The sequence below is a fragment of the Camellia sinensis genome, chromosome 12 (assembly GCF_055761805.1).
Source record: "Camellia sinensis isolate YWXY chromosome 12, ASM5576180v1, whole genome shotgun sequence".
Lineage (NCBI taxonomy): Eukaryota > Viridiplantae > Streptophyta > Magnoliopsida > Ericales > Theaceae > Camellia > Camellia sinensis.
The window spans coordinates 70,376,832-70,448,920 of record NC_138972.1 but is presented as its reverse complement, the minus strand read 5'-3'; the positions used below and the strand labels follow the sequence as shown (position 1 = coordinate 70,448,920).

The following is a 72,089-nucleotide window of genomic DNA, read 5'->3' as shown; positions in this document are numbered from 1 at the left end:
CCCACCAATGGTCACGTATACTAATACAGCTAAATGACATAGATCAATCATGGATGCGTAGCATGGAAATTACATGTGATGTGATCCATACATGCCTATTTCCAACTGGTCCTACTTAACTTTATTGAGATCAATACTTCACAATACGTAACAGAACGTAATAAACTGAATATTTCATTTCTGCAGAAATTAATCTAATTACATAGATAAAACTCAAGGCTGACATAAAGCAGTAATATAAATACAAACTCCCACTAAACCAGAATGTTCTCAAATAGAACAACACCCATCTGAGCAGTGTGCTCATGAAAGACCTTGGGTGGTAGTCCCTTCGTAAGTGGATCCGCTATCATGGAGTGTGTCCCATTGTGCTCTATGGAAATCTGTCCACTCTCCACTTATGAGAGTTGGAACTTTCCATGGCTTGACGAAAGTTGATTGGATCATCTTTCGACATTCCATTTTCTACCTCATGTTCCTGGAGATATACAATATAATCATCTGAAAATGCAAATCTCCATTCTCTGGTGGATCGCCTTAATGGCACAGATTCTTGAGGTTGAGGTTGTAGAGTTTGTTCCTCAGGAACAATTACCTCATCTTGAATGGGGGTTTGAACTATATTATCTTGAACAACATTGTCTGGTTGAGGATCCGAAATTACTTCTCGAGCAATGACAGGTATAGGAACCTGTGATTGGTCAAAAGTAGTAGTAGGAAGTGGGATTACTCCTGCTTCCTCCTCAAAGACAATGTCTCTAACTGGATTTCTCCCCCCAAACTCAACATCCTTAAAAAATGTTGCAATTACCTCATGTTCACATTAAGTTACCAAACAGATAATCTCTAAATAAATTAATTTAATGACAACATCTCAAGATACCTAGCACAACATTAATACCAAGCCTTTGGGTAGTGATATTAACTGTAAGTGGTATTCTTGTTGTAATGATCAAACATTGACAATAAGTTATGTCAAATAACAAATCTATCTTTTGATGGATTTATTATTCACATTAGGTTTTCTTGACAATTGACACATGTTTATCACCACAAAATGTGTGTGTAATTCTGCCAAGTCTTAATCATGTCTTTGGACCGATAAATACCCGCATGAGATACACAGACATGAACTTCAAAACATTCCATATAAAACAATCTAGATAAGAGAGATCACTTTTGTGACATCTTGTTTGAATTGACTTATATTGAGAGTGTTAGAAAATTAAATTTCTGTAGACGTTGTATGAAATTACATTAAATTTAAAGATTTCTAAATTTGTGACCCCGTATATGTTATATAATCTGCAGCAATTCCAATTATATATATATAAATATATAAATAGAATTGACGGGTCCAAAAAAACAAATAGTTTTTTTTTTTTTTTATGATGTTCAAAATTAAACCGATCAAATCGCAAGATATATCTATATATATATAAATACATGATATTCATCCATTTGAGAGAAAAAAAAAACTGCCCACCGAATCATTTTACAATTCCAGAAAACAGATTGCCATTTTCACAGAACAAAACAGGAAAAAACAGAATTTACATCAATAAGAAAATTCAGAATCTGATTCCAGGAAACTAAATAGAATGAATAAAGCATATCAATTCTGATAAGACACATGATATGCATGCTCTGATACCAATTGTTAACATAAATTTCAGAACATAAACCTTACACTTTGGATCATTTACCATGTGTATTATCAAGAAATCAAGACAAAATGACATACCTGAATCCATTGGTGAACGGTTAAACGGAAGCGTGATTATCAATGAACTCTTTGTTATTGATTATGTTATTGCCTTCTAATCCTTTCCCCTTTAGTGCCTTATGTTTCTCCTTGAGAGGATTTAGAAAAAAATGGCAGTGTTCTTATTTTTTTTCCACTTGGGAAGGAATAGGGACCATAACCTTTTAAAGGTTGTAATTGGTTTTCAAAACTGAAAGGTTGTGGAAGTTCAAAATGAATGAAAACCAACTTTAACCATTATTGGTTTTAATTTCTATTTATTGGTTTTCAAAACTGAAAGGTTGTGGAAGTTCAAAAGGAATGAAAACCAACTTTAACCAATATGTTTTAATTTCTATTTCTGCCCCTCATAGAAATAGAAATTATACAATTAGTATCTACACATTAGGTCCATAACACATATACCCTTAAGCCTATTAACTAAATTGAATCACTTAAATTGTAGGCTTCTTATAAATGATAACACCACATTTAATTATGTGGTCCCATTGAGACATTATCTAACAAAAACTTGTTAGGCAAGTGTTCTTAGTGGAGAAGTTTTTTCGAGATTTGACTAAGACTTGGCGAAGACTTGAATGGATAAGAATAGGATGGAGACTTGATGGATAAGAATAGGATGGAGACTTGACTTGGCAACAAAAATGAAAACTTGGAGGGAAAGAAAAGAAAAACCAACCTATAACACATTATAATATTAAAATACCTGCTAACATTAAGGTTTACAGATATTATAGATAAATATATTTATAACCCTTAATAAGTTGGGTAATCTCCACAAAAAAAAAAAAAATTCATCTAAACTTTTTCAAATTATACTTTTTTGGGTAAATTTTACTTCACATCCATGTAGTTTACTTTGTGTGGTTTATTTTTAAAATTTGAAAATAATCTCATAATTTCATGTGATTTGTCAATTAAGGTGCACCATCTATATCTTTAACCACTTAAACAACAAAGATTAAAATATTTTTGTGCATAAATAATCTTATTGCCTAAATTACAACCATTTTTATCATTTTCTTGAGATTCAAAATATACTTTACCCATTTTTTCACAAAACTCCCTTTATATTCAAACACATAATTCACACTTATAGTTAACGGAATATCTAACAATACACTGTAATATACGAGTCATAAAAAGTTATGGATAAACCGCATATAAAATAAATCATAAAGAAATAAAGTGAAATTTTGCCCCAAATTTCAACATTTGGTTGAGTTTTAAAAATTTTCTTCTGAAACTATTTTAAAAATTTTACAATAGTTTAACAAATATAAATACTAAAAAAATTATTTGTGAATTTTTTGTAATTATTTTCATCCCAAAAAAGAAAAACTATATGAAAATAATGAATTTTTTTAATTTATTTTTTCACCAAACTAATTTTTGAAATCTTTTCAAAAATTGTTTGTAAAAACTTAGAGGTCGTTTAGGAAGTACTAAATAAGTATACTTTTTTAATTTTTTACAAAAAAGATGTACAAAAAAATAGAGAAGTGATATAACTTTAAAAAATTAAAAAGATAAAAAAGTATATTACAGTAGGTCTTTCCAAACAACCCTTTAATCAAACAGATCAATAGGCACTTATTTTGATTCAAGAATTTATTTTGCAATTACAAAATAATTTATTTTAAAAATAGGCAAATTACTTAGAAGCCCTATTTGAAAGAGGAGAAGTCTATTTAGTCCCACAACTTTTTACTCTCAAAAGTCCACTACGTATTTTTCTTCTTTGTTCTTCTCTACACATTCATTCTTCTCTGACTCTTTCTTTTCCTGATTTCCGGTGACTGGCAACCATGCCTTACTTCTTCTCTTTTTCTTTTTGATATATAGTCACCGATAATCAACGACCACCATTGATTGGGGTTCACTAGCAACTACCGACCCTCAACTCCTTACTTCACCCTCATCGACGGTGAAGGAGACAAGTTTCCAGTGAAAAAGATTAGTAGATCTACTCAAATCTGATGTAGATCTGAGTAGGTCTACATCAGGTTCGAGTATATTTATATCAAAAATAGTTGTTAAAGTACAATTTTCTCCATATATCTGTTTCTCTCCTTCGATCTCTTAATTTTTCTACCTTTTTACTCTGTTATACACTTCTATATTCTTGTTTTAATAGAGAAAATTTTCAAATTTTGAACAATTATTTTCAAGTTTTAGTTATAGAGGGTGAAAACTGTAAAATTTTACAGTTTTAATTTTTTTTTTTTTGTGCTGAAATGAATCATGTTTTAAAACTATAAAATTTTTATAGTTTCATAACATTCTTTAGACTATAAAATTTTACAGTTTGATAACATGTTTTCTAGTTTGATTAATAAAGATAAATGCTTAATGAAATCATACTTTGAAACTATAACATTTTTTAGTTTCAAAGCTTGCTTTTCAATTTGATCAATATTAGAGATTATTTGCTTAAACCTTACAATAATTGAAAAATAATATATGTTTTTTTTCATTGTTGTTGTTTGTTATTTTTTTTTCTTTCAATTTATCAATATTTAACACATTTTGCTATATTTTTTCACGCTAATTTCTACATTTATTCTTTTTTTTTTTAGGTAATATTCTGGACATTTCGGTGAGTCTCCGACGATATTTTTAACATTCAGTGAATATTCTACACATTCCGGCGACTTCCAAAGTGACGTTCAAAACATTACAGCGAACTTTTGACGATACTCCGATGACTTCCTGATGATATTGAACATTCTGACGAGTCTCCGATGATCGTCTGATAGAAATTCGACGATGGTGAGATGTAGCAGCTTTTTAAATTTATAAAAAAATAAAGGATTTTTTGGTAACAATCAAAAATATGTAGGACTAATTGGTGTAAATATTTTATTTTAGAATTAGATAAATTTTGAATTTTGTGTGTGAGACTTGTTGATAAGTGCCCCTTTAAAAAATTGTTAATTCTATTTCCATTATAAAGTGATTTACTATTTTTTTTGGATAAATTGCATGGACATCCTTTGATATTTGAAGAAAATACAGTAAGTCCCACAAATTTGGCCTAATTACACTTAACTCTTTTAAGATTTTACTTCATATAATAGGTGGCCGCCTTTTTATCAATATTAGTTAGTAAACAAAAAAATAATATTGCCATATCTTTTACATTAAAATATATATTTTATCTTGTAGATCTATATGTCTTTAGAATATCTGTATTAGTTTTAGTCTATTTAAGTTTACAAAATGAAAAATAAATATATTTATATCAAAATTATAAAAGTAGTTTTTTTTTTTTCTTTCTAAATTTCATTAAAAATCAGTGTAATTTAGCCTTTTCCTTGTTTTTCACAATGTGAAGTCACATGAGAGAAAATAATACAAGAATGGCATGTGAAGTCACAATAGTGTGAGGTTTGAACAATGAGTCCGGATCCTCTCCAGCTACTCTTTCCAACTGTTTCTCCGGGGGACGACCCAGATAAAGCAACGTCACCCACAAGAAAATAAATGGTTCAGATTTACTTTTTTAAACAAAAAATTTCAAAACACACTCACATTAAATCATCTCACTTTCTCTGACCCACCTCTCTCTCCCCCACCTCACTGTATGCACACGTTCCACCACACTGTATGCACACGTTACGGTCACATCCCACTTCTCTCTCTCATTTATGATAAAAAGTTTAAAAAAAATTATTTTAAACTTTTTCATAATATATATATATATATAATTTTTATTACTATAAAATTTTAATTTCGTAACATTAATATCATTGAAAATATATTTTTAAAATAAGACTAATATTAAATATTTTTAATAAAAATTTAAAATAAATAAAAAGTAATTACGATGTTTAGTTATGTTTTCAAATTACTATTTTTTAAATATAAAAATTAATTTGATGAAATAAACACACAAAAATCATATATTTTTGAAATTCTCAAAAACAATCTGCATTCCAAAAAAATATATGAAAATAATGACTTTTAATTTAATTTTATTAACCAAACAAGTTTATAATTTTTTTAAAGGAAATAAAAAAAATTCTATATTTGATTTATACCTATGCATAGATTGAATTTGTGTTTTAAAGAAAATAAAAAATTTACATCTATGCACAAGAGTCATTATTTTCATTTTTTTTTTTGGATCGAAGATTATTTTTGAAAATTTCAAAAATATATGATTTTTGTGTGTTTATTATCATCAAAATAATTTTTATATTTTAAAAATAATACTTTGAAAGCCTAACTAAACATAATAATTACTTTTTATTTATTTTAAATTTTTATTAAATATATTTAATATTAATCTTATTTTAAAAGTATATTTTTAATGATATTAATTTTATAAAAATTAAAATTTTATATTAAAAATTATATATATATATATATATTATGAAAATAAAATAAAAAAGATTAAAATAATTTTTTTATTTTTTATTAGAAATGTGATATAGAGAGTGTGTGATTTTAATTTTTTTTTAAGAGAGAGAGAGAGAGAGAGAGAGAGAGAGAGAATGTGTGCTGTGAGTGTGTGTGTGTGTCAGTGAAAAAGGAACGGAAAGAGAGCGGCAGTGCTACTCAGCTCGAAATTCTTTGGCTCGAATTTGGCTCGACACCAAAACGACGTCGTTTTGGTGTTTTTTCTTTTTTTTTTTTCTTTTTTTTTTTCATTTTCCTGTGTTTTTGTTCAATCAGAAACCAAGAGGGGAGAAGAAGAAGAGGGGAGGAGAAGAAGAAGAAGGGAAGGGAGAAGGGAGAACTGGACAGGAGGGGGACTCAACCAGTGGCGGAGGAGCGGCGGAGGAGCGGCGGCGGCGGTGGTGCTGCGACGAGCTGTGATCGGCGAGGCGGTGGTGCTGCGACTGCGACAATCGGCGAGGAGATGGTGTTGCGACGATCGGCGGCGGCGGTGCTGCCTCCTCCTCTTTCTCTTCTCCTCTCTTCTTCCTCTCTTCTCTCCCTCTTTCTCCTCTCCTCTTCCCTCTGTTTGTGCAGAGCTCCTTTGCTCGAAAAGGAAAAAAAAATTCGAGCCGTTTCGAGCCTCTCAATTTTGAGCTCTAAGTCATTTTCCGAAAGAGAGTGTGTGTCAGTGGGTGGGTGTAGATGTGTATTTTTTTTTTTTTTAAATTTAAAGAATAAATCTGAATCGTATATTTTTTTGGCGGTGATGTAGCCCTATTTGAACCGTTGCTTGAAGAAACTGCTGGAGAGAAGCTGAAGGGGATCGAGGCTCTGCTGGCCATACTGAGAAAGAAAAAGTGCGGGATGCAAAATTTAAAAATAAAAACAAAAATAAATATTGATACGAATCCAATCAAATCAGAAGGATACTGTGACGAAGAGAGTCTACCAGCCAAACCAAACTCAAACGGTTGGACTATCAATCATCTTACACCACCATATCCTTTTATTATTGCACATGTGCTGTCCATATTAATTTAGGAGAATCATAGCATAAAGAGACAAATAAAAAAAATTATAAAAATATGAAGAGTGTAAGTTATTCTTTAATAGAGTGCACGTGAGTCCACGTTTGTGTATTTTTATTTCAATAATGATAGAGATTATTAATTTTGGAATTCTAAAAAGACTATTAATGACATGACACTCAATAAAAAAGAAAAAAAATACAACACCAAGGTCAAAACATCAAATCATTCATGGTGGGGCCCACTGTCACATCATTAGTGATAGCATTAATTAGTGCTCTCACTCATTTTCCATTTTTATTTTGGGCAAATTACAAACACTCCTTTTGAGGTTGGGTGAAAATATAAATTTTTTCTTGAGGTTTGAGAAATTACATCTCATCCCCTGAAATTTATATTTTCGTAACAAATTGTCCTCTGATGTTTTTATTTTCATACAGATTCCCCCTTAATTTCCCTTAATTTATTATGAAAATTTGACCCTCAGGGAGCAATTTGTAATTTCTCAAATCTCAAGAGAGAATCTGTATTTTTACCAAATCTCGAAGGAGTGTTTGTAATTTGCCCTTTTATTTTTTATTTTTTGGTTCCACTTTGTAGTATTTATTTCCCTATAAATTTCTCTTTTCATCATTATTTTTATTATTAAATCATATTTTTTATTTAGAAAAATTACATTGTTAGTTCCTATACTTTTTTACTTTAAGTTTTTTTTTTGTGTCAAATTGGTCCGATTATTTCCAATTTTAGCATTTTTTATGGTAGGTGTTCACATGAGCGGCATTGTGTATACTTTTAGGAGCAAAATTATAAACTTACTCAATTTAGTGACTTAACCTCAACAGATTCAATGAAAATTTTATGTCAATAACCCTACTAATATTATCAATTGGATCAAATCAATACAAAATCTAAAATTATAGGTAAAAATTGAATCAATTAAAATTGTAAAAACTAAAATGACACAAACTGCAAAATTTAGAGATTACCAATGTAATTTTTCCTCTTTATTTTTATTTTTTTTAAGGTGTGTTTGGTAATTTAATACAACTGTCATATTGTTATTGACGTTTACTTTGCTTGCATATCTCTGTAAGTATATATAATGAGGGACTTTCTCAATATTTTAAAAATATTTTTAAATTTTTATATTACAAATTGTAGGGGTAAATTACAAATTTTCTTGTAAGTTTCATTGTTTTTTATTTGATCTTTAAAGTTTTTTTCATTATTATTTATTTTACTTTTTGACAATCAAGTCATAATAAAACATTATTATATAAATTTGATAAATTTATGCTCGGTTCCTTTTAACATTTTTTCATTTAACCTTTTAAGTTTTTTGGACTTTGGTTCTTAACATTTTTTATTTTTTCTAATTTACTTCATTAGCTAATATCCATCTAAAATTAGATGAAAAATGTCAGGTGACATAGGGGTGTTTTAGAAAGTTGATTAAAAGTTAATTTTTTGTCTTTTTAACCAAAAAAAAGTTATAATCAAACATTACAGAAGGTATAAATCAAATATATCATAAATTATAACTAAAATAATATTATAACTAAAAAAAAAATTAATTATAACTAAAAAAAATAAAATAATTAAAGATACATATGTTATACCTTCTTAAAGAATGCGTATAATAGAATTTCCCTTACTCCATTTCTCAATCCTGGGTTGAAGTTGTTTCTACCTCTAGGAACCTCTCCTATGTCCTTTTCTACTACCGGCACTACCAACCCTTGAATATATTTTCAAAGAGATAAGGTCATTAAGATTTAATGTTTTAACTTTTTCATCTTGTTATCAAGATTTATTGGGTGTTGTGAGGTTAAATTGATATGAAGTTCTTGATGGATGCTTTTTTCAAAAATGTGCAAGCCCCATCTAGGAGAATTTATTTGAGTTCGAGTTTTTACTCAACAAAAATTAGTTTCGAATAGAATTGTGGGGATGAGATGTGTACGTGATAGAATGTGACAATTTTTTTTTTTTATTTTTAGATTAGATGATGTTGTGAAAAAATTGTTTTTAAATTTGAAAATAGTGGTGGAAATTAAATTGTTATTTTTAAATTTAAAACTATTTTTCTCTTGAACAAAAAATATTTTTAACACTAATTCATAATTATATAACCTCGTTGAAATCAATTTTAAGTCATGAATTTCTTGTGGGTTTTTCGAATAACGAAATTGTGATTTTCGCAATTCATATTTGTGGGTTATTCAGTTAAAGTATTCGATTATTCGGTTTATGAATGTTATATCGAATTCAATGACTTATGGGCTATTAGAATTTTAAAATGCTATATGATTTTTGGATTAGTGAGGGTGTTCAAGTTTTTGTTATAGCTTTTGCTCTACAAAATATATATTTTTAATCTAACATTTGTTATAAAGAATTAAGTATTTTGCAGGATTAAGCTGAATTATGATTTTTGAAATATCTTGAAGTGGTATGGAATTTTTATTTGGATTGAACCATAAAGAATGACCATTTGTTTTTTATGAAATTATTTTGCTATTCTTTAAAATTGTAATACCGTATTGGTGTATTTTTGTCAATGTGATTTTTATTAACCGCTAGTTACATATTTATGAGATGGTGTTATATTTAATTATTGCTAGTTGTAGCAATTGAGAAGGTGAGTGGTTACAAAATTTGATGAAATTTAATTTTTGAGAAATCATTTCACATTTGTGAATAATTGTGAGAGTACCTAAATTTTTGGTAGAGGTGATCATTTTTATAGCAGTAAACCCAAATCTATGTAATTGAGCTCTTAAGTATTATTTTGGATGGTATTCAAGTGTGTGGCTATCTTCCAAATCTATTTTAAAAGATTGTCCGGATATATTTCATCAAGGGTAGAAGACTAAGCCCGTACAAATAGAAGGACCGTGTATGAGAATACCCAACCTAGAAAACAAAGATTATGTGTCCAGGTTTAATGAGAAGAACGAATCATATAGCAATGATAACAAATGCAAACCGTAACGTACTAGTAATCAAAACTTATGTTAGCACCTAGATTATTATGTATGGGTAGTAATACTTTATTTTCTCTAAGCAATCATAGTTCAAGTTTGAGATTACTACTGACTTTAGAGTAGAGATCACTATTTCACTAGTGGGGGGTTCAGTGCAAAACACACTTTCATGATGCATAATATCCCTCTTTGCCTGATAATTTTTGTGTCTATTTTTAATATTAAAATTAGTGGAGGATTGTTAGTGCATAAATGCACTTATGTTAATTTAATATTAAAATTATATATATGCATTCATGTGAATACATATATCATGCCAAAAAGTATAGTTAATTAGATTATAATTATATAATAATGCAATATGGTGAATTGAAAGGGTTTGAGTGTGAGTTTATTACTCTTAGCTAATTATGCAAGTGAGTAACGTGTCATACAATTCACGTGAAAGGTTATGAGTTACAATTAATTTATTATTATATTAAATATGAGGACTCTTCATATGTTTGTGTATGTGTATAAATTAGAGCTTGTGCATTTATAATAGATATGGAGAATTGTGAGTGCATATATATATATATATATATTTTATATTGAGTATATATAGAAATAGTTAGGCAACCTGTAAATGTATTTTTGTGGTAGAGTTTTGGACTCACTTACTTGTGCAAGGTTGGTTGAGTTAACACGACTAAAAGTTAGGTTGTTGTATCCTGAGGAAAACATACTAAATATGTGATATTCTGCTACATTGGTAAATGGTACTTTTACCAACCAAGAAGGGGCTTGAATCCCCTTAAAGAGAGTGGGATTATCGCTGTGGGGAAGTGATTTTTGGAAATACTCCTCTGATCTTGGGGGACGCTCGTTTTCCACCGATAGCCACCTGAAATGAATTAAACACTTCGGTCGGAGGTGCCGTAATTAGCACTCCGACGGACAAGTCAGTCTCTCGTTCTAGATTACTTGTATTGTAAGTTAAACTCTATCATTCTCACATACCTTTCTCAGTCTGCTATTCCTTTATTTATATTCGTTCCCTAGGCCTCGGGGCCTGGTCCACTTTTCGCTCATTATGCCCATATTTACTCAGCACCATAACTCGGTGCCTATTCGGCCATCTACCCTTTATATTCGGCATCCTTAGGGTTCTAAATAGAGTCGGGCAATACCTGTGTTAAAGTATGCCTCCTTTAAAATTCGGCTCCCACAATTGCCCCCCAATACAGTAAATAAACAATGTCAAATGAGCTGTGACAGTCTATATGCAAAAAAGACTTTTCATTCAAATATATACAGTCGGCCAAAACAGTATGTACATATATACAATCATTCAGTTCAGGGACCTAATCCCTATTAAACAGTACAGTATAGTAAACAAAACAGTTACAGAGACAGAAGGGGGAACTAAAACACCCCTAAGCCATAACTTGACAGGCTCGGAATCTCGCAGTGAGGCACAGTGGTTGGCTTGACAAAACTGGAGCTTACCCCGACGCTTCTAACCACGGTCTGGTGCCTGTACACCTACATATATAAATGAGCAGTGAGCCAAAACCCAGTGAATAACATAATGCGTAAAGGAGTTAAGAATGAATATCCTTACAGTAATGAAAACAGTTCGTTAACTCAGTATATCAGTCATTCAGTCATATGTGGTACATCCATCAGCATAAAAGTACAGTAAACAGTAGGTTTTAAAAGACCGGACAGTAAATGATGGCCATCAATCAGTAAACAGTAGTGGTTCTAACAAGGGAACCAATAAAGATCTCTGTAACAGTAACAGTAAACAGTAGTTGCTAAGGATGCCACAATACAGTTCAGAATATAGGACATACATTCATTCAATTAACAGTATCAGTTCAGAAAGCAGTACAGTTCAGTTGTTCAGAAGATAATCATTTTGAACATATCTTTACACAGTTATTACTCACAGAGTTTCTGGGCTACAGTAAAGCTAGAGCGCGTCCCCAGTCGCCAACCCTACACAGTTACAGATTGAACACACGCTAAGCTACACAGTTGGGAAAGATAATAACTTAATCCCTAATTTTCCTCGGTGTATTCTACATCTATATCCTTGTTAAGATGCCTTAAACTAGGCCTAATAATGCCTAGGATGAGATAAGGATACAAAGATGCACTTTAAAAGCATTTTCAGAAAACAGGGGTCACGCTCGAGCGTAGGTTACTCCGCTCGAGCGGACATGCAGACAAAGGTTTCCGCTCGAGCGTAGAATTACCCGCTCGAGCGTTCAGCAAAACAGTCAAAAGTGCTGGATAGGTGAAAATCACGCTCGATTGGGCGTTCGACACCCGCTCGAGCATAAGACACAATGTCCCACTCGAGCATCAATTCTTTCGCTCGAGCGGACTTCAAAACAGAACAAAAAGCTAGGAGCACGATTTCCACGCTCGAGTGCCAGTCACCCCGCTCGAGCGTGAGTCCCAATTCTGGAAATTCCAGATTTGAACCTCAAGCTCAAAACCAAGTTTTAAACCATAAATTTCGATCCTCTTGGGCCAATTTTCCAGAAAACACATCAAAACTCATACTTTAACATGATTCAAAGCTCAATTTGTAAAATCAAAGCCCAAGGGTATTTCAAACAACTCAATTCAAACCAATTTTCATGAATATGAAGAACATGCAAACATGCATGAATTTAAACCATTTCAAAGATTCAACTTCAGGCTCTAATGAGCCAATTCTTCCAAGGACAAGATGAAAACATGGACTTAACATAACTATGAGCATGCATGTGACAATTCTTCATGGAATCAACTCAAAATTCAACAATTCAAACATGCATGCATGGAATGAGCTCCAATTCAACATTAATAGACTAAGACATGACTTGGCTCCCCAATTAGACATGAACCATGCAAGAATCAACTTGAACACAACAATGAGAGGTTGAATTTCCTTACCTAAGTCTTGAATTAGAAGTATGGAGGCTTAATGTTGCAAGTTTTCTACAATATCCTCAAGATTCCAAGCAAATCCCTCAAGAACACATCAATTCTCTCACTCCCTCTCTCTCTAGATCGATTTTGTGCTCAAATGAGGCTGAGGAAAAGTTTGTCTAATTGTGTACAAGGCTCCATATGTATTAGGTAGTGGCCACTAAGGATGGCAAAATAGTAATTAAGTCTAAATTATGCAATTTATCAATATTTAATATAATTTAATCATACCTAACCAGTTTTCAGATAAATATGCCATAAAATCACATTAATTCTGAGGATCACAAATCATCAATCAATTTCAGATTCGGCCGCCGATAAGGCCTTCAATTCACAATTTAAACACAAATGCATGAACAGATAATCAAACAGTCAACAGATAGACATACAATTAAATAGACATACTTAATCAATTCAGTTCCAGATTTCAGTCTGTCAGTTCAGTACTTCAATCAATTCAGTTACCAATCATAATCAGTCTCAGTTTAGCAGTAATCGGTAGTTTAACGGTAAACAGTGGTGAGGGTTGTTACAGTCTCCCCTCCTTAAAAAGAGTTTAGTCCTCTAAACGCGAATTACCTTCGTTTTGGAAGAAAATAGGATTCAGTGGAAACAGTTCAGGATATCTTTTAGCCATGTCATCTTCCCTCTCCTAAGTGGCATACACGCCACCATGGTTTTGCCAGTCAACATTCACTAACGGGATCTCTTTGTTTATCAACTTCTTGATCCGTCTGTTTACAATCTGAATAGGCCATTCCTCGTAAGTGTAATTGTCACTCAGCACTACACGAGTAGGCTCTATCACGTGGAAAGGATCCCGGAGGTAGTCCCTCAACATAGAAATGTGGAAGACGTTGTGCATATGCTCCATTTCAGGAGAAAGCACAACTTGATACGCCACCGGATTGATTTTCTCAATAATCTCATATGGTCCAACGTATCTCGGCGCTAACTTGCCTTTGACTCTAAAATGAGTCTGGCCTTTCATCGGTATCACTTTCACAAACACGTGATCACCCACTTCATATTCTCTATCTCGTCTTCTAACATCTGCATAACTTTTCTGTCTGCTCTGTGCGGTTTTCAGTCTCTGTTGTATCAGTTTCACTTTCTCAGTCGTTTCATATACAATCTCGGGCCCAAGCAAAGGCCCATCTCCAACTTCTGCCCAGCAAATCGAAGATCTACATTTTCTGCCATACAATGCCTCGAAAGGCACCATACCAATACTTGAATGATAGCTGTTGTTGTAGGCGAATTCAACCAACGGCAAATGACTTTCCTAGTTTCCCTGAAAATCAAGGACACAAATTCTTAATAAATCCTCCAGAATCTGGATAGTCCTTTCTGACTGGCCATTGGTCTGAAGATGATAAGCACTACTCAGTTTTAATTCAGTACCCAATGCAGTCTGTAAGCTTTGCCAAAATCTCGATGTGAACTTCGAATCCCTGTTAAAAACAATGGACACAGGCACTCCATGCAGTCTAACAATTTCATCAATATAGAGTATAGCCAATTTGTCCGCATTATAAATTGTCTTAACAGGTAAGAAGTGAGCAAATTTTGTCAGTCTATCAACAATAACCCAAATTGAGTCTATACCTTTACTGGAGCGCGACAATCCCACTATAAAATCCATGGTGATATGTTCCCATTTCCACTCTGGTATCGGTAAAGGCTGCAATAAGCCTGCGGGTCGTTGATGTTCAGCTTTGACTTGTTGGCAATGAAGACATTTCGATACAAAATCAGCAATTTCTTTCTTCATTCCCGGCCACCAGAAATTCAGTTTCAGGTCTTGATAAATTTTCGTATTCCCTAGACGGATAGAAAATTTTGAATTGTGGCCCTCTTGCAGAACTCTTCTTTTCAATTCAGAATCATTTGGTAGGCACAGTCTTTCTTGAAATTTCAGTACATTATTTTCAAATTTGAAACCCGGTCTTGGTTTAGTTTCCCTTCTTCGATGATCTTCTTCAAGAAGTCATCCGATTGTTGTTTCTCTTTAATCTCTTCAATCAATGCCGGTTGAGCAGAAATAACAGCTAAGGTTCCACCTTGTTCTCGTAAAACAATTTCAATTTCAGATTTTTCAAGGTCACAAAGCAATTCCTTTTGCCCAGTAAGCAAACAGGCTAAATTTCCAATCAATTTCAGGCTCAGTGCATCGGCAACGGTGTTGGCTTTTCCTGGATGGTACAAAATCTGTAGGTCATAGTCTTTAATCAGTTCTAGCCATCTCCGCTGTCTCATGTTCAGTTCTTTCTGTGTGAAGAAATATTTCAGATTATTGTGGTCGGTATATACTTCACATGTCGCCCCATACAGATAGTGACGCCAGATTTTCAGTGCAAATACTACTGCAGCAAGTTCCAGAACATGGGTCGGGTAGTTCTTTTCATGCGGTCTCAGTTGTCGGGAAGCATAAGCAATAACTCTCCCATTCTGCATTAAAACACACCCCAAACCCTTATAAGAAGTATCACTAAATACAGTATAACCATCCGTACCTAAAGGTAGGGTAAGAACCGGTGCAGTTACAAGTCGAGTTTTCAACTCTAGGAAAGTAGATTTCCTTTGGTCATTCCAGTCAAACGATATCCCCTTCTGAGTTAACTGAGTCAACGGTAAGGCAGTTTTGGAGAAATCTTTGACAAATCTTCTGTAATAGTTCCAAAAAGCTTCGGACTTCTGTCACATTTGTTGGTCTAGGCCAATTTACTACAGTTTCAATTTTCTGTGGATCAACGGAAATTCCATCTTTGCTAACAACATGCCCCAAAAACATAACATAATCAAGCCAAAATTCACATTTAGACAGTTTAGCATAAAGTTTATGTTCTCTTAGGGTCTGTAGGGAAAGTCTCAGATGATGTTCATGTTCTTCTATACTTTTGGAGTAAATCAGTATGTCATCAATGAACACAACAATAAAGTCATCGAGGTATGGTTTAAAGATTTTGTTCATGAGGTCCATAAATGTAGCAGGTGCATTGGTAACTCCGAAAGGCATAACTAAAAATTCGTAATGTCCATACCTCGTTCGAAAAGCAGTTTTGTCAATGTCTTCTAGTTTAACTTTCAACTGATGGTATCCTGATCTGAGGTCGATCTTAGAGAACACTTGAGCACCCTGTAACTGATCAAATAAGTCATCAATACGTGGCAATGGGTATTTATTTTTCACAGTTACCTTGTTCAGTTCACGGTAGTCAATACACAGTCTCAGTGAGCGGTCTTTCTTCTTCACAAATAAAATAGGAGCGCCCCATAGCGAAGTGCTAGGCCTGATGAACTTCTTATCCAGTAGTTCTTGCAGTTGCACTTTCAATTCTTTCAGTTCAGTTGGAGCCATTCGGTAAGGAGCTTTAGATACTGGCTGCGTTCCCGGAATCACATCAACGGTAAATTCAATCTCCCTGTCAGTCAAATCCCCTGGCAGATTATCTGGAAAAACATCTGGGAACTCTCTGACTATAGGAATACTGTTCACGTTAGCATTATCATCAGTAGATACAGTCAATACAGAACACAAATATCCCTTACACCCCTTTCTAATCAATTTAACAGTTTTCACAGATGAAATCAAATACGGAGGAGGTACTACTCCAACCCCATTAAACACAAATTCGGGTAGACCCGGTGGACGGAAAACCACTTTTTTCATTACACAGTCTATGGTAGCATGATATTTTGTTAACCAGTCTATTCCCAATATTACATCAAAATGATCAATGTTCAGAGGCAGTAAGTCAATAAACAAATGTGCATCTCCAAAAATAATTTCACAAGCAGGGTACATATATGCATAGGTCATAGATTCCCCAATGGGTGATGATACAGCTAACAGATAGTTCATGGGTTCTAATGGTCTATTCAGTTTTCGCGAAAAAGTATGTGACACATATGAATGCGTAGACCCCGAATCAATCAGTACATAAGCATTTTGAGTACAAATAGAGAGAATACCTGACACAACGATCTCGATATTCTGCACGTCTCCCGGTACTAGGGCGAACACTCGGCCCTGCCTCATGGGCTCTTTCTCGGTAGCTTTGGGGTTCAATTTTGGTGCAACAGTTGATGCTGCCACGCTTGGTGCAGCTTTAGTACTGGCTTGTGGAGTAGAGAGGCAGTCTTTAACCATGTGGCCCACCTTGCCACACCTGTAACAGGCTCCAGATATTTTATAACAGACCCCTTTGTGCTTCTTGCCACACTCAGAACAGGGTGGTATGAAACCACTCCCTTGGCTGGGGCTAGTTGTTGACCCCGTATTCTGTTTCTTGTTCAATGGGTTATGTTTGCCTTTCTTGAATTTAAAACCCTGCCTTTTTCCACGCCATTCAGACGCTGGTGTTTCAGTTTTCAGTGCTTCGATGTTCGATTCAGCCATCAAGGCTCGGTCAAGAACATTTACATAGTTCGGTAATTTCAGAACATTAATTCTGTCGAGTATTGCAACATTAAGGCCGCCTTCAAACTTTCTGGCCTTCCTGTAGTCAGTGTCAACCATGTGTGGTGCATAACGGGCAAGTTCAGTAAATTTTGTCTCATATTCAGCCACCGACATGGTGCCTTGTTTCAGTTGTTCAAACTCAGTCACCTTTCTATCCCTAACACACTGAGAGAAATACTTCTCGAAGAAGGCTCCTTTGAATTGAGCCCAAGTCATTAAGGTGTTATCATTACGGATAAGTATCCACCACTTTCTAGCTTCTTCTTGCAGAGTAAAGGTGGTCAATAGCACGTTATGTGCTTCAGAGCATGGAAAAACCTCAAACAATTTTTCAGTCTCAAGAACCCATGCTTCAGCTTTTAACGGTTCAAGGCCTCCCTGAAAGGACGACGATTTCATTTTGCTAAACTTATGGGTGAGAGCAATTATGTCCCCATCATTAACATTCACATTCTGTTCCGGCTGTACCGGAGGAGGAGGTGGGGGCTGTTGATTCTGTTGTTGATCCAGTCTCTCAGTTATTAATTCCATCATTCTTTCCAGTCTCGCCATTCTTGCCTCAGAGGATGAGCATTCAAATTCATTTGCAGTTCTCGCATTATCCATTTCACTATAGGCAGTTATAACAGTTATTAACATAGGCAGTCATTTGTTTAAACCGATTAACACATTAGCATACATTCAGTCACATCATAGCCACACACACTTATCATGCTCACGTAATGCCCTAATCACTTTTCTAGGACATCCTATAGCTCATTTGGGCACGTGTGTGCGGTATAACTCGTGGTAAGTATCGCTCTGATACCACTCTATCACGACCCAAACCCGCCCCTATGGGTTTAGCACCGTAACCGGCCAGTAATCCAAGATTACCGAAGGCCTGCTTAACAGTAATACAGAGTACAGGGGCTGGCGGAAGCCAATACAGTAAATAAACAATGTCCAATGAGCTGTGACAGTCTATATGCAAAAAGACTTTTCATTCAAATATATACAGTCGAACAAAACAGTATGTACATATATACAATCATTCAATTCAGGGACCTAATCCCTATTAAACAGTACAGTATAGTAAACAAAACAGTTACAAAGACAGAAGGGGGAACTAAAACACCCCTAAGCCATAACTTGACAGGCTCGGAACCTCGCAGTGAGGCACAGTGGTTGGCTTGAAAACTCGAGCTTACCACGACGCTTCTAACCACGGTCTGGTGCCTGTACACCTATATATATATATATATATATAAGCAGTGAGCTAAAGCCCAGTGAATAACACAATGCGTAAAGGGGTTAAGAATGAATGCCCTTACAATAATGAAAACAGTTCGTTAACTCAGTATATCAGTCATTCAATCATATGTGGTACATCCATCAGCATAACAGTACAGTAAACAGTAGGTCTTAAAAGACTGGACAGTAAATGATGGCCATCAATCAGTAAACAGTAGTGGTTCCAACAAGGGAATCGACAGAGATCTCTGCAACAGTAACAATAAACAGTAGTTGCTAAGGATGCCATAATACAATTCAGAATATAGGACATACATTCATTCAATTAACAGTATCAGTTCAGAAAGCAGTACAGTTCAGTTGTTCATAAGATAATCATTTTGAACATATCTTTACACAATTGTTACTCACAGAGTTTCTGGGCTACAGTAAAGCTAGAGCGCGTCCCCAGTCGCCAACCCTACACAGTTACAGATTGAACACACGCTAAGCTACACAGTTGGGAAAGATAATAACTTAATCCATAATTTGCCTCGGTGTGTTCTACATCTATATCCTCGTTAAGATGCCTTAAACTAGGCCTAATAATGCCTAGGATGAGATGAGGATACAAAGATGCACTTTAAAAGTATTTTCAGAAAACAGGGGTCACGCTCGAGCGTCGGTTACTCCGCTCGAATGGACATGCAGACAAAGGTTTTCGCTCGAGCGTTCAGCAAAACAGTCAAAAGTGCTGGATAGGTGAAAATCACGCTCGATTGGGCGCTCGACACCCACTCGATCATGAGACACAATGTCCCGCTCGAGCGTCAATTCTTCCGCTCGAGCGGACTTTAAAACAGAACAAAAATCTGGGAGCACGATTTCCACGCTCGAGCGCCAGTCACCCCGCTCGAGCGTGAGTCCAAATTCTGGAAATTCCAGATTTGAACTTCCAGCTCAAAACCAAGTTTTAAACCATAAATTTCGATCCTCTTGGGCTAATTTTCCAAAAAACACATCAAAACTCATACTTTAACATGATTCAAAGCTCAATTTGTAAAATCAAAGCCCAAGGGTGTTTCAAACAACTCAATTCAAACCAATTTTCATGAATATGAAGAACATGCAAACATGCATGAATTTAAACCATTTCAAAGCTTCAACTTCATGCTCTAATGAGCCAATTCTTCCAAGGACAAGATGAAAACATGGACTTAACATAACTATGAGCATGCATGTGACAATTCTCCATGGAATCAACTCAAAATTCAACAATTCAAACATACATGCATGGAATGAGCTCCAATTCAACATTAATAGACTAAGACATGACTTGGCTCCTCAATTAGACATGAACCATGCAAGAATCAACTTGAACACAACAATGAGAGGTTGAATTTCCTTACCTAAGTCTTGAATTAGAAGTATGGAGGCTCAATGTTGCAAGTTTTCTACAATATCCTCAAGATTCCAAGCAAATCCCTCAAGAACACATCAATTCTCTCACTCCCTCTCTCTCTAGATCGATTTTGTGCTCAAATGAGGCTGAGGAAAAGTTTGTCTAATTGTGTACAAGGCTCCATATGTGTTAGTTAGTGGCCACTAAGGATGGAAAAATAGTAATTAAGTCTAAGTTGTGCAATTTATCAATATTTAATCTAATTTAATCATACCTAACCAGTTTTCAGATAAATATGCCATAAAATCACATTAATTCTGAGGATCACAAATCATCAATCAATTTTAGATTCGGCCGCCGATAAGGCCTTCAATTCGCAATTTAAACACAAATGCATGAACAGATAATCAAACAGTCAACAGATAGACATACAATTAAATAGACATACTTAATCAATTTAGTTTCAGATTTCAGTCTGTCAGTTCAGTACTTCAATCAATTCAGTTACCAATCATAATCAGTCTCAGTTTAGCAGTAATCGGTAGTTTAACGGTAAACAGTGGTGAGGGTTGTTACAGTCGCTGTAACGCCTTCCCGCCTCATTCGTGCTTCTCTCGCATTTATTTTGATTTGAAGTTCAAGTCCCTTCGAACACACTTTTTCGAATATTTGAACCTTCTGGACCGTCTATCAGTATTTCTTCTCCGACGTATTTTTTGCAACTCCTCTCCGCCCTTTTTTCGTTCTCTTTGCCTCTTGTAAGTCTTCTTCTCTTTTCTTTGCAATCCTACTTTCCATATTTATTATTTTATTTTTTATTTTTTATTTTTGCTTTAGAATATCCTTGAGTTCTCTCTAGAATGGCTAAGCATTTGAAAGACCTCCTCTCTGAGGGTCGAAGTTCTGGGTTCCGAAAACATTTCTCTATTCTTGATGATGTTCATCTATCTCTAGTAACGGAGAGTTCCCTGGATATGGAGAGGGATGACCCAAATACAATCGTGTTCCCTCTCCTGTCCATTACGGAGGGCGACGTTCGCTTTTCCCTACATCCATTTCCTAGGGCCGTCCTCCGCCACTGGGATCTGATTCCCTCGCAACTCAATATGAATTTCTTTCAAATTGTAATGGGAATTGTTGAATTGAACCGGTGCCTCAGGATCAACCTGGGCGTTCTTGTGATTCGGCATTGCTACGCTTTAACCAAATCCTCCGGTCGGCTCGGGCGATACTTTCTCAGGGCCAGGGATACCGATCATCACTTGGTAACCATGCTTGCCAGTTCTGGCAAACGTGTTGATGATGTAATGGTCAATGTTCGGGGCAACTGGGAATTCGGCGAAGGCAAAGATCGCTTGGACCCTATTCCCAGACGGAAGCGTGAACCAGGTTGCCGTGTGATTTCTTGTTTGTTTAATTTTCTTTTATTCGGCTTCTTCTCCAAATATAACCCATCGTTTTTCGCAGGCAATAAGTTGAAGAGGGTTCTGACCTCGACTGACGACGCAGTACTTTCGGACATTAAGACTGCGCTAAAGTATTTTGGCCGTTTGAATGTACAGAAACAAGGCAGGGCCGCCCATATTCTTCTGAGATACGAGCCTAACTATACTACGTTCTCAGCCGCAGATAACATTCTAGTCCCAATCGGCGAACAACACCATTCGGCTCTTATCATCCCCAGCTTCAAGTCCCTGAGACAGATTGGTCTCGAGACTACCAATTTAGAGCGAGACTTAGAGCCAGAAGTCAAGGTGGTCGCCGAATCAACCAGGGAGTTTATTACCGAGGCCAAAGAGGTGGACGAAGCTTTGAAATCAGCGTTTGAAACTACCAGTCTTAACCAGCCTAACTCACCGTCCATTTCGGGTTAGGTAGAGTTTTCTTTCGGAGACATTTTTACAGATTTGGGGACTTACCCGGCGATTTTTCTGAAGGCATGGCTGGGGAAAATCTCACGCAGATGGCGAGAAAGAGAAATGCCGAGCGAATGGCCGCTCGAAAGAAGGCAGAGGCTGCTCGTTCTGAGCTTGCCCCGGTTGAAACTTTATAACCCGTTACTGCGAAAGAAACGGCTCAAATCGTTTTGGATGAGATAAAGAGGGAGGCCGAACAGCAGGTCACGGAAGAACGACTGGTTCATAAAGAACGGGGCGAAAAACGTGATGCCGAGGGAGACGCAGGCTCGGAGGATAGTCTTGTTGGCAAAAGGCCTCGTTTAGAGGAATCCAATGTGGTTGTTCCTTTTGTTGTTCAACCAAGGATAAAAAACATGCCAATCTATAATGACGCATCCGTCATAAAGGATCCGGCCGTAGCGTTGTGCTTGGCCGCCTCAATTTCACTGCCGACTGATATGGCCACCTTTCAAGAAAAGCCAAATTTGGAGCTTATAGCACTCGCTGCCCAGTCTGCCCTTCTGGTATCTATACGATATTCTCTTTTCTGCTCGTTTGATTTGGTTTGCACACTATATTGCTTGATGTGATGATCCCAATTTGTTTTATAGACGGCTGGAAGGATAGTCGAACTAGGCCGTCGGCAGCATGATGCCGCCGAAAGAATTGGCCGCTTAAAGTCTGAAGCTGAAGGTGAAAGGAGCAAGGCCAAGTTCGAGGCGATGAGGGCCGCTATGGAAAATGCACAAGCCAAAGCGGAAATAGAAAGGGCTCAGACTGCTAATCGGCTCAGATCCGAAGCCGAGGATAGGGCGAACACGAGCGAGGAATCGCTCGAGTTAGCCAAGGAGGAGCTTGCCAAGGCTGAAGCTGAGTTAAAGGAGTTGAAAGCGGCCAAGGAAAAATCTGAATCCGAAGTTTCTACGGCGCTTGAGGATAGGAAGAGCGCCGCCTTTAAGGAATACGTAGACGAAGTCCCCAAATTCAAAAATCGGGGATTCAAACATGGGTGGCTCAAAGCACTTGCTGCCGTTGGAGCTACATTCGCCGTGCCAATTCCATACGAGCAAGTGGACGTTGAGCCACTTGAGTCTGACCCCGAAGATTGATCTGGGAGACATTCTAGTTTTATTAAGTATATTCAATGTATATTTTTTAGATTTTCATATGTAAAATGTCCGCTGCCAGCGCCCAGTTTATGAATGAAAATTTTATAAGCTCTCGAGTTATTTTTCGTTTTGTCTGTTGTATGAGCGTATAGTTAGGAGAGTCAGCAGTTAGAACAAAATATTAAGCATGCGTGAGATGGCAGACTTAACGGCCGATTAGAATTAGGGATCTAATTTAGTCAAACAAAATGAATTCAAGACTCGTGCTCAGATGAATCGATTCGTGGAACGACTGGGGCACTCAAGCCGTATAGATTGATGAATTTGCTCTTGCCCCAGCTGGTTCACGAACGTAGAACGCCGAATAAAACTTAATAAAGTTTGCACGCAAGAATCGATTCGTGGAACGGCTGGGGCACTCGAGCCGTATAGATTGATGAATCTGCCCTTGCCCCAGCTGGTTCACGAACGTAGAACGCCGAATAAAACATAATAAGTTTTGCACATAAGAATCGATTTGTAGAACGGCTGGGCACTCAAGCCATATAGATTGATGAATCTACCCTTGCCCCATCTAGTCCACAAATGTAGAACGCCGAATAAAACGTAAAAAAGTTTGCACGCAAGAATCGATTCGTGGAACGGCTGAGGCACTCGAGCCATATAGATTGATGAATCTGCCCTTGCCCCAGCTGGTTCACGAACGTAGAACGCCGAATAAAACGTAAAAAACTTTGCACGCAAGAATTGATTCGTGGAACGGCTGGGGCACTCGAGCCGTATAGATTGATGAATCTGCCCTTGCCCCAGCTGTTTCGCGAACGTAGAACGCCGAATAAAACGTAATAAGTTTTGCACGTAAGAATCGATTCGTGGAACGGCTGGGGCACTCGAGCCGTATAGATTGATGAATCTTCCCTTGCCCCAGTTGGTTCACAAACGTAGAACGCCGAATAAAACGTAAAAAATTTTGCACGCAAGAATCGATTCGTGGAACGGCTGGGGCACTCGAGCCGTATAAATTGATGAATCTACCCTTGCCCCAGCTGGTTCACGAACTGATTACGCCATATATCAGCGGTTGACGGGGCGATTAGGGCTTGGTTCAGTCGGTGATGGGATGGGCTATTGACGCTTCATTATTAATGAGGTAGTCTCAGAGATGCTGCCCTTGTAGGGAATAAATGGGCGTGTACTTTGTGAACAAGGGTCCTATTTACGTGCTAACTGAGCATCTCAGTCCCGCTCTTTGAGAAAGGCGAAACAAGTGCGAATGTCAAATAAGCTTTGCTTCAACAGCAGAGGGGAAGCGAAGACGCTAGCTGAGCTAGGAGGTGCCATGAATCGAAGCGGTGAACTGTCACGTACGGGCAGTAGGACGTCGAGGGGTTAGGAGAGACACCAATCTCCTCGACGTCGAAGTAGATCGCCTAAGAGGGATAGTTAGCCGCAGCATAAGTCTCATCCTGGAAGCGAATCCAACGTAACTCCTCGCCCATTGAGTTTTGCTGTCTTCGTGGGTAACAGACCGATGACGGAGGCAGATTCCATCATTCGAGACCCAAATGTGGCAGTCGAGTTTGCTCGACAGATTTTTTTGCCCGAAGTTCAGCAGTCGATGGTAGGTCGTACGGACTTCGAAGTGTTTTGTGAAGGCGTTCACGGGGCGGTGAGGGGACTTTACACGGCTTATGAGATCGGTATGCGTCTCCGCGCCTCTCTTCGAGACATAGAACAGAAAGACTAACGCATTCGGAAGTTAGAAGCTCACGCTGAAAAAGCCGAGCGCGAGCTGAGGAAAAACAAGCCTGCGTCGCCGCAATCAGCCGTCCCCCCCAACCTGGTTATTGCAGAGAGGGTTACTCAAAGGCTGATTAGTGATGCGATCGCCGATCGTAGTACGGCGAGCATGTTTGCGATCGAGACTGCGAGAAACGTGGCCTACGAAAAGGGCTTTTATGACGGCCGACTGATCGGAATTCAGAAGACCAAAGAGAAGCTTGCCGAAGAAGTTTGCAGATGTGAGAATCGTGGCTTTAAGCACGGTTGGATCAGGGCATGTCAAGCTACAGAAGCTCTCCGGGCATCGGGAATTGATTCGGCACTGTCATTCTACCAACGTAATCATTTTCCGTTTTCTGCTTTTGAAGTCGAGAAGAGTGAGGATGAGGACGACGCCGTATAAAAATACTATGTAATTGTGTAATTGTTGCCTGATTGAATAAAACGTCCTATTTTAAATGTTTCATTGTAATCTATATTCGGCACACACGTGTTTTGCATATGTTTTTCATTCTATAAACATTGTTTGGCTTAAGCAATCATTTAATTCCGAACAGTTACGTGTCGGCTTGTCATGATCACTCCGCCGATTAGGGTCCGAATTCGGAGACTTGTATCGGTCGGCGTGATGCGTCGTCGGGGTTCCGAGTTCGGAGGCTTAATTGGCCCAAACGTGCCATGCTCCAGGGGCTTCGAATCCGGAAACTGTCATTCCATCTTTAATTGCCATAACTAGTCCATTTTAAGTCAAAAAAGCCAAAAATTAGTACGTGGAATGGCTATGGCCAACATCTATCAGCATCCGTCTTTTGGAGTTCAGTATTAATGACGTTGCGTCGGGGTCACCGCAAGGATTAAAAACAGATTGCCTCGGACTTTTCGTCCTAGTAATTTCACTTATTGTGTTCAGATTTGCTTTAAAACAACTTTGTTGCATGGGGCAGACAAATGTGAATGTCAAATGGAATTTTCTTCAACAGCAGAAGCGGGGCTCGAACCTTAGCTGAGCTTGACACTGCAATGAATCGCAGCAAGGAACCCACAGTTCCGGATCGTTAAATACACTAAAATAGCCTTAAAAAAATTACAAGTTTTGCTCCCAAAAATAATAACTACAAAATTGTCTCCAAATTATACAATATTCTCCAAAATATTCTATAGTACAAATATCTCCAAAATAAACAACATTACAACTATCTCTGAATTTGATAATTACAGTGGTGAGTCCCAAATCTCTATATTAATAAATCTTTTTAATCTCAATTTCAATTTTCGCTAAAATCTGCTCCGCACCTGAAAAATAAATTAACTCGAGAAGTATACAATACGACAGGAATACAAGGCTCGGATACAGAATAAATTAATCAGGAATCCAACAATTTATGACATTAAATCAACGATACGATATCAAGCAATTTACCAAATTGCAGAACAAATCAACCATAATTTATTTAAGACCAAATACCCGACCCTACTCAGTACATGACTAGTGAACAAATTCATTTATTCACCCACCTCACCCAAGCTCCACGCTTATTCGAGCATATTAGTGTAAACAAATTAATAAGATTCACTCGATCTATGTACGGAGTATCACCATTTTAACACATAAACATTTGTAGAGAATTTTACCAAATGATCAGAATATCAACAATTCGACAACAAATGATTTTACAAAATCTATTAATAACTACAATAATCAAGTGGATTACAAATTGCGGATAACTAAAAATAGAGAACTCTTTGCAAAGAGATTTAAATAGAGCATATTGTATACAATCCAAATTTACCTCAAAATAATTATCTCCACCGTCACCATAAATAAATCTAAATTGCTCCAAAATCTCCAAAAATAACTTTAATCTCTTATAAAATTATTAACTCTCACTCTAAATATTTTCATATCTAAACTTAAAATTTATATTACAAATGGAGAGAGAGCCAAAAGTAGGAGACATAGAGATTAAACTAAGGGACGGATGAACAGAAGGTGAAAAGGGGCACAATTTATAAGAAAAACAAATGGGTGGTTTGGTGTGGTAAGTGGGAAAAACATGGGATGTTCCACAGTTTTATTTTATTTTATTATTTTTTATTTTTTTAAATTCTTTTTTCCTTCACGTGATGGAGAATGATAAGAAAATTTGATTTATTATTAAATGAGAATAAATAACAATATGATAAATATAAAAGAGATGAGATAAATACAAATAAATAATTTAAATTAGATTCTTATTTAAAAATCTCACCATTAAATTATTTTATATATATAAAAAAAAAAAAAAAAAAAACCACTAATGCCACTCACTAAGTATTAATACCTCAAAATATCGGATGTCACAAAAACTCTTTTTTTTCCCCCTCACTTCTCCTCCCATCCTCCAAACGAAAGCCTAACCTTCCAAACTCTTGATTTCTCTTCTATTTACCCAATATTCACCCCAAATCTTTCAAGATGGTTGAAGAGCAAGCATAGATCAAGACTTTTACCGATTGTTTTGCGATTTCATTGGAGTTTCAAGTTGGCTCTTCATCTTTAGCTTCAAATCTTGAGCTTCGAATCTTGAGGTAGGGATTTCCTTGTTCCTTTTCAATACATCATCTATAGATAGATATGTGGTAGATTTATATTGCATAAAAATCATATCCATTATGGATTTCTTTGAAAGTCATGAAAAGGAACCTAGGGTTTGTTGTTTGGGAATGAGATTGTTAAATTGATTGTTGTTTGGGTTAATTGGGGAGTAATCTAGCGTGTTTATGTTGAAAGAAGAAAAAGCCCTAATTTAATGTTTTGACTTGGTGAATTAAAAATGGGTAAAGTTGAATAATGCTTGTAAATTGTTATTATGGGTTATGTAAATGTGTTAATAGCTAAAAGGGAGAATTAACTATGGCATTGGAATTATTTTGGATTGAACATATTAAATTGAGTTGGGTTATGGCTTTGATATCCATGGATTTAATTTTGTGAAATGAAAAAAATGGATTGGGATAAAGGGTGGAGTGTGTTAACTTGGAAAATAAGGGAATTGATTTTTGAAATGGAATAATGAAATGATAAAACTATGTGAATTTCAGAAATTAACTTGAGGTTGGATTATGAATATTTTATTTTACTATTGTTGTTGTTGGATTTAAAATCTTAGGAGAGTTAGATTATTATAATACGTGGGTTGAATACATACATTTGGAGGTTTTATCCTTAGTTATTTTACTATTGTTGTTGTCGGATTTAAAATCTCATGAGAGTTGAATTATTACAATACGCGTGTTGAATACATACATTTAGAGGTTTTCTCCTTGGTCATCGGTGGAGGATGACATTGTTGTGTTGAATAGTTGTGTGTATGCATTACACTTGTGTTGGTTGTACTTTGTTGAATAGTTTGTGTGTATGCATTACACTTGTTGGTTGTACTTTGTCATGTTGTGATGATTGGTAACGTATACTGTGCTGAGAATTAGAGGTACCATTACCTTCTAGCTAGCGCCTAGAGAATTGGCTGCACTTAGAATGAGAGGTACCAGTACCTTTCAGCTAGCGCCTGGAGAACTTGACAGAGATACCATTACCTTCCAGTCAGTGTCTGGTAAATTGACATTTCATTGTAGAAAGGTGCATCCTTGGCTTACCGTGCTTAAGGTAAGTAGTGCAAAACTTATTTATCATTATTGTCTCAGTATATCTGGGTATGTTATGGGTTATGATGGTTATAGTTTTGGAAGGCCGAGTTACCTCATTTGTTGATTAGATACTTGTTGGTTGCTTGTTGTTTCCTTTTGTACTAAAGGTATGCATGTATAGATATGAATGTGTTGGAAATGGACGTAAATACTATATTGAGATTGTGAATAATGTGAAGGATATTGGATACTTATGAACATGTTTTGAAAAGGCAAATCAGGTGTAAGTCTGGAAAGTGAGAGAAAACGTAATGGGCTTGGTGAAATTGTTTTCTGGAATTTGTTATTGTCATATGAATTTTTGAAAAAAGTAACAAGGAGAAAGAAAAGTGAATTGCTTACGTTATTGAATGAAATGAATGATTTTGAGAAAAGTTCTTATATACGTATATTTATGTATAAACCGCCACATTATTATTATAGTATGAGACTAAGCATTCATTGATCATAGCTATCTGTAAGTTGTTATTGTTTAGGATCATGTTGAGATCCTTACTGAACTTTATGTTCATTCTACGTTGTTAAACCTTTTTCAGGGAACGTCGAGTAGTGTTTTAAGGTCATGGATCTTCTTTACCTGTTGGCTACGGAGCCTTTTATTTGTGGGCTGAATGTCATTGATGTGAAAGGGTTAAACCCTTCCTCTTAGTTTAAAAGATGTAAGCTTATGGGAAATTTATTTAATTACAACTCTTGTTGCATTCATATTATATTCGGATGAGAGAATTTTTATTCATGTGTTCTTGTAAATATAAAGAGTTTCCGTATGTTATCTATGAAATTGAATCTATAATAATAGTTTAGTAATGGAATCTGAGTAATAAAAAGGCGGGACGTTACAAGAATTATAAGAAGCATTATATTCATTTGAGAGTAAGTCGTAGCTGATTGTGAAATCATTTTGGATAACATTAATTGATAAAGAATCAATGTCAAAATCTATATATTGAAGAAAGAAACTAAAATCAGCATAATTTGTATGTGGAATTTGATTAGGTTGTTTGCGGGTAGAATGTAAAAGTATGTTGATTGAGGTCGAGTGGTATTGAGGAGTTTAAGCAGGAGTATGCAAATAAATGCCTCACCAAGAAGAAAATCCATGAACTGAATGCTTTCAATGAATTAAAACATCAATTAGAATCAATTCTACTTCTTGACAAATAACCTGAATCTGAACTTGAAGATTCTTCCGAAAATCCTTCCGATAATGATTTTTAACTAAATAAAATTAATAATGATATTGATACTTCCTCTGATGAGGAACCAGATGATCATCCCGAAGATTCTCATGAATGTCCATGTCAATCAACAACTGATTATTACAAGGCTATTTTAGGAATGAATGATCTTAGTATTAATGTTCTAAGACCACAAGAGAAAATGATTCTTGAATTTATCGACAATATAGATGATCTTGAAAAGAAACAAGAAGCCATGTTTAAATATTCAAATTCCAAGCAAAAGAATGCTCCAACAGCACATACTACACAAGAATTAAAATATCACACTTATAATTTCAAAGATGTTCTTGATCGGGTCAACAAAGAACCTACTCCATTAAATACACCTAATGACACGATAATACTAGAATATTATAGGTTTCTCAATTAATTTTGGGGTAAATTACATTTTGCACTTCTACACTTTGCACCAATCTCATTTTGGCCTCTCCACATAAAATCATGACAGCTAACCCCCTACATTTTTGGTTAAATCTCACTTTGATTCGTATATATGAAATCATGACAGTCAACCTCTTACACTTTTAATCAAATCCTACATTGGTCTATACGCAAGTGTCAATGTCCCTCTTCTGTTATCTCATTTTTAAATTTTTAACAAAATTCAGTCATGTGATAAAAATATGGTTACGAAATGAGGATAAGAGAGGAAAATCATTCATGTTTCCCACCAATACACTTTGTCCTACGTGATAAGCACATAAGATTTATATAATACATTATATATATATATATATATATTACATTCATATAGTAAAAATTAGAACGAAAATGTAAGAACATAGAGCTTTGAAATTAAAATAATGCGACAAAGAAATCAAAGAGAAAGAAAAATGAATAGATAGAAGATTGTTACCGTGAAAAACAAGGTTTCATAATTCCAATTTATGCAAAACCTTAATTCTTCTTTTTAATTGTTCACAATTTGCATTTTGTTTTAACCTAATACAGTCTTATTTTGATGTAAATTTTGGAATAAAGTGGGTATTGATGGAAAATTTAGATGATTTTCCTTTCTTACCCTTATGTCATAGCTACATTCTTCTCATATGACTAGATTCTGTTAGAGATTTAAACAATTGAGTAACAGAAATGGGACATCGACAATTGTATAGGGACCAAAGTGAGATTTGACTAAAAGTATAAGGTGTTGACTGTCACAATTTCATGTACAACGACCAAAGTGTGATTTGACCATAAGTGAAAGGAGTTGACTGTCATAATTTCATATGTATAGGCTAAAGTGAGATTTGATACAAAATGTAGAGGTGCAAACTGTAATTTACCCTTAATTTTGGGGAAATTCTATTTGCATATCTTCAATATTCTCAGTACACATTATTACTCTTTTTTTTATATTACAATTTTGTTCCACAGTAAAATTACTTTTTGGACAAATTTCTAAACCTTAATCTCTCGACACACACATCATCATCATCACTAGCCCCTGTCACTTCCGGCTGCAATCCTCAACCACCAACACTATGACTCCTCTCTTTCACTACCATCGCAGCCCAATCTCCATCGCCGACCATCGCTATCACCAACAATTCCTACGACCAAAACCAACAGAGAGAGATTTAGAAAACACAGATCTAGGGTATGAAGAAAACAAAAGAAGAGAAGAGATAAGGCTAGCTATGGTAGATGCGATAGTTGATGCGACTGACTTTTCACCTCCATCTGTTGTTCCCGAGCGACCACGATGACGACCTCCCTTTTGGCCACCATAGCAACCTTCCAATTATGTTACCCCACCACCCATCACCTTTCCAACTACCGTCATTACAACTCACATCGCCGTGACCCACTACTATGGAACAAGAGAGAAAGAAAGCGTTAAACGAAGTTGATGGCGGAGATGAAAAAGGAAACGGCGACGAAAGAGTGAGAGAATGAAGAGCGGTGAAGGGGTAATACCCGAAGATAAGAGGCTGTGACTGTGACGGTGGCTACTGCCGATGTTGGTAGTGATTTGGATTAGGATTAGGGCTAGGGTTAGCTTTTGAGTTTGGGTTTGTAGAAGAAGAGGGTAGTTTGGTATTGTTTAAAAAATAAGGGTGTGTAGTGAGATAAAATCAAACTTTTCAATTTAAGTGTGATGTGAACTAAGTTAATAGGAGAATATAGTGTGAATTGAGAGGTTCAGTGATGTGTAAATAGAATTACCCTTAATTTTGTTATCAAATGGCGTTTGTTAAATGGGTCAAATTTATTTAGTGACTAATGGTTAGTTTTAAAGAAAATTTGTAATAAATCCAATCTAAAGAGGGTATAAGGCATTAAGTTTAGTGATATTTTTTATTGGTGAGAGATCCACCTTTATGAAATAGTTTCGTTTTCATTATTTTGTGACAACATTTTGTTTTTAATTTTACCTCTTAATTTATTTGTTGACTTTTTTTATCTACTGACTTTTTTTTCACTATTTATTCAAATTAATTTTTTGTCTATCTGTTCAAAATTTTTATCTATCTATTCAAATTTTATGACTATTAGTTCAATTTTATATCTATCTGTTCAAATTATTTTACAAGTGTTCAAATTTCACAAGTCTATCTTTTTCTATATGTTTAATTTTTTTTATCCGTTTAAATTGTAACATAGAAAAGAGAGATTGATCTATTGAAAAGAGTTAAGAAATATAAAAAATATAAAGCACAAATTGCATTTCATTTAAAATAAGCCCCTAAATTACTTACAAGTATGAAACATTGTATCAATAATCAGATAAGAAAACTAAAAATAGCCCAAATAGGAAAATCCAAAGCATCATCAATTTAAGCATTAATTAGTATAATGAACCAAGCAAATTGACTTAAATTGACATAAGTTATACATGTGTATGTAAAAGAGAGAGAGAGAGAGAGAGAGTTGAATGTCGTCAAAGATCCATCTGTTGAAGTGCTTGGCATCAGAATGAGATTGATCCTTGTTCTGATTAGTAGCATTATTCCCAACAATAGCATTCGTTTGAGTTACAATAGCCGCCTTCATTACTGATACGCAACATAATATAGATATTTACGTATACCAAAAATGGAACACAAATCAATGTAATATATATAAAGAGAGAGAGAGAGAGAGAGAGAGAGAGAGAGCGAGTACCAACAAATCAATGTAGGGTCTAAAGAAACTGACAAAGGAGGAAGCAGTGGTCAAGGTGGTCTCAAAGCCTCCATCTTCCACCGCGTCTGTGTAGCCAACTCAGTCCTCTTAGTCAACTCGTTCTACCTTCATACTCAATGTTTCATCCTCCTCCAACCCTAAGATCTCTCCACTAGAATAGCCATCATTCGCCCAATCTAAGCTTTCGATTGTCCTTCCAGCGAACTAGAATCACATAATGGTGTACTCTACGAGCCTTTTTGTGGTTCGTTCCACCTTCGAGGATTGTCCAACCTAATTGATTCTCCATGGGTTCATGGTGTCAATCGATGAGCATGATGTTACAATGGACTACAAGTTCATGGAGACGCTACAAGGGATCTTGGGAAATCACAAGGCCAGGCTAATCTTACCTAGGATTTTCATTGAAGAGAAACTTCTATCCGAGATAGATCGATGATAGGCTTCAAGAGATTCTCGATGGGAATGAGATCTAGGGTTTGGTAGTCATTCATGGCAGTGATCTAGGGTTCGGTGTATCTAGTGATGAAGAGATAAAATATGAGGAGAGAGAGGGGTTACGAGAAATAAGATTTGAACAGATAGTGTATGTTGAATATGGAGAGAGAGAGATTTGAAGGCACGTATATTAATGAAGAAAGGATTTTGTTAGAAACATGTCTTTATGAACAAAGCAATTTAACGCATGAATTGCTTGACCGAAAAGTTTAAAAATAAATTTATGGACTGAATTTCTTTAATTTTATTATCACATAACGTGTGTTGAAATCGGTTAAATTTATGAATAAATGTTCTTTATATTAATGACTAATAATATAATAATGTACAATATAAGTGATGATAGTTTTAACACATCCCATGTCAATGTCACTACAACTACCCTAAAAAAATTGTTTAACATGGTGAAAAAAACAATCTCACTAGGTAGCTTGATTATTTTGAGGCTAGAGTGGCCCGACTTTCCTCTCTCTTTCTCCTATTTCCCTTATTCCTCTGTTTCTTCTCTTCTTCTTTTTCTTCTTCAGACTCGCTCCACCACCATAATATCAACTCTCGTCTCAAATCCCATCTTCTACAAATACCTCATCAAAATCCACCACCATAATATCAACGCCCATCTTCTATAAATACCTCAAATCACTCTCTTGGGTAAAGCTTTTGTCTAGATTCTGAAAGCAATGGAGTTGATCATGAAAAAGCTTCTCCATCTCACATTCAGTTCTCTCTCTCTCTCTCAAGTCTAAATATGATTTCATTCTACAACAATGTTCCCTACTCAAATCCCATCTTCTACAAATACCTCATCAAAACTTTCTTGTTTTTCGAATCCCAACCAAACCCAAAATCAAAATCAAAATTCAAATCAATTCCAAAATCAAAACCAAACCCACAAAATCAAAATCAAAACAAAATCAAAATCAAAACCCAAAATCAAAACTAAACCCACAGAATCAAAATCAAAATCAAAACCAAACTCTTCCCTCTCATGGCGTAACTCTCTCTCTCTCTCTCTCTCTCTCTCTCTCTCACTCACTCTCATGAACTCTTGCTTTGTAAAACTCTGTAGATTGGTGGAAATAACTTGATGGATTTTGGGGTTGTGGGTTTGGAGACCTTGGTAGGTCCAGACAATGGAGTCTTTTCTTCTCAAGTTGTTCCAAACTCTGATAACACAAAGCACCATAGCAATGGATCTGGGCTTCTCAAAAAATCAAGATTTGGGTTTAGAGAAGACGACTGGAGGAGCTCAACGTTTGAGAGAGAAATGGAGGCGGAAATAAGAAAGAAGAAGGAAAATATATATATATATATATATATACCCAAAACGACGTCGTTTTGGGTATTAGAGCCAATGTATTTCGAGCAACGAAACATTACTGGGAAACAAATGTAGAATAAGGTGGAGATTTAGGAGTAACATGAGTGATTATGGTGAGAGAGACAAGCATATGTTTGGTTCATCTTTTACTAGATAAATAAAAAAATAAAAATAAAAAAGAAGTTAAAGTTAAAAATATATTTTGTTTATTTCTCAATAATAAATTTATTAAGATATTTTTGACTCATAGTAAACAAAAATTGCACTAAATATTCAGGCATAGGTTTTCGAAGTAAAATAAACTATAAACAATTTATAAACTACACCAAATAACTCCAAAATATTTCAAATCCAACAATCATTGATCTAGAGCAAGTTGTCGATTGGCAAAAACTTTTTTAGTTGATTTTTTGGAGTTAGGGCTTTTTTAGTTCGGGACTAAAAAGTTTATTTGACCTTTCTCTTTTTTTTTACTTTTTTAATTTTTGTGAGAGAAAAAATGAAATAATTATAATTTAAATGTGACATTTTATCTTATTAATGTAGGTGGTGTTTGATAAAGTTGAAAATTGAAAACTGAAGACTGAAAATTAAGTATTGAAAACTGAGTGTTAAATTTTTTAAGTTGAAAAGTTATTTGATAAAAATTTAAGTGCTGAATTAAAAATAAGTTGTTTGATATGTGTAAGATAAAATTTATAATTTATTATTTTTAAATTGTATATTTTAATTTTTATATTGTGGTGATGGTGGTGGAGTGGTAAAGTGGTGATGGTTGTGGAGGTAGTGGTAATAGTGGTAGTGGTGTGGTGATAGTGGTAACGATGACAATAGTAGTAAAATAATGGTAATGTTCATGATAACAATGACAATGGTGATGAAGGTGATGGTCGTAGTGGTAATGGCGGCGATGGCATGATGGTGTAGCGGCGGTGGCGGTGGTAACGGTAGTGGTAGGGGTAGCTTAGTGGTAGTGGTGGTGGTAGTGATGGCAGTAATGATGGTGGTGATAGTAGTAATAGTGGTGACATGATGGTGGTGATTGTAATAGTGGTAGCAGTAGCGATGGCGGTAGTATGTTGGTGGTGGTGGTGGTGGTGGTGGTAGTGGTGATGATGGTGATAATGAGTTTATAATAGTATATATTAATATTTATGTTTAATATTTATAAATTTAGTTAGAATTAAGTAAGTTTTATTTGACTTAAAATTTTCTTAAGAAACATACAATTTTAAAGATACTTAAATTTTTTAAGTAATATTAATTATGATTATCAAATAATTTTAATTAATTATTACTTAACCAATTCAATTTTAAATATTTAATCATATTATCAAACACTCCTCATTTAACCTATTATACTTTAATTTGATAGTTAATAATTTAGTTAGCAACATCCGTCTTTTGTGAGACAACATAAAATATGTCAATTGGTAATTGATTTAAAATATTATTCAAAACATTTAGATAACGTTTGGTGACATTTATATTTTTGGTTTATATTTACAAAAATTTTATAAGTTGATTTTTATTTTTTTTAAAAAAACATAAATTACAAATGCAATGTTTGAAAATTTTTAAAAACATAAACTAAAAAATATGTTTGTTCAGGTTTAAAATATTTATATTTACTTTTTATTATTTATGACGATGTGATAATACATATTATAATTGGATAAAAATATTATTTGAAAAAAAAATTATTAAACAAAATTTATTAGTCAAATTTTTAAATTCTATTTAAAAATTAATGTAAATTCATTTTTTAAGTTTACGTTTTTTTTTCAAATTTATAAACTGAGACAATTATTTATAAATTAAAAAAATTATCAAACAAATTTTCATAATAATTTTTTAATTTTTATAAATATAAACTAAAAATTAACAAATGAAATGACTACTAAGGCCTCGTTTGGCAAGTGACTTTTTTAACCAAAAAGTCAAAAAGTTACTAAAAATGTCAAAAAGCCAACGACTCATACCAAAAAGTTAAAAATTTCATTTTCTCTCTACTTTTTACACATTTTTTTATAAAAAATTAAAAAATTATCTTAAATATATTAATTTTTTTTATATTATATTTTAACTAAAAAATTAAAAAATTACTAAAAAAATTTATTTCCAAACGAGGCGGAAATATGTCCTTAATAATCTTACCATATAGGGTTGGCAAATAAAATTGTGGGCCCTTCATTTGGGAACACAATTAATGACACGACGGTTAAAACTCCTCTAGGGAGAATTCTAACAAGCAAAAGAAGCATATTTGAAAATTGAGGAAAATGTTTTTTTTTTTTCCTTGAAAGGATGAAAAAGGCTGTTAGTGGGTAATTCTATTCAGGAAAATGTTTTTTTTTTTTTCCTTGAAAGGATGAAAAAGGCTGTTAGTGGGAAATTCTATTCAACCACATTAATAGTAATGTTAGTTTTTTTTCCTTGAAAGGATAAAAAAGGCTATTAGTGGAAAATTCTATTCAACCACATTAATAGTAATGTTAGTTTTTTTTCCTTGAAAGGATAAAAAAGGCTATTAGTGGAAAATTCTATTCAACCACATTAATAGTAATGTTAGAAATATTAGTGCACCAATTAACATGTTAATTAAAACAAAAAACATATATATGTGGGATTTATCATTTAATATGAGATTTATTTAATTTTATGTCAACTTAACATATTTATTAATAGGGTTGAACTTTTTTTATATTGATCATTTTAATTTGAGGGAACTTTAGACTTAGTAGGTTTATTTTAGAATCAACTTCAGTGATTAAAATTGTTCATTTCTTAAGATTTATTAAGTAAAATGTTGATGTAAAAAATTAAAATAATCTATTATCAGTAATTATATGTATGAATCACATTTATATTATAAAAAAATAAATGTCTATTATTAAAATTATATTTGTTGTCTATTTTTTCTTAAAAAAAATAAATATGATTCAAACATATAATTAATAATATCTAATCATCTTATTTTTTACATAAATATTCTATCTAATAAATTTTTAAAAATAAACAATTTAAATCACTAAAATCGGTTTAAAAATAAATTTACCAACCCAAACACGCTCTCTCCATGCTAAAAAAGAAAGGTACAAAATGTCGTCTTGTCCTTTGCTTTCCAGAATACAATTTACAGGATTCACACATGTTGAACATGTGAATGGTATAATTAACCATGTGACTTATCTCCTTGTTACCAAAAAGTGTGATTATTAAATTTTTATTGTGTGTGTCAATTTTCGATCACACTGTTAAACTAGTATTCAGCTGTAGAACATTGGCAGAATAGATTAAGCCCGAACAACCTATCATAAAAAGATAAGAATTCTGCGGTAGCTCGCCCACCCGGAAGCATTCCGACGATCAAGTCAGTAAAATATCTCTCAAAGATAACCAATAGTACTTAACTCACTAGACAAAACATAAAAATATACCTTAGACCTATGGGGGTGCCTCTCTTTTATAGCCAACATAATCCTAGTCCCAATAGAAGCCTAGTTCCAATGGACTTAGGATTACCGCTAATCTTGGACTCCCAATAGGATTAGGATAAACTCTCTAAAAGTCCTATCTTTACTCAAACTGAAGTCTTCTCCCATTCTAGGACTCTTGTCCCTTATCCGCTTATCTCGGATTCCGGTATTCTCACAGATAACCTCGGCTTAGTCGAGATCATCTCAGCATCATCACTAGGACACGTGACACATCGGCTTACACTTCGGCGTGACCTCGGCCACGTGTTGTCATTCAAAAATTATGTCCCCACAACTGCCTCCTAGGTTCTATTACCTTGGCATCCTGAGGTGATGGAACCTATATCATTTCTTTCACTTAGCACGTCGGCTAAGCTTGCTTCATCATCTTTTGCCGAAGTCAGAACTCGTCGGCTCAATATGACCAAGACCTATAGTCTGCTTTCATAAATGCTTTAGAACCAACGACCAAGTTCGTTCAAGTTTCTCAACTGAAATCGTCCTCCTAGCCGAGCTATTTGCTTCATTGAATCAAGAACTCCAAGAGTTCCAGCATGCGTACGAGCTGGTACGCACAGTATTTCAACCATTTTCACCATGTGTCTTTCCCTTACTGGACCAGATCTGATACGCGCCATCAAGTCGCATCATTTTTGCGCACGTCGTCCAAGGCACCATAATTGCCATATTTCATGTTTTTGATCAAAATCAAAATTTTCCCTCTCAAATCCTTCATTGCTGCTTTTACGAAGCTTTCTGTAATCAATTTCACTCTCTCCCTTCGGTGAGGCTTTCGTTGCACTTCTTTGCTCATTGCCACTGTCTGACACCGGCGTACTTCACACTGGCCTTTTTGTAATCTAAACAATCATTCTTCAATGTTAGGCCGAAGTGCCTTCTTTCCTTTTCTGAATGCATTCTTTAATTTCTTCTTTCAACGTGGTTGTATGTGTCTTCTTTTTACTCTTGTACGATTCTATACTTAAAATAATTGCATATCTTTAATATACACTTCAATCTTTGTGCAACCTTCTCGGGGTGACACACCTCGGTTATACAAACTGATGATTTACCTCGACAAGTACCCAAGTACCTTTCTTAGCATAACCTTGGTTTCAGCTTGTAAATTTTTTCAAAAAATTTCAACAAGTGTTTAACCTTAGTCTCGGTTTAACTTCAACTTGTAAACTTTTCTCAAGTTCAACAAGTGTTAAACATAATCTCGGTTTAACTTCAACTTGTAAACTTTTCTCAAGTTTCAACAAGTGTTAAACATAATCTCGGTTTAATTTCAGCTTGTAAACTCTTCTCAAGTTTCAACAAGTGTTAAACATAATCTCGGTTTAACTTCAGCTTGTAAACTCTTCTCAAGTTTTAACAAGTGTTAAACATAATCTTGTAAATTCTTCTCAAGTTTCAACAAGTGTTAAACATAATCTCGGTTTAACTTCAACTTGTAAACTGTTCTCAAGTTTCAACAAGTGTTAAACATAATCTCGGTTTAACTTCAACTTGTAAACTTTTCTCAAGTTTCAACAAGTGTTAAACATAATCTCGGTTTAACTTCAACTTGTAAACTTTTCTCAAGTTAAACATAATCTCGGCTTGTGAAATTCCAACTCCCAAGCATTATTCTTCAGCCCTTTGCCCTATAATATGAACTTAAGTTCCACTTGGGTTCTCATTAGGCATGTGACTTTGACCTTGATATTGCTCTATGGGCAAGGGATCTGCCCCCTGCATGGCTTCCATATACTCCTTTGTGGAAAAAAATTCTTTAACTTAGGCCAAACTCTTCTCTTCTCGGACTTAATCATCTAAGTCAAGATCTTGTCTTCTAGGATCTGGGATTCCAAATCTGGAATCTGGGATCTACTCACTTGGGCTAAGCTCTTGTCTTCTCGTGTCCAGTATTATCTCGGCTTTGCTTCGGCGAACCATTTCTCTTCTCTTGTTTGGACGCCTTTGTCCCCGGCGTGTCTTCTTCGGCTCTAGCATACTTTTCTATCCTGGTTATCAGCTCCTCCATGATTTTCGGCAATGTCTTTGCCAGTGATTTTCGAAGCAAGCAGTCATCCTTCAAGCTATTTTTAAACGACATGACCGCCACTTCTTGGTTGCATCCTGGTATTCAGTTGAATACCTCATAATACCTTTTGGCATAGGCCCTACGGCTTTTATCCTTGCCGATCTTCAGGACCATTAGGGCGTCCACCTTCAATGGCTGTAGTTTGTTTATCATGAACCTGGCCACAAACATCTCGGCCAGGCCTTCCTAGGTTTTCACAGTTCCTTTCGGCAACTTGTGAAACCAGTCCGATGTAATTTCCCCGAATGATGAGGGAAGCACTTTGTAGAGCAACGGCTCGTTCCCAGTGTATAACGCCATCGCGTTCAGGTATAATCTGACGTGAAAGTTGGGGTCCGACTTCCCATCGTATATCTAGAACCTCGGCATACTGAATCTCTTCAGGACCTCAACTTTGTCTAATTTTATCGAGAACGGCGTTCTCGGTTTGACCAGGGAGGTTACCTCGGCATCTTATTGCTTCCTCTGTAGGTGATCTCAGATCCTCTTTGGTTCGTCCAAGAGCTCGGTTATCTCCGGATTTCAACCTCTTTGGCACACTACTTCTAGTGTCATCGTGAGTCCTTTTGGACCTCCCTTCACTGGTCGTGTCGAAATAGAGTTCCTTTCCATGAACATCCCGATGTTCTTTGGTGCAGGTTTCTTTTGTTCGACATGCCTTCTGGGATTCTCCATGCCCGACCTCCCGCGAAGGCCGGTGAGAATGTCCCTTGGTCCCGCCATGCTGAGGGATTGCAGGAATCGTTTTCTGCCCCCCCTTTCTGGGTACCTTTCTTGGCCGCTAGAATCGGCGTATCTTGTAGTGAGAACGGTGGCTGCATGACGTTGTTCTGCATTATGAAATTGACGACCGTTTACAAGTTCACCAATTTGTCCGCCATTCCCTTTATCTCGTCGTCCCTCCGCAGGCATCTATCTTTCCATACCTGGAGGTCGTCCTCGTTATAATACCCGCTCCGGTCCGATTTCTTCGGTACGCCGCCCTCCTGGCCGACGTCCTTTCCTCCGTGATTTTTATCACGAGTCTCTTCGTTGCAGTTGTCTTCTTTGACGTCAAGGTCAATATGTTTCTCACTCTCAGTGGGGGTGTCGTCCCCAACCTTCTCTTTCTGTCCGTCGTTGACCATCTATTCTCCTTTCTTTTCCACAGACGGCGCCAAATTGTGTGTGTCAATTTTCGACCACACTGCCAAACTAGTATTCAGCTATAGAACACCGGCAGAATAGATTAAGCCCGAACAACCTGTCACAGAAAGATAAGAATCCTGCGGTGGTTCGTCCACCCGGAGGGCACTCTGACGATCAAGTCAGTAAAATATCTCTCAAAGATAACCAATAGTGCTTAACTCACTAGACAGAGCATAAAAAACATACCTTAGACTCATGGGAGTGCTTCTCTTTTATAGCCAACATAATCCTAGTCCCAATAGAAGCCTAGCTCCAATGGACTTAGGATTACTGCTAATCTTGGACTCCCAGTAGGATTAGGATAAACTCTCTAAGAGTCCTATCTTTACCCAAACTGAAGTCTTCTCCCATTCTAGGACTCTTGTCCCTTATTTGCTTATCCCGGATTCCAATATTCTCGCAGATAACCTCGGCCTAGTCGAGATCATCTCAGCATCATGACCAGGACACGTGACACCTCGGCTAACATTTCGGCGTTACCTCGGCCACATGTTGTCATTTAAAAATTATGTCCCCACACTTATTCAAGAAAACACATTCCTAAATCCAATTTTTAAGTCTTCCCTTAACACTATTGAGAGTAATATCATAAAAAAATTAAAATTAAAAAAAAAAACTATACATAATTTTATTTCAAAATGTTATGACAACTTCAATCCCATTATTTAAAAAAAGGAGAAATAACAAAAACACTGATACTTTTAAAAAATAATTATAGATTTATGAAAAAGCATATGAATTTAATCATTAAAATTTGTAAAATTTATCATAAATCTATAATTATTTTTTAGAAATACCACTGATTTGTTATTTCCTCTTTTAAATAAAATTTTATTAATGCAATTTATATTTTTAAATTATTGTTACGTTATTATAGTATAAAAGTCGGAATAACTGGTGGTAAGTCTATTTCTATAGGGATATGACGTTTGGTTTAAGAATTGATTTTTAATAGAGATAATGGCATAATTAATAAAGTTGTTTGGGACAAAAATAACTTATTGTTTTGATTTTTTTTTTCATTCTACCGTTGCTTTTAGATTATTGCCAGACCACTACCGGGCCAAAAACAATCACTGCAAAAATAGTCAAAAAAGTCGCCGTCGGTGATTGGTAACGGTGACTAATGGTGACGGTGGTATGGACAAATAAAAAAAATAAGTAGATGAATAAGTAACATATATACAAATATAGAATGACACGCAAACAAATAAACAGATAGATAACACTTGAACGTATACATGACATGCACAAATAGACATACACATAAAAATAATTTGATTTTTTCAAATTGTTTTATTCTTCTAGCCTTTAAAAAGACCATAAGGCTATTGCTCAAAATATTTTGAAATTAGACTTATGGCCGACTATGCTAAAAGTTTTTTTCACTCTCTTCCCTTATGTATTTTGGGTGTTATTAACAAGTGCTCTTAGGTACAGGTAAATGACAAAAAAATTTAAAGAACACAAGATATTTTTCACTAAATCAATACAGTTTTTAGCATTTTTACATATTTTTAAGACATTTTATACACACTTCCTAAATCAAACAATGCCTAGAGGGCATTTGTTAGCATTTGCCATCATTTTTAATTATATACAAACTTATTTTTTAAACTCGTTTTCTACATTTGATGTGTAAAAGATATAATTGATTGATATTAGGATTTCTTTGGCAAACATTTAAAATAGCTAAAAAGTCACTATTAATTCTTCTATCTACCTTTTCGCACAAATAGTCGCTTCTCAAATAAATAAATAAATAAAAAGTTGACTTAGATATTTTAATAAAATATTAGATCATTGAATGTAAAAAGTGAGTTTAACTTTGAGGAATGTGTATCATTTGCACCTTATAACTATAGAAGAAAATGACATAATTTCATACTTTCTTAGTCATAATTAAAAAAAAAAAAAAAAAAGTTATAACTAAACACAAAAAAGTCATAATCAAAATATCAAAATAATGTCATAATTAAAGAAGAAATTTAGCCATAACTAAAGAAAAAAATAACGTAACTAAAAGTGCATATAATACGAAATGTGTATAATAAAATTTTGAGATCGAGAAAGTTGTTGCACACAGCCATTGTTACGCGGTTAATAGAGCTTTTTTTAGCCTTCATTCCGACGAACCAAACCACTCATTTTTTAGAAGACATTGAGTACAATATATCTATAAAAATTCAAGCTAATTGGAGATCGGTATCCATTTCATCCAGATATATTTGTATTTAAAAAATTGAATAGTAAATTTAATTTTAAGTATAAATATAAATACTAACATGTTTTGATAAAAGGAATATCGAAATTTGATTTACTTAAATTTTTACGTGCATATTTTATTCAATATTTTTTAAAAATTAAACAATTTAAACTATCAAAATAAGATTTAAAAAAAAAAAAAATCATTAACTAGGCAACAATCTCTGCCTACGTATAATAGGCAGCAGCCTCCCAAACTATAAAAATCTCCCTGACATTATTCTATTTTGTTTTTTGGTAGATTTTTTCAATATTAATCATTAATATAATTTTGGGCAGCATCCAACTGGCATGTGACTGAGTGGCAGGTCCAGGCCAAGCCGATGGAGGAAGCCAATCAGAAAAGAGACTCTGTCTGTGAAGGAAAGAAATAAAAAATCATCAATAATTCAATGCTCTTTTTCATCATCATTCATCACCTATATCCCCCACGCATTTTCACCGATTCTCTCCTGATTCTTCGCCGCCCGCTTCCCCCAAATCACACTGTAGGAATCTCCCAGAATCTTAGGGACGCGGGCAGCTCAATTTCTTTCTCTTCTCTTTCTTGTTTGAGAGAGAAACGGGAGGCGGAAAGAAAAAGAATTAAAAAAAAAAAAAAATTCAAAACGACATCATTTTAAATATTAGAGTCGTTCAAATCCATTTGTTTCGAGTAACAAAATATTACTAGTGAAACAAATATAGAATAAGATGGAGATTTAGGAGTAACATGAGTGATTATGGTGAGAGATAAGCATATGTTTGGTTCCTCTTTTATGGTGAAACAAATATAGAATAACGTGGAGATTTAGGTTCGTTTGTTTTTAAAAGTAGAATTGAGAGGATTTATAATGAGAGAATTGATAGTGAGGGAATTAAGTAAAATTGTGTTTGTTTTGATAATAGTTGTTAGTGTAGGAATTGTTAAATTATTTTTATATAAAATAATAAAATAAATTAAAAAATATAAAAAATTAAACATTAATGTTTAAAAAAAAAATCCCAATATATAAAAAATAAAAAAATTTCTAATCCCCTCATTATTTTTCTAATACCACCTCTGCCTCCTCCATCCTAATCTCCCTTCCAACCTCCATCTTAATCCCTTACTCTATCCTAATCCCTTCCCCAACTCTATAAACAAACACAACACTAAATAACCCTACTACTATCTAGGGGTGTGCGCGGTGCGGGTCGGTGCGGTTTGAGAGAAAAATAGAAACCGTATGGCGGGTGGCGGATTGATAAAAGTGTCACTAGAATTTGCCATTTTTCTTATCGAAAACCGGCGGTTCGGTTGGCAAATAATGGCAGATTTGCCTTGGCGGTTTATAAAAAATATAATTCAAATTACAAAACTTAAATCAAAGAGTAAAAAAAAGACGAGAGATATCGTAATGTTAAGCATCTTGTGAAGCTTTCTTCTGATGCAGCAAGTGTAGCAACAACATGATAATATCAACGACTATACCATCAGTTCATTACAAGCATCTGTGGAAGCTACAATGATCAAATACAATACATAAAATTTCCCTCGAGTAGTAATGTAATACTATATTCTAAGGTATAGAACAACAAGCAAACTTAAGTAAAAAAGAATTTTTAGAATCCTATAAAACATGATTTAATACGGAGCGGGTCGGTGCGATTTGGAAGAAAAATAGAAACCGGCGGATTGATAAAAGTGTCACTAGAATTTGCCGTTTTTCTTACCAAAAACCGACGGTTCGATTGACAAATAATAACGAATTTGCCTTGGCGGTGCGGTTCGGTGCGGTTTTGGCGGTTTCAGCGGTTTCGGCGGTATTATGCACACCCCTACTACTATCCTAATCCCCTCCCATCCATTACACCCCAAAACAAACGGAGCCTTAGGGGTAGCATGAGTGATTATGGTGAGAGAGATAAGCTTTTGTTTGGTTCATCTTTTATTAGATATATATATATATATAAAAAAAAGTTAAAGTTAAAAATATATTTTGTCTATTTCTCAATAATTAATTTATTAAGTTATTTTTTACTCATAGTAAACAAAAATTGCACTAAATATTCAGGCATAGGTTTGTAAAGTAAAATAAACTATAAACAATTTATAAATTGCAACAAATAACTCCAAAATATTACAAATCCGACAATCATTGATCTAGAGCAAATTGCCGATTGGCAAAAACTTTTTTAGTTGATTTTTTAGAGTTTGGAACTAAAAAGTTCATCTGATCAATTTTTTTAAAAAAATTTTGTGAGAGAAAAAATGAAATGATTATAGTTTAAATGTGACATTTTATCTTATTAACGCAGGTGGTGTTTGATAAAGTTGAAAATTAAAAACTAAAGACTGAAAATTAAAGTATTAAACATTGAATGCTGAATTTTTTAAGTTGATAAAAATTTAAGTGTTGAATTAAAAATAAATTGTTTGATATGTATAAGATAAAATTTAAAATTTATTATTTTAAAATTGTATGTTTTAATTTTTATATTGTGATGTGGTGGTGGAGTGGCATCATGGTGGTGGTTGTAGTGGTAGTGGAAATAGTGGCGGTGGTGTGGTGATAGTGGCAGCGATGATAATAGTTGTAAAATGATGGTGATCTTCATGATAATAATGACAATGGTGATGAAGGTGATGGTAGTAGTGGGGATAGGGGCGATGGCATGATGGTGCAGTGGCGATGGTAGCGGTAATGGTAGTGGCGGTGGTAGTGATAGCAGTAATGATGGTGGTGATAGTGGTAATAGTAGTGACATGATGGCGGTGATTGTATTGGTGGTAATGGTGGCGATGCGCGGTAGTATGGTGGTTGTAGTGGTCGTGGTAATGAGTTTATAATAGTATATATTGATATTCATGTTTAATATTTATAAATTTAGTCAGAATTAAGTAAATTTTATATGACTTAAAATTTTCTTGAGAAACATACAATTTTAAAGATACTTAAATTTTTAAGTAATATTAATTATGATTATCAAATGAATTTAGTTAATTATTACTTCATCAATTCAATTTTAAATATTTAATCATATTATCAAACGCCCCTCATTTAACCTATTTTACTTTAATTTGAAAGTTATTAATTTAGTTAGCACCATTCGTCTTTTGCGAGACAACATAAAATATGTCAATTGATAATTGATTTAAAATATTATTCAAAACATTTAGATAGCGTTCGGTAACATTTACTTTTTTTTGTTTATATTTATAAAAATTTTATAAATTAGTTTTTGTTTATTTTTAGAAAAATATAAATTACAAACACGTTTAATTTGAACAAAATGTTTGAAAATTTTTAAAAACATAAACTAAAAAATATGTTTATTCAGGCCTAAAATATTTATATTTATTTTTTATTATTTATGACAATGGGATCATACACATTATAATTGAAAAAAATAATTATTTAAAAAAAAATAATTAATCAAAATTTTAAATTTCTATTTAAAAATCAATATATACTTATTTTTTGAGTTTACGTTTTTTTTTAAATTTATAAACTAAAACAATTATTTATAAATTAAAAAAATTATCAAATAAATTTTCATAATAATTTTTAAAATTTTTATAAATATAAATTAAAAATTAAAAACAAAATAATTACTAAACATGACTTTAATAGTTTTACCATATAAGGTTGGCAAATAAAATTGTGGGCCCTTCATTTGGGAACACAATTAATGACGCGACGGTTAAAACTCCACAGGGAGAATTTTTTTTTTTATCTGTTTTTGCTTTTTGAACATGCCACTAGGGAGGAGAATTCTAACAAGCCAAAAGAAGCATATTTGAGAATTGAGGTAATTTTTTTTTTTCCTTGAAAGGATGAAAAAGGCTATTAGTGGAAAATTCTATTCAATCACGTTAATAGTAATGTTCGAAATATTAGTGTACCAATAAACATGTTAATTAAAATGAAAAACATATGGGATTCATCATTTAATGTGAAATTTATTTAATATTATGTCTACTTAATATATTTATTAATAGGGTTGAGTTTTTCTTATATTGGTCATTTTAATTTGAGGGAACCTTTAGACTTAAGTTTATTTTGGAATCGATTTTAGTAATTAAAATCGTTAATTTTTTAAGATTTATTAAGTAACATGTTGACGTAAAAATTAAAATGATCTATTATCAGTAATTATATGTATGAATCAAACTTATATTATAAAAAATGAATGTCTATTGTTAAAATTATATTTGTCGTACATTTTTTTAAAAAAATAAATATAATTCAAACATATAACTAACGATATTCAATAATCTTATTTTTTTTATATAAATATTCTATCGGATAAATTTCAAAAAATAAATAATCTAAATCGGTTTAAAAATAAATTTACCAACCCAAACACGCTCTCTCCATGCTAAAATAGAAAGGTACAAAATGCCGTCTTGTCCTTTGCTTTCCAGAATGCAATTTACAGGATTCACACATGTTGAACATTTGAATGGTATAATTAAGCATGTGACTTATCTCTTTGTTACCAAAAAGTGTGATTATTAAATTCTTATTCAAGAAAACACATTCCTAAACCCAATTTTTAAGTCTTCCCTTAACACTATTGAGAGTAATATCATAAAAAAATAAATAAAAAAAAAACCATACATAATTTTATTTCAAAATGTTATGACAACTTTAATCCCATTATTTAAAAAAACGAGAAATAACAAAAACACTGATACTTTTAAAAAATAATTATAGATTTATGAAAAAGTATATGAATTTAATCATTAAAATTTGTAAAATTTACCATAAATCTATAATTATTTTTTAGAAATACCACTGATTTGTTATTTCCTCTTTTAAATAAAATTTTATCAATGCGATTTACATTTTTAAATTATTGCTACGTTATTATAGTATAAAAGTTGGAATAACTGGTGGTAAGTCTATTTCTATGGGGATATGACATTTGGTTTAAGGATTGCTTAATAGAGATAATGATACAATTAATATAATTGTTTGGGTGAAAAATAACTTATTGTTTTGTTTTTGTTTTTGTTTTTTTTTTTTCATTCTACCATTGTTGTTAGATTATTGCAAGGCCACTAAACAATCACCGCAAAAATAGTCAGAAAGGTCACCGCCGGTGATTGGTGACGGTGACTAATGGTGACGGTGAAATGGACAGATAAAAAATTAAGTGGATAAATAAGTAACATATATACAAATATAGAATGACACGCAAACAAATAAACAGATAGATAACACTTGAATGTATATATGACATGCACAAATAGACATACATGTAAAAATAATATGATTTTTTCAAATTGTTTTATTCTTCTAGCCTTAAAAAAGACCTTAAGGCTATTGCTCAAAATATTTTGAAATTAGACTTATGGCTGACTATGGTTGTTTGTGATGTTTTAAATAAGTGTACTTTTTGACTTTTTATATAATATTGGTTGGATTTGAAGTGATGTGATAAAGAGGTGATGTGACTTAAATAAAATAGTGACTTTTTGACTTTTTGACATTTTGAGGGGATGCCAAACCTAGCGTAAAAGTTTTTTTTCACTCTCTTCTCCTTTGTATTTTGGGTCTTATTAACAAATGCTCTTAGGATACAGCTAAAAAGACAAAAAAAATTTAAAGAACACAAGATATTTTTCACTAAATCAATACAATTTTTAACATTTTTACATATTTTTAAGACATTTTATACACACTTCCTAAATCAAACAATGCATAAAGGGCATTTGTCAGCATTTGCCCTCATTTTTAATAATATACAAACCTACTTTTTAAACTCATATTCTATATTTGATGTGTAAAAGATATGATTAATTAATATTAAGATTTCTTTGGCAAACATTTAAAATAGCTAAAAAGTCACTACTAATTCTTCTATCTACTTTTTGCACAAATAGTCACTTCTCAAATAAATAAAAAGTTGACTTAGATATTGTAATAAAATATTAGATCATTGAATGTAAAAAGTGAGTTTAACTTTGAGGAATGTGTGTCATTTGCTTCTTATAATTATAGAAAAAAATGACATAATTTTATATTTTCTTAGTCATAATTAAAAAAAATAAAAAAAGGTTATAACTAAACACATAAAAGTCATAATCAAAATATTAAAATTTAGCCATAATTAAAGAAGAAATTTAGCCATAAGTTAAAAAAAAATAATGCAACTAAAAGTGTATATGTATAATAAAATTTGGGATTGAGGAAGTTGCTGCCCACCCTGCGCAGCAGGCAACGTTGCGCGGTTAATGGAACTTTTTTTTAGCCTTCATTCTGACGATTCGAACCACTCATTTTTAGAAGATATTGAGTACAATATACCTGTAAAAATTCAAACTAATTGGAGATTGGTATCCTTTTCATCTAGACATATTTGTATGTAAAAAATTGAATAATAAATTAATTTAAGTATAAATATGAATAAAAACATGTCTTGATGAAAAGAATATCAAGATCCGATTAACTTAAATTTTCACGTGTATATTTTATTCAATATCATTTAAAAATTAAATAATTTAAATCATCAAAATAATATCAAAAAAAAGTTCCATTAATTACACACGCATAACATGCAGCAGCCTCCCAAACTGTAAAATCCTCCCTAACATTATTCTATTTTGTTTTTTTGGTAGATTTTTTCAATATTAATCATTGATTATTTTTGGTCAGCATCCAACTGGCATGTGACTGAGTGGCAGTCCAGGCCAAGCCAAAGCCGACGCCGGAGGCCAATCAGAAAAGAGACTCTGTCTGTGAAGGAAAGAAGATAAAAAAAACATTGGTTGCGTTTGGTAGGGTTTTGGTAGAATTTTCTAAATATGATTTGAGAGTATAAGTTGTATTTTGAGTTTGTGAGTTGTGAAATTATAATTTGAGTGTAGAAAATTTATTTGGTTATGATTTTTGAATATAGTATTGAATTGAGTGTGTAATTGAGTTTTGAAAGCTTGATTGGACATGTGAAATAAGAAAATTTGTTTGGTTATGAGTTTTGGAAAGAGTTTTCAAAACTTAATTCAAATTATTATAACTCATAACAAAACACATTACTTTCACACTATTGAAAATTTTGATCAATACTCATAACCAAACTCTTTTTAAAATTCGATTAAAAAAAATTATTATTAACAAAAAATAACATTAATCAATTTCTTAATTGAAAATACTACAAAGGAAATAATTTTTTTTCAAAATAAATTTTCAAAAAATTTAAATAATAAAAATTTAAATAATTTAAATAATCTAAAAAATTTAATAAGTAAAAAATTAAAATAAATATTTAAAAAATTTAAATTGTAAAAATTTAAATAATTTAAATATTCAAAAATTTAAAATAATTTTAAATGTTAATATTTTAAATTTAAAAATAACTCTACACTCAAATCGTAACCAAACACATAAAACAAAACTCAATTAAAAAATTATTTTTAAAACTCATAATCAAATACATAATTCAAAACTCCATATTACTTTTACAACTCTACACTCATATCGTAACTAACATAACAAAAAAATTAAAATATTTAAAAATATTTTTATAAAATAGAGTTTGAATTTATTTTTATAAAATATTTTAAAATTTAAAAAATTAAAATCGTAATATTTTGAAATTAAAATATTTAAAAATAATCAAAAATTTTAAAAATTAAAAAAATCGTAACATATTTAAATATTAAAATATTTAAAATTTTGAAAAATTAAAATCTTAACAAAATATTTAAATATTTAAAAAATTAAAATATTAATTTAAATTAAATTTTGAAAAAAATTTTAAATTATATATTTGATTATAAATTTTGCAAAGCAATAATTATATTTTTTAAATTAAATTTTAAAAAATAAATATAGAATTATACAACATACTCAAATCAATAGGTAAAATTATATTTTGAGAGGTACCAAACGAAGCCATCAATAATTCAAAGCTCTTTTTCATCATCATCGTCGTCGTCATCATCATCATTCATCACCTATATCCCCCACCCATTTTCACCGATTCTCTCCTGATTCTTCTCTGCCCGCTTCCCCCAAATCACACTGCAGGGATCTCCCAAGAACTTAGGGACGCGGGCAGCTCAATTTCTTTCTCTTCTCTCTCTTGTTCTGGTCCTGTCTTTTCTTTGCTCTCTTAGATTTTGCCAGAGACCCAAAAAGCTAAAGCTAAAATTCTTTATCTTTATTGCGTAGAACAAGAGAATTCTTTGAGAATTGGGTGTTTTGTTTGATGGGTTTTCGTTGTGATTCACAAAATGATGGCGGTGCTTGTCCATGGACTTGTGGGTTTAAAGGTTTGATTAGGAGGAAACAGGTTGATTCTATCCATGCCAAGTCTTCTGGGTCTGGTCATCATCAATTGGCCAAGGAGTTGTCTGTTTTTCACCTGATTGCCATTGGTAGATTCACAATCTTTTCCCTTTTTTTTTTTTTTTTTGTTCTCTCCTGTTTCTGATCTGGGTTTTGTTCAGATTTGTGGATGTTTCTGTTCCTGGATTTGGTTCTTTCCTTTTTTCCTTTGACGGGTTTTGATGTTTGGAAATTTTCTGAAAAATACATGCTTTTTAGCAAAAATCAAAGTTGTTTTCAAAATTTTAAAGTCTGTTTTGCACAAAAATTAGGAGGAGGGCTGTTTGTATCTTTTCATTGTTTTTGTTTCTGAAAACACCAAAATTTCATTGTTTTTGTTTCTGAAAACACCAAAATTCTGTTTCATGTGTTTCAATTTCCTCTTATATGATTTACCTTTCTTCTATCTGGCTGAAAATTGTTAGACTTGTGGGTGTTCATATACTTCAATGCCAGTTTGCATCATAGCATGCTGAAAACCCGCAAAACATTAAAATAGTATCTGTTTTGTTAGATTTTGAAGTTTGTGTTTTTTTATGTTTTCTCAATCATGCTGGCAGTACTTACAGCTTTTTAGATTGTCATTTTTTGAAAAATAATTTTTTAGTTTTGACTTTTGACATTTACATTTTAGATACATGGGTTATAACTGAATGTATGCCCCACTTTTTATGCATTGAATTACACTACTTTCCCCTATTTCAATTACAAATTTTTAGCTTTGACTTGTTGTGGGCCTATGGTTTTAAATATCTTTACCCTCTGATTAGGAGTTGGCTCAACAATTGGTGCTGGGGTTTATATTCTTGTTGGCACGGTTGCAAGGGAGCACTCTGGGCCAGCCCTGACCTTTTCATTCCTGATAGCTGGGATTGCAGCTGCTCTCTCAGCCTTCTGCTATGCGGAGCTTGCCAGTCGTTGCCCATCAGCTGGAAGTGCCTATCATTATTCATACATATGTGTTGGAGAAGGGTAAGTTGTTATTGCCTCTGATATCATTCAAAACATCTTTCCATATTCATGTAGTTCTTGAGTTCATACAGAGCTGTCTCTTTTCCTGGTTGTAGACATTACCTTAGGTTATGCTTTGTATTTTTTTGAATTGTGCAAATTAAAATTTAAACGTATATGTATTTTAATCTTCCAGACATTGTGGTTCAAGATTGTGTTTTTGAGGTTTGAGAATAAGGAGATAACTAAAACCAATTTGGTGTTTTCTCTTGACTCTTGAGGCTATAGATATTCTTTCAGTTAGTGATTTAGGATTTTCTTTATTTGCAGTGTTGCTTGGTTAATTGGTTGGGCTCTGATATTGGAATATACAATTGGCGGTTCGGCAGTTGCTCGTGGCATATCACCAAATCTGGTATGGTGCATTATCTCTGAAGTTTAAGCTCTCTATTTTTTAGTTCTGCTCGTCTGATGGATTTTATGACTTACATTTTCTATTTCGTGGAAAAAGTTGTCCATGTTGATTGTCTTTGCATTTCTTTGTTGCAATTCCTTTTTATCCATTCCACTAAAGGAACAATGAGCATCCAAGCAATTTTGATCAGGTGCTAAACAAGTTGTAGGTAGTCATATACACATGAAACTTATAATCACTAATTGCTTGAAACCAGACAAGGAAAAGTGTGATTTATGTTTTTGACGTACTCTTGTACTTCTGGATATGTTTGACTAATTTGGAAATTTAATAGGGTTTATATGCTGAATGAGGAGTTGCTTTTGTTGTTGAGCCTTTATAATTGACAATTAGATAAGAGGAGCTATCAAATGAAGGTTCTTCTTCAGATGGCAGAAGTGTCTTTGGTGAATCCTAGAATGTTGGAAGCATTTTAGTCTTCATTCGTACTTGGTGGTTGTCAAACCTGGAAAAACCTTTTAAGTGAACTCCCTCTACGCTCTAGTTTGTTTGTATTTAACAGTGGATTGATGTTGTTTGATTTCTGGTTCTACTTATCTGCTACATGAAGAAAGGTATCGTGGCGAGACAAAATTGTAATTTTGTATCACCTATTTGACTTATTATTTGTGCCTCTTGGCTATGTTTTTGTCCAATTAAGATAGATGCACAAGAAGAGTATTTAATAGTTATAGTGGATTAAAGAACCATGTTTAATAAACTCTCTCTCTCTCTCTCTCTCTCACACACACACACACACACACGCACACACACACACATGCACGCAACTATAATGTGTGTTTGATTGTGATGTGATGCAAAGAATATTGTACATTTCTATGCTTCAATAGTGGGCATATTGTCTATTTTCTTTTTCTTTTCTTCAGGCCTTGCTTTTTGGAGGGGCAGATAGTCTACCTTTTTTTCTAGCTCGTCAGCATCTTCCTGGGCTTGATATTGTGGTTGACCCATGTGCAGCACTTCTAGTTATTGTTGTAACTGGACTCTTGTGTGTTGGAATCAAGGAGGTAACGTTGTAACCTGCTTCTTTTCTTTTTGAATGCGAGGTGTGTGTGTCAAACTATTATTTTCTTATCTCGTCTACTGGAACATATAATTCTTTCAGAGTACTCTCGTGCAATCCATTGTCACAACAGCAAATGTTTGTGCCATGCTCTTTGTCATTATAGCGGGTGGATATTTGGGTTTCAAGAGTGGATGGGTTGGCTACGAACTTCCTGTTGGGTAATGGGTGTTACTTGTATATCAATTTTAAATTTTGATATTTTTTAAAAGCAGTTTATTTCATCTTTTTCATTTAAATGATAGGTATTTCCCTTTTGGGGTCGATGGGATGCTTGCTGGGGCTGCAACAGTCTTCTTTGCATACATTGGTTTTGATTCAGTGGCCAGTACTGCAGAGGAGGTATCTATTCTATTGTATAAAGCACACAACTCAGTTGGTGTGAAATATGTCACATAATTTTGATTTCCGATAATAACCCCAATAATACTAGATTTTCTCTAAATATTTTAAATTTTAAAATGCAAAAGTAACCAACAAAAACTGCTATGTTCAGTTCCCCTCACTCTCTCCACTCTCTCCTACAATCTCCAGGAGTAATTCAATTGCACACGTTAGTGTGCTTAGGTCTTCTAGTAAATCAATATCCAAGCTACAAGTTTGTATTTATACAGATTGTTTCGACTTGATGGAATATAAAACTTTGCAATCATTTTTTTCTTATCTTGACAGGTGAAGAATCCTCAACGAGATTTGCCCTTGGGTATAGCAGCTGCACTATCTATATGTTGTATGTTGTATATGCTGGTTTCCGTGGTCATTGTTGGTCTAGTACCCTATTATGCAATGGATCCTGATACTCCCATTTCTTCTGCATTTGCTAGCCATGGGATGCAATGGGCAGCGTAAGCACACATTTTGTATCAAATTTTTTTTACATGTGGTTTTTTCCATATCCTTTATGGCATCAAAACTAATTCCTTTTTCCATTTGCCCTCGCTTTCGATTGCAGGTATATTATAACTGCTGGAGCTACTACTGCTCTCTGCTCGACATTAATGGGTTCAATGTTGCCTCAGGTAAATAACTGGGATGGTTAGTGTTAACTTAATAGTGGAATCATTAAATTTTACTCGGCATCCCTATTTCTGTTTGGTTAATATGTGGACTGCTGTCATTACTGATCTGAATTATGTGATTGTTTCGTACATTAAGAAATTTGTCCATGATATCATTGGGTCCAAGAATGCTACATTTCCTATCTCAATGGCAATTATCCTTTAAACTAGTAATGGTACAACTTTAGGGTAAGAATCAATCCATACTGGTTAGTGTTTTGGTGCTTTTGTACAAAAATCTGTTAGGTAATGCATTTATAACATCCATGGGTATTTTTGTCTGTTCTGACCCTATTGGTGTTGCTCTCTATTGGTTTGATTTTGCTTAGGTGAAGTGTCTCTAGGAAAGGAAATAGCCAAGAAGGGAAACTAAACTATGTTCTAGCTGGCATGCTGGATCAGTTAGCATTTAGCAAGGCTGCATGTCCAATTATTATGTTGAACTCTTTATGTTGTGTTTTGATCATAGATTCAGATAGGGATTTAAAAAGGGCAAAGAAAATGGAGAAAAAATTTAGCTTATATTTCATTAACATTTGCCTCACTTTTCACTTCTTTTTTTCCGTTCAAATTTAGCTTATATTTCATTAACATTTTCCTTTCATTAACATTTGCCTCACCTTTTCACTATGATCCAAACTCTCTCTCTCTCTCTCTCTCTCTCTCTCTCTCTCTCTCAACTGGCCATTGATGAACAGAATCCTCAATTTGCACATTATGTCCTGATGTCATTTGGTTTTTTCTAATGGTTATTTCCTTCAAAGAGGTAGGACTGGGACGTGTGGCCATGGAATTCCTTCTAGTAGTGGTCATTTTACCACCTTGGTTTTGTACTAGTTAGTGCATTCAGCTTAATTGTTTTCTTATATGCCAAATGCCAGGCCCTACAAAGAGCATTGGGAGGAAGGGGTGGGAGAAGAAAGACACGATGGTTAATTGAGATTGAAAGAAATGAATGCAAAATAGTCTTTCTAAGTAACTGACCTTTATGAAGTGCCACAATCTTTTTTTTGTTAGATGAAAATTTAATTTGCTTTTAGCATCCTAATGTACGCCCATTTTAGTATGGGGCTCTGGTAGGGGTAGATAATTCAATTTGCTTTTACCAGCCTAATGGATGGAAGTGAATTTGTGTTGGCTATTTTTTTTTTTTTTTTTTCAATTTGTTACACTTACTTCAATATGGGATCTTCCTTTGTACCTACTGATATACGGAAATCACTAATCTCTCTTTATTCCACAGCCACGGATACTGATGGCAATGTCAAGAGATGGATTGCTGCCCTCAATTTTTTCAGATGTTAATAAACGAACCCAAGTTCCTATCAAGAGCACAGTAATTACTGGTGTAGTTGCAGCAATCTTGGCATTCATTATGGACGTAGAACAGTTGGCAGGAATGGTATGTTTTAATTATGGATCAGTATGATCTTGTACTAGCTTGCTTCTAAAGTTGATTACCTTTGTCATGTCTATTTGAAATAAGTTCAATGGGCCTTCCATTCTAGAAACTGAGCCCTTTGTTAGTCGCAACTATGTAGCACATGTACGGGTATGGGTACGGTACGGGTATTGTACAAGTACGATGATACGGTAAAATCTTTAAAAAAGTACAGTTGGTGTACAGTTTGGCATGTTCGTAAAAAAAATATTTATTTTTCATTTGGAGTAATGCAAAGATTAGTTAAATGGTTCAGTTGGTTAAAATCTAAATAAAGAAAAAATAGATGTCATTATATTAAATAACTTACAAACTTAAGTTTAATTTTAAAATTATGTTAAGCATAACAAAAGTCTGTTAAAACTAACTGCACCTCTATATAGAATAAAATGTTATTTTGGTTGAGGTACAACTTGGGTATATACTAGGTTAACCCTAGGTTCGTATGGGTCGAGAGGGCCGCACCCCCACCCCCACCCCCACCCCCACCCCCACCCTCATTTCTGCCTCTTGCCCCCACCCTTGACCCGACTCTCATGTAACTCTCCCCCACCCCCACCCAAACCCGCAGATATAAGCCCCACCCCCCGACCCTACCCGATCCGCAACACAATAAAAAATTTAACAATAATATTAAAATTTAATAATTAATTCTAATCAAAAAAATATATTATATATTGTACATATATTAAAATTATATTATATATATAACATAATAAAAACTCAATAGATATTAGATATATTCTATAAAAATTCAACAATATATTATGCACGTATTACATATATATGTAATATTATTATTTATTTGTTATTATATTTGCGGGTCAGGAAGGTTTCGGTTAAAAAAATACTCTCCCCCACCCTCGACCCGAACCCAATCAAGTTATTCAAAAGTTTTCCTAAATCCGACCCTAACCTATTCAACCACCCCCAAGCCCCATTAAGGGCGGAGGGATTCAGGGACCTGGCGGATCAGGGCATTTTCCCATCCCTATAGATACTTTTGCGGTACACCAAAAATTAAGTACAAAAAATTTGTGTAGGTGTTTCGTGTAATCAGTAAGTATGCAAAAGTATCATGCAAAGTACTAGTATTCGATACAGGTACGGCATGTTTATCGAAATACCCATTCTTTATAGATTACCATGTACCTAACCACAAATAATAATCACTTTGCTTGGTTCCCATTTTTTAAAAATAGTTTTCAGAAAATTCTACATTCTTATTTTCCGTATTTTTTTGTTTTTACTGAATTTTTTTAATATTTTATGCAAATTTTTTACTTTTTAGACACACCTAACATAAATACACCTAAAAAGTAAAAAAATTATAAAAAAAATCTTTTAAAAATTCACTAAATATCAAAAATACAAAAAAAATATAAGAATTTAGTACATTTTTATGTATTTCTTAATTTTTTAAAATATTTTTTCACAATTTTTTTACTTTTAAGACACATCTAAGTAAGGTGCATCTAAAAAAGTAAAAAAAATATTTAAAATTTTAAAAATATTCACTAAAAACAAAAAAACACGAAAATCAAAAAACTCAGTTTTCAGAAAACTTAATCCAGAAAACTCAAACCAAACACAGTGAATAAAATTTTATCATTAGTATTATTATAACCATGTCTGAGAAATATCTTCACAGTGTTTGTTCTAACAAATAGATAACACCGGAGTTCCAACCTTCAGGCCATTTGTATTGGGTGGCTCTTCAAGACTCCCAAAGATTCTTCAGGTTAGGTGGATCAGTGTTACCATAAAACGTTAACACTAGCAATTTATATTTTGGAACGAACATTCCAAAATATGTTATACTTTTGTTCCAAAACAGTAAATTTAGCGATTCAAAGCGATCCCACAAATATTTCAATGTTTTTCATTGAAAGTTCTCCTTAATAGGGAAAAATAAAATACAATGAACTAAAATCTAGATGCAGTGGAGTTTTGGATTGACAAAATATAAAACAATTGGTCATAATGTTCATAAAACTGCATAGTTGAACGATTAATTTGAAGAAAAATACCCTAATATATTGGATGTCAAATTAAGGAGTCTACTCCTATCGTACCACATTTTAAAGCTTGTGGTGTGCCACGTTCCCGTTCCCGCTCCCGCTCCCGTTTTTCGTATCAGAACAATCCACGTTCTAGGTAACATAGAGATATTGTATAGCAGCGACGGAAGTGGAACAATTAATCCAACTGAATAGCCCTTATCTTGGTGTACTGTTTTGATGCTCTTTCTGTCTCTCTCTGCCAAGGGCTCTTATTTTTGAAAAATGAACCTACGTTGACCCAACACAAGAGTGGGGCATTGGACCTTCTGACTCATTTTTCTTCGTTCTCAAACACATGCCAAGTTTAGTGAATAACAAAATGAAAGTTTAATGAATGAAGGAGCATTTCAGTTTGTTAAAATCCAATGGATTACTAAATTTAGATGGGACTGTTCACGCAGGTCAGTGTAGGGACACTTCTTGCATTCACAATGGTAGCAATTTCTGTACTGATACTTAGATATGTCCCACCGGATGAGGTGCCAATTCCATCATCACTCCAGGAGTCCATAGATTCAGTGTCCCTGCGATATAGTACTAGTAATGACAATATTGAAGAGGAAAAACCTAAAGATCATATTGGAAGCTCTACACAGAGCACTCGACTTTTACTTGGTAAGGTGGACAGACCAATTGCATATCCTCTAATTCCGAAACAAGCAGCCAGTAAGTTCTTTCTTCACTTTGTGTTTTTTGGTAGGTCTGTCACTTATTGTTTGCTAGTTTTCATGTTAGATGACCTCTTGAATGTTGATATGAGTGAAGTACTCATTTTAAAAATCTGAGTATAGCCTCACATAGATTCTCCGTGTATGTTTTCTGGATCACTGTATGGGGGACTAAATTAGTTACTTTCATTTTTCATATCGATTGTTGCAGCGATACTAAATGATAACAGGCGGAAAATTGCTGGTTGGACTATAATGTTTACATGTGTTGGAGTGCTTCTCCTTACATCTGCAGCTTCAAGTGTGGGCCTCCTCCCTAGGTGGGTTTTCACAGTTTCTGATTATCAGTATATATATATAAAGATATTTGCCTTTGGTAGCATACTAAACATTGGTTTACGAATACAAAGAAAATGCGACCTGCATTATTAAGGGTTTCACTTCCCTCTGACTGAATTTGAAAACATGTTTGTAATGATTTTTATTTTGGACAACTAAATATTAAAACATGTTTTAGTGCCATGCATTTATAGCCCAAGAGAGTTATTTTCTTCTAAAGCTCATTTTAATGAATGTTATTATATACTGTTTACTAACTAATTGATTTGATTTCCAGCTATTTTCGGTTTGGTGTATGTGGAATTGGTGTTGTTCTTATTTTATCTGGTTTGGTAGTGCTCACCTGTATAGATCAAGATGACGCAAGGCACAGCTTTGGGCACACAGGAGGTATGCTCTCTTATTTAAACACACGCTTACGATCTTCACGATGAGGAGGCTGTGCACCAGCTTTTTACACTCAAATTGCAATAAGTTTAGAAACACACAAAACAAACACAAAATCGGACACAAAAAACAAATTGATGGATAGGATTTTTGAGAAGTGTGCCCCACAAACAAATATTGTGAAATCTTGTGCATTCATGTACTTTCTGTGTGCGGTTGAGTTTCTGGCATTGTTGCTCAAATTATTGGTCTGAACCAATGCAAACCATCTAATGTTCTCTTTTGGGGCCGAGTTTATATGTGGGCTTGTCCATCCCATCTCTTTCTACTAATTCATGTTGCCCATGATTTGTCCATTTATAGTTGATTTTGCATGGTAATATGATAAACAGTGGTGCAACAATTAAGCCCAAGTCCTAAGTGAACTATTGATCTCTGTTCAGGTTTCATTTGCCCGTTCGTTCCGCTCCTCCCCATTGCCTGCGTTCTCATCAATGTCTACTTACTGATTAATCTTGGGTGAGTGCTCCGCCTGTCTGCCATTAATTTTTTTTCCCGTTTATTTTATTTTATTTATTCACTTCCTTTATGTGGTTTACTTCATAATCAGAATGTTAGGGTTCTATTTGGTAGAAAGGTAAATATCTGGTGACTGTCCTAGAAATTAACACATTCTCACTGTAAGAAGATTGACAATGTTGGTCACTTCATTTACTTATTTGTTTTTGATAATGTAACTAGTTAAACTATTATCTAAAAAATGAAAAAATCGGTTTGTTTTTATTAATGAGGAGGGTTGTTTTTTGGAAACTAGCTTATTTCCTGTGCTTTCAGCTCTCACATTATACAAATGCTAACCTGTATGACAGCACTCAATTGTATTGCTGACCTTTTATGATTGAGATTTCTGTAAATTTTACAGGGTGCTGCTAATTTTATTAAAATAGACATTTCATTCCTATTTCTCATATATTATGTTTTCCTATGTGAACACGCAGATCTGCCACTTGGACCCGTGTGTCAATATGGCTGTTAATAGGAGTGCTGGTTTACGCTTTCTATGGCCGTACCCACAGCTCATTAAAAGATGCAGTCTATGTGCCTGCCACACACGTGGAGGAAATATATCGGAGCTCTGAAAACTCTCTACCTTAGTTGGTATAATAGGGTTCATCTTTTGGTATCCAACACGAAGGCTCTTGGTTATCTGGTCTTGTCGAAGAGACCTGTTATGCGCTTGAAATTTTATTTTTTTGCTTGCTTTGCCTGTTTAATTTTGTAATTCTATTTGTGAAAGTATGTGAAAAGGGGAGGAGGGAGAAGAAAGGAATGAAAATAAGAAAAAAAGATTCTTGTTGTAAATTATGTGGCAGGAAGGAGTGGTGAGTTAGGTCAGTCATTTATGTGTATAGTATGTGTTATATATATATATCGTCATTGGCAAAGAAATCTTTGCGAACATTTGTAAATATTTCGCAATTTAAGCAATGTTTTCGTTGAATGGTTGTCGTCTTCTATTGAATGGCCATTATTTCGCAATTTAAGCAATGTTTTCGTTGAATGATTGTAGTCTTCTATTGAATGGCCATTATTTCGCAATTTAAGCAATGTTTTCGTTGAATGATTGTCGTCTTCTATTGAATGGCCATTGTCGGACTTGATTTGCATGACTGAATGCTGCACTTAGTCCACCTTCTGTTATAACTAAAGTGGATCGGTGGTTGTTGTTAAGGTCTGTTTTTCTAAATGCTACTAGATAAATTTGTTAAAATTATGCATTCGGATCCAACTATAGTTGGGATTGAAGGCATTACATTAGTTAACGCAGGCGCTAAATACATCCACAAAATTTCTCTACATGTTTTTTTCAAGAACATTTCTCTACACTCTTACCAATAAGAATTTATTTCATGAAAAGCATATAAGGGTTTAAATACATGTGATGTAAAAAAAATATTATGGCTACAACATACTGAAAATTGAATTTATTTGTACGATTACTCACCACTGACACATTCAGAGGACTACTAAATTGCCTATTCTATTTCTTGAAATCCATATCACCGTGTGGATCAACATTTATGACCTAGATACAAGCATCATGTTGAGCTTTTAGGTGCATTCCAACAAAAGAAGAGGCAAACTACCTCAATAAAGGTGAAAAAAATAGCTTTTTAACGCCCTGTTCGTGTTACATTTCTGATAGAACAAATACATGAAAGGTGGGTATATATCTTGAATTAAATGAATGCAATGGAAACTAGAATTCACTTTTCCCACTCATTTTCCTTTCCTTTCACAAATATTTCAAAATTTAAAATCTAAACACAACATAAATAAATAAATCATATTGAAAATGCTCCAACCCCAAGCCCTTGCTTCATAGAGCATTAACAAAAAGAGAGATTATATGCAATTATGATTTTCAAAAGTAATACAGCACAGTTCTTCCCTAAAGCTCTCCATCATATACACATTGGCAAACATTAAAAATTAAAATAAAATAAAAACAATCTGTTGTCAGATCCTTAATTTAACAGAAGACAAGCTCTGTTGTACAAGTACAAAAATTACATGGAAGAGTTAATAAACAAGATTAGCCTTGGAAGATTCTCCAAAGCTAATGAAAATATTGCACCCATAACAAAAATAAAAACAAAAGCGAGCAATATCTTCCCGATATACCACAAACTAATCGGTTTTGACGACCTCTCCTTCATATGATGTGAGGCATCGGAAATCTGCAAATTGACAACGAACACATGAAGAGTATGTAAACTTTTCAATATCAATCATTCACAAGGCCGTCACTCAGGAATAACAAGACTACAAAGATTATGATAAAAATGGTTTCAATTTGGACAATTTGTCAGTGTTTTCCAGAAAAAGAAAAAAAAAAACAGAATGAGAACACAACCAAACAAACCCTCAGGTATATATATATGTATAAATAATTTTTATCAATAGAGTCTATCCATCTCACACTTGCAACAACCACCATTGGCACTATAGCCTTTGACAAAGCAATTACAGTATGAGAGCGGGGGAACAAAGGCATATGCCTCCCTATCTTCTCCAAAGAAAGGGCCATCATAATCATTTCCATATAGACAGACAAAATTGGCAAGCACATAAATGATTATTTTCATTGTTAACATAACAATTTGCCATTCTCTCTCTCTCCCACACACAGGCACGCACGCATACACACACAAAGCTAGACTTATCATTTCCTCTCAAGTACGTACTACATGAATGGAAAGCAAGAAGCTGTGTTGTACTAAGCAAGATTATTTGTAGGTGGGGCAGATTAACAAAACCAGGGAAGTAGAGTCAACTTCTCAAAGCTGAAGCAGCATTGCCTATAACTATATGGGAGGCTTGTTTGATGCATTGGCCCCCAAACTGTATGATGTGGTGGTAGAGTGTGATTACAGATCAATTATTTCTCCTCTTGATAGGTCAACACTAAAGATATAGAAGCTTTAATCTTGGTCAACCCCAAAAGACTAAACTCCTCTTCCATGAAAAAATTATCCACTGAGTTCGGCCTTCAAGACAATTAGTGTCCACTCCAATAATAGAAGAAAACGTGACCACTTTATCTTTATTTACCAAACAAGATGATCAAATGTCCCTTTACTATTAAACAAGCACACAACCACATGATAGACCACACCTACCTGATAACTTATCCCTAAGCACTCACATGCTTGCCTATCAAGCCCCACCCTACAACCCACACTTACTCTTCCCTCATCAAAACACCCTCTTCCTTAATCTCCTTCACCTCCCTCATAGGCAAACCCCTTCATACCCCAGTCGTCAAGTTCCTGTGTCTAATTTATGGGTAAAGCTCCCAAACATTTAACTGATGCAAATTGGGGCAACTAGGAATCGCTTTTCCTTTATTTTTGTTAGGAGAAAAATAATTTAGCTGAGAAGAGAGGAGGTGGTAGATGAATGTGTGTGTGTGTGTGTGTGTGTGTGAGAGAGAGAGAGAGAGAGAGAGAGAGATGGCGAGGAAAGAGAAACGGAGATGTGTGTATGTACATATGTGCATAGCTACATGTACATATATATAGGGGCAACCTAGTAGAGCTGCACAAGGATCCGAACCGAAGTAACCGACCGAACCGACTGTCTTGTGTGACTTGTAGTCAGTTTCAAATGCACAGTCGGTCCGCTACAGATCTGAAAATAATAATTTTTTGAGTTTTGGTTTGGATTTCGCTTCCCACACTGGCAAAAGCGTTGTACTCGAACAGACTGATCCCCTGACACATTAAGAATATATTTCCATGCGGCGTCATATGGTTTGTGCTTGTGGAGGACATTCATGTGAAGTTTCGTGATAACTTTTGGCCTACCATATCTATCTCGTCCTATATTTAGGAATCTCAGATAACATAATTAATTCACTTTTGCCTTTCCATTTTCATATATATCTCTCTCTCTCTCATATTCGGAAATATGAGATGACATAATAATTCACTTTTGCCATTTCATCTTCATCTATATCTCTCTTTACTGGTTTCGTCTCTCTCGCTTTCTCTATTGATTTGTCTTCATCTTCTTTCTGAAACCTTAGACACACATTCACAAATCTTAATCAAACCTTCTATCTCTCCCTCCATTCCCTTCTCCAGCGATGGCGGAGGAGGCTTTGAGCAAATATCATAGATCACAAATATATGTCTATAATCTATGATCAGTAACAAATCTCCTTCTCTCAACTTTTGTATTTTTTATCTACTCTAGTCTCCTGCCAGAAATATGTGTATGTAAATATATATTTACAAATATGTATGTATATGCTAGAGTTTATGCACTTCTTTTAAAATGTTTGTTTATTATAATTACAACTCTTGATTTCACCTAATCTCATTGTTTTTTTTGTTTACACGTGGCTAGAAGGGATTAAACCCCTAAACATACATTGCAACCCAACACTTTTTGAGCCTTAATTATATAAAAAAATTTAGTTGGATATATCTTTTTCTTCGACTAGACTAACAGTTGTTACTCTACTTCTTCATCTCCTCAATCTCCTTCTCCTTCTACTTCTCCTTCTCTATTCTTATCTTGTTCGACACTTCGTTTTTGTTGCTATTTTAAAATGTATATGATTTATGAGTTAGATGCTTGTATTTAGATGAACCTTGAGTTATTTGTCTATAATAAAATATTAGTATTTGTTGGTAATAGTGTCGTACAAGTACCGGGTATTTATTGGGTGCGACTGCACGCATACCGAGTACGACAAAAGCGGGTCCGGTACGTTTGGTTTATTCGGGTACGCCGTGGGTACGCCGTGGGTACACTGGGACCTCTTTTTTTTTTTTTTTTTTTTTTTTTTTTTTTTTTTTTTTTTTTGGTGCCCTTGCAGATTAGCAATTTTTATTTTATTTATTTATTTTGGTGCCCTTGCAGATCAGCAATTTTGATGTTTCTCTGTCCTGTCTATTTGTATGAATTGTATAAGTATATTAGCAAATGATTTTAATGTTTTTAAAAAGCAATTTGAACAAAAAAAATAACAAGGCCTATAAAGGGCAGTTCTGTGTATGACTATGCATCATGCTTTTGCTTCAGATCCTTCTAGAATTTTTTTATAAAATCTTTAATCATAACAAATTTTTAAAGTTTATGCACAAAACATTAAAAATTAATACGGCATTAGTTTATTAGTAGTGGTTGGGAATGATGCAATTTTATGTATTATGCAAATTGTAATTGACAACCTGCCTCAAGTGAGAATTTTTTTTCCTTTACTGTTGGCAATTAACTTTAAATCTTTCTTTGATCTCCTATTATTTCTTTGGTCTCACCCTATAAAAATAGCAAATTGATGAACAAAAAGAAAGATTTTAAAAATAAATTATGATAACAAATTCACAGTACATAACATGTCAAAGTGAGAGATTTTACAAATATTATTTTTAATGCTTAATGGTTTTAAATTATAGGAAAATAAGTAGTTCTCTTTTTAGTTTTAATATTTAATTTTAATTTGTAGGTTAAATCCTTTAACCATAATTATATAAATATATATATATATATATATCGGCATACTGCAGCCGTACCCGTATCATATTTTTTTAAGTTTTGCCGAATCAGCATACCCGCACTCGTACTCGAACCCGCACCCGTGCTTCCTCGACGTTGTAAAATATTTAATATTTCATTTTAGTTATGCTGAACCATGAATTATTTGCTTATATTAAATTAACTATTTTTTATCATCAACACGAGCCTCGCTTCAATGAAGATTGCCAGTCGCGCCTTGCCTTGCACCAAGGCCCTAGGATACCTAGGTGCTTCAGTGTTTCTATTGCCTTTAATAACACTGTAATGGCCTAGTGCACAACAGACTTCCATTAACGCATGATTTGAAGATGACAAGATGTATGCAATGAGCTTTAGAGAACCCCTTCCAACCATGCCTATAACCTCCATAAACCCACCCAATAGAATTCCCAAATACAGATTCCCTTTGATTTGAGAAATTATCGATTACCTCTGTAAGAGTTTGCCTTTTAACAGGCTTACCCAGAAAAATAAAATTACCTCATTACCCTCACCCCTTCCTCCCTCACCCAAATCTATTGCGCTTTGTTGCACCAAAATTTTATTACGTCTTTCGGAACAAACATTTAGGTTCCTATGAATAACAATAAACAACTATCATACAGTTTACCTTTCCTTGAAATAGCTCAATCTCATATGGGTATATCACAATTCACCAGTTACCTCATTGCTTATCTTTAGTTTCCTAGTACAACCTTGTTCAAAGAAAACAAAATTTAGAACAGACAATTAGCAAAAGTTCATACCATTGCAGATCGGATGTGTCCAGTTGTTGCGCGATTGGATTCAGCTTTCCAAATACCTACTCCAAGAAAATTGAACACCAGGTCAGCACCAAAAACAAAAACAAAAATTTCCATCAACTAATTCAATTATATGCATCAATATGAACCAATGGAAATTTCAAGGACAAACACCTTCTACTCCAGTAACTGTTTGCAACTTCCAACCATCACCATATTCCACAAGAACAGAATTGGGGCCAAAGCTCACAGGCTCTTCACCTTCTTTCACTGCTTCAATATGCAATGCCATCGGCCCACCATCAAGCTTCTTGTTTATCAAAGAAACTGCAAAACCAGCCTCCGTGCCGGCCGCAAACCGCCTAGTCTTCCCTGAACTTTTGCAAATAACCTCCACAATCTGCTCCATACATGAACAATTGGAATCAAAATTTTTGAATCAATTTTGATTGGGGATCAAAATGAAAACAAATAGAGAACTAAATTTCACAATGGTTGTATAAAAATAAAGAATGTATTCGAAAAATAGAAGTGAAGCAATAGAGCGATATAGATATATGAAGATTGGGATTTTGTAAAGAAATGTGAGAGAGAATTTTACAAGTAGAGAGGGGTTTGGAGGGTCTGCTGCTGGGATGGGAGGATTGACTTTGGATTCTTGTTCCTCTGCAGTCGCCATTGGAGAGGAGCGAGAGTGCTTCGTGACTGCGTGATGAGAGATACAACTAGAGGGACGTGTGCGACGTCTTTAAAATTTTTTTTTAAACAAAATACAAACATCAGGAACAAATTTAACTGCAACAATTATCGGATGAGGGTAGGGCTGGGCAACAAACCCACCCGCCCGCACGAACCGCCCAACCCTACCCTACCCGCAGTGCTTTGGGCGGTTTCGATGTAGGTAGGCGGGCGGGTGCGGGTCAAGAAATTGGCAAAAGATCGGGTTCGGGTCGAACCCGACCCGCCCGCAACCCGCAGTTTTTTTTTTTTTTTTTTTTTTTTTTTTTTTAAGAAAAAATAACTAGTTATTATTATTATTTTTTACATTTTGGATGGATGGAGATAACTAGTTATTATTTTTATTTTTACATTTTAGATGAAAGTAAAATTTATTATATGGGCACTTATATACATTATCATGATCTAATGATATTTAAATTAGTGTTACTAGTTTGACTTTTATTTATACATATAAAAAAAATCATTATATTCTATTAGTCTAGTAGACACAGTTAAATATGATATTTTGAATTGTCATTCTATTATCACATTATTGCATATTAAAAGCTAAACAGTGAAGATTAATCCACTATTAAAATTAATGTTACTAGTTTGACTTTTAAGGGTTTGTTTTTGCATATTTAAATTAGTGTTACTAGTTTGACTTTTAAGGGTTTGTTTTTGCAAGCTAAGGAGGAAGATTAATTACTATCCTCAAACATGGTTCCATATCATCTTATCTAACATGTAGACTATTTATTATGATCATGAATTGTATATCTTGTAATTTAATTTATAACTCTTCTAAAAAAAAAAAAAGTGTTTAGAAAGTAACAAAAAATGTCAAATTTGCTTAAGTTAAAAAAAAAAAAAAAAAAAAAAAAAAAAAAAAAAAAAAAAACCTAAACCGCAAACCGAACCGCACCCGCCCGCACAAACCGCGAACCGCATCGCGGGCGGTTGCGGGTCCATTTTTCCCCAACCGCATAAGTGCGGGTCGGGTCGGTTTTGACCCGCACCCGGCCAAAACCGACCCGCGAGCAGCCCTAGATGAGGGTGAAGGTGGAGTATTGTTTTGGGAATTTTTTGAATTTTTTGAGTCTATTTTGTCTTTTTAATGAGAAAAAAAATGTAATTGGGGATGTGATTAAAAATGGGTAAAATGTTAAATTTTTTTTTTTTTTTTTTTTTTTTGCGCTTTTCAAAAGACTTCGGAATGTAGTTTGGCCAATTTGATAGTTCGTGTTGGATATAAAAATTTTAGGATGGTATATAATATTTAAGGATGAAGATATGATATAATATATTGTAGGATATGAAATTAATTATATATACTGTGATGCTTTTTATATTATGTTTGATTAAGATAAGATAGATAATGAGATCAGAGAAAAAATAATTATTTTTTACCTTTAAATAAAATATGAGTTATATCTGACGGTGCAATATATATAAGAGTTGTGGGAAAGTGATTATAAATTATGGCTTAACAGATTATGGCTTACAGCGGTGAGCATAAGCTGGTAACCTGTTTGGTGTAGTTGTGAGATTATAGATTTAAGATAAGCTGTAAAATAGCTTTTTCTGTATAATTGACTTTTTTGCCCTTATGTGATATAAAAATGATAATTTTGTCATTTTTTTTTCCAATTTTAATTTAAAAAAATTATTTCATTAATAAAAGTTAATATAATTAGTATTAATTAGTATCAACTAATATAAAAATTATTACACTTGATAAAATGTAATTAATATCAAACAATATTAATATTATTTGATACTAATTATTATTATTTTTTAATATAATTCTTTTTAATACTAATTACAATTAAATTGTCATAATGTTAATATAATTCTTTTAATATTAATATAATTATTATAATCTAATAGAATTTTTTTTTTAATTTATTATTCTTTTTCATTACAATTAAATTGTGTAATTGATTTAATTCTTTTAATATTAATATAATTATTATAATGTTAATATAATTCTTTTTTTAATTTATTATTCTTTTTCATTACAATTAAATTGTGTTATTTATTTAATGGATATGAATTGCACAATTTATTTCAATATTAATAAATTATTTTTATTATTATTTTGATTATTTTATTTTTTATTTTTATTTCAATTTATTTTGTTCAATATTATTTTTATTATTTTGTTTTTAATTGTTATTTTTGTTTAATTTATTTAATTTTTTTCCTTCCTCTTCCTTCCTAAGCCTCCGTACGCCGCAACCCTAGCCTCGATCTTCCTCGTCGCCGGTGGTCTGCAACAGAGAAGAGAGAGACGAGATCGAGTGAGACTGCAGATCAGATCTAGGGTTTCCTCTGGTTTCGAGAGCTTCTATAGCTTCGAGAGTAGATTGCGCGAGAGCAGATCGCGACGGGGAAGATCGAGATGACGACGACGCTAGGGTTTCCTCGGACAGGGAAGATCGAGATGACGATCGAGAGAGAGAGAGAAGAGAGGTCGCGATGACGATGGATGTTGTGCTGTGTTGACGATGAAAATGAGTGTCGGATGCCTTGAGATCGCAATGACGGAGATTACCTGGACCACCGGAAATCGCCTCCACACTCGCCGGAAATCGCCTCCATCAAGAGAGAGAGAGTGAACAGTGTTTTCAGATGGGATTATATAATGGCATTTTCGTAAATAATGGAGATTAGGAGGGGCATTTCAGTCATTTAGACCCTCCCCAAACAGCTGCGCGCATAAGTCGTTTTTTTAAGCATCTCCAGAGCAACTTTAAATTTAAGTTGAAATTTGGCTTAAATTAAGCCATAAGCTATGCCAAACGCACCAATATAGCTTAATTTAAGTCAAAAACTGCTTTAAGTTGAAATTAAGTTTTACCAAACACCCACATGATACTATTGGGGTGATATTGCAAATCTCATTTCATCATATATCATCTGAACTCCTTATATCCGGAGTAATCAAACACGAGATATAAAGAGATTAAAAAAAAATTGTGAAACCTATTTCATATTATATTCGACCTTATACTTAAATTCGACCTTTTTATCCGGATAACAAACAAGGCCTTAGAGCTTCTATACCTCTGCTCATACTGCAAATCTAACTCCTTTTTTTGTTTCTTGTTACGCCCCCCCCTTTTTTTTTTCTTTTCTTTGTCTTTTTCTTTTTTGTAACTTCTGAAAAATTTAAAAATAATTTAGGATTTATTTGGGTCACATAATCTTTTATTTTGGTTACATCATTTTTCTATTACATCATTTTCTATCACATCACTTTAACTGCAACTCAAGTTTTACGTTCTTTCGTAAAAAATAAAAAATAAAAATATTAATCTGATACTTTCCAAACAAATCCTTAATCTTTTTACACACAATATCCTAGACCTACTCCCACCCAAACATCACACATCTGTTTACATTCCCATATTCTTTCTTTCTTTCTTTCTTTCTTTTCTTTCTCTTTCTTTTTCTTCCTCTATTTAGTGAGGATAGTATTACGATTACCGCTCCATTCATTTTGGCGAAAAAAATTTTTTATAAAAAAAATTCAAAAAAATATGAGTAAATTACACTTTAATCCCCTGCAGTTTACTCAAAAAATATGAAATCCCCTTATAGTTTCATTTGTAACATGTAAGTCCCCTGAATTTCATACCAAAGTACAATTTCGGACGAAATCGTTTGTTTTAACAGAGCGTGTATTGCACGACCATAAAACCAAAATTTCCCCTCCTCAACTACACTGGATAATTCCTTAACTTCTTCTTCTTCTCAATTTTTTTGAAAACCAAAAACTTTGGTTCTCTCTCTAAAATGCTTCCCTCTCTCTCTAGCTTATTTCCCTCATTTCTCCATCTATCCCTTTCATTTTTGTTTCATTATTCTTCTAAAATCTATATCTA

The 72,089-nt window shown here is 34.0% G+C and overlaps 2 protein-coding genes across 2 annotated transcripts; one reads left to right on the top strand and one right to left on the bottom strand.

The window, feature by feature from the left end:
• The first annotated feature begins 51,710 nt into the window (after nt 1–51,710).
• On the top strand, nt 51,711–62,147 carry LOC114302028 (cationic amino acid transporter 2, vacuolar). The gene is made up of 14 exons (XM_028246988.2): nt 51,711–52,251; nt 52,972–53,173; nt 53,483–53,567; nt 54,494–54,634; nt 54,733–54,851; nt 54,936–55,032; nt 55,363–55,535; nt 55,643–55,709; nt 56,992–57,150; nt 59,654–59,918; nt 60,132–60,240; nt 60,537–60,649; nt 61,090–61,165; nt 61,645–62,147. Exons 1-14 carry the CDS (start codon nt 52,083–52,085, stop codon nt 61,799–61,801), a joined length of 1,932 nt encoding a protein of 643 aa, XP_028102789.1. The 5' UTR covers nt 51,711–52,082; the 3' UTR covers nt 61,802–62,147.
• Nucleotides 62,148–63,036: 889 nt separating this feature from the next.
• Nucleotides 63,037–68,281, bottom strand: LOC114302029 (maltase-glucoamylase, intestinal protein). The gene is made up of 4 exons (XM_028246989.2): nt 68,081–68,281; nt 67,654–67,879; nt 67,483–67,538; nt 63,037–63,387 (listed from the first exon to the last, which is right to left on the bottom strand). Exons 1-4 carry the CDS (start codon nt 68,156–68,158, stop codon nt 63,217–63,219), a joined length of 531 nt encoding a protein of 176 aa, XP_028102790.2. The 5' UTR covers nt 68,159–68,281; the 3' UTR covers nt 63,037–63,216.
• Between the last annotated feature and the right edge of the window lie 3,808 nt (nt 68,282–72,089).

Bases quoted from the DNA above. Each gene is read 5' to 3' on its own strand.
- LOC114302028 (XM_028246988.2), top strand. From the start codon at position 52,083: ATGGGTTTTCGTTGTGATTCACAAAATGATGGCGGTGCTTGTCCATGG. The intron at 55,033-55,362 runs GTATCTATTCTA...TTATCTTGACAG, and splicing joins TGGCCAGTACTGCAGAGGAG to GTGAAGAATCCTCAACGAGA. The intron at 57,151-59,653 runs GTATGTTTTAAT...CTGTTCACGCAG, and splicing joins TAGAACAGTTGGCAGGAATG to GTCAGTGTAGGGACACTTCT.
- LOC114302029 (XM_028246989.2), bottom strand. From the start codon at position 68,158: ATGGCGACTGCAGAGGAACAAGAATCCAAAGTCAATCCTCCCATCCCA. The intron at 67,539-67,653 runs GTGTTTGTCCTT...TTCTTGGAGTAG, and splicing joins AACAGTTACTGGAGTAGAAG to GTATTTGGAAAGCTGAATCC. The intron at 63,388-67,482 runs GTATGAACTTTT...GTCAATTTGCAG, and splicing joins GACACATCCGATCTGCAATG to ATTTCCGATGCCTCACATCA.